The 60948-nt window shown below is 42.3% G+C and overlaps 4 protein-coding genes across 8 annotated transcripts; all 4 read left to right on the top strand.

Moving 5' to 3' along the window:
• The first annotated feature begins 301 nt into the window (after positions 1–301).
• LOC310893596 (carboxymethylenebutenolidase homolog) lies at positions 302–9462 on the top strand. The gene is made up of 6 exons (XM_083822796.1): positions 302–529; positions 4045–4258; positions 4898–5005; positions 6880–7022; positions 7435–7526; positions 9004–9462. The coding sequence occupies exons 2-6, from the start codon at positions 4053–4055 to the stop codon at positions 9181–9183; spliced, it is 729 nt and encodes a 242-aa protein (XP_083678922.1). The 5' UTR covers positions 302–529; positions 4045–4052; the 3' UTR covers positions 9184–9462.
• A 6540-nt stretch (positions 9463–16002) lies between these two features.
• Positions 16003–22497, top strand: LOC310893597 (carboxymethylenebutenolidase homolog). Its single transcript, XM_083822797.1, is given in 6 exon segments — positions 16003–16306; positions 17094–17201; positions 18677–18819; positions 19613–19669; positions 19672–19700; positions 21872–22497. Coding segments are annotated over 6 exon segments (786 nt in total). The 5' UTR covers positions 16003–16037; the 3' UTR covers positions 22052–22497.
• A 622-nt stretch (positions 22498–23119) lies between these two features.
• Positions 23120–31225, top strand: LOC310895814 (carboxymethylenebutenolidase homolog). Of its 4 annotated transcripts, none has more exons than XM_083827486.1 (7): positions 23120–23200; positions 24933–24998; positions 27530–27757; positions 28525–28632; positions 29758–29900; positions 30585–30676; positions 30971–31225. In XM_083827486.1, exons 3-7 carry the CDS (start codon positions 27543–27545, stop codon positions 31148–31150), a joined length of 738 nt encoding a protein of 245 aa, XP_083683612.1. In that variant the 5' UTR covers positions 23120–23200; positions 24933–24998; positions 27530–27542; the 3' UTR covers positions 31151–31225. The 4 variants fall into 4 exon arrangements, with proteins under 4 accessions (XP_083683612.1, XP_083683611.1, XP_083683610.1 ...); XM_083827485.1 differs by lacking the exon at positions 23120–23200 and adding an exon at positions 23332–23432; XM_083827484.1 differs by lacking the exon at positions 23120–23200 and adding an exon at positions 23332–23432 and having other exon boundaries at positions 24909–24998.
• Positions 31226–46383: 15158 nt separating this feature from the next.
• LOC310895026 (serine/threonine-protein kinase SBK2-like) lies at positions 46384–57572 on the top strand. Of its 2 annotated transcripts, XM_083825782.1 has the most exons (4): positions 46384–47681; positions 55149–55338; positions 56105–56307; positions 56570–57572. In XM_083825782.1, exons 2-4 carry the CDS (start codon positions 55158–55160, stop codon positions 57137–57139), a joined length of 954 nt encoding a protein of 317 aa, XP_083681908.1. In that variant the 5' UTR covers positions 46384–47681; positions 55149–55157; the 3' UTR covers positions 57140–57572. The 2 variants fall into 2 exon arrangements, with proteins under 2 accessions (XP_083681908.1, XP_083681909.1); XM_083825783.1 differs by lacking the exon at positions 55149–55338.
• The last annotated feature ends 3376 nt before the right edge of the window (positions 57573–60948 follow it).

Below are 60948 nucleotides of genomic sequence, written 5' to 3'. Positions count from 1 at the left end.
TGCACCACACATACCAGTTGCTTTGTAGTGTACAGGTCTGGAAGGGAAATCTTACTAGAAAACGGAAGTTTGTTAGTAAGAAGACTCCGTAGTCCTTCTTTCAACCTCTCCATGCTATTCTGTTAGGAATTACACATTTTTAGAAATGGAAAAATAAGTGCAGTTTAGCATCGGTGTGCACCTTGCTTTCTAAACTCCTTAAATAATAATAATAAAAAAAAAAAGGTGGAGTAAAAGGCAATTGATTTGGAGCCTACTGAATCCACCAAACCCTGCCTCTCTGCATGATCTGTCTCCACCCCTTCCGGTCAGGATGATTTGTGTGCTGAGCGTCTCCTCCTCATCTCCCAATCCCCAGGGCTGCAGAAGAGTTGAAAAGCACCTGGAAACTGGATGGGCAGCAGAAGCAGCAGCCGGAGCAAAACTGCCAGCAGAACTGGTTTTCTTCTTTTTGTGTTTAGAGAAGTCTAGCTGGTATCTCACTGAACAGAGGACCCGAGCTGGGATAACGCAGGATCCTGTACTCCAGGTATGTCATGGCAAACTGGTCCACAAAGACTGAGCTGGCAGCAGAGGGAGGCTAACTGCTTTTAACTGAGTTGAGTGGGAGAAATCTGAAATTGCTAAGCAGCCAGAAACAGCTCTTTGAAAATGCACAAAACATTCAGCACAAACCACTCCTTTAAAGAAAGACTTTTATTTTGTCTTCATTAAAAAAAAAAAAAAAAGGTTGAAAGAAAGAAAAAACCTGCATGAAGACAAGTATTAAGGAGAAGGTAAGGTAAAGATAGAGGATATCAACTTTGGGAAAAACTGGATTTTGAGTGTCTGCAGCTGCGGTGTAGCAGTAGTTCTGAGGACAACCCAAACGCTTTTCCCTCTAAATGTCATCATACATTGGCACAAATAGGTAAGGGAGGCAGTACGTTCACTTGAAGCTTTTAACTCTAGACTGCCTGACTTTGTGGGAGGCATCCTACTTCAGCCACAGTCTGGGGGCTTTCTTTAGGAATTACCAGTCACTATTTTGCATCCAGCGGTAGCAAGATCATGCTAGAGGACCATAATTTCTTTCGCCCTTATGATAATGAATTCCTATTCCTTCCCTTGTTTGGTCCACTGGAGCATTTAGCATTGAAATAAATTACCGCTGGAGTTTAAAATGTTATCCCTGGACCCAGGAAAAAGGCAGACATGTCACATCTTGGCATCATTAGTGCAAGGTCCTGGGAAAAAGCAAAGCACTTTGAGATCACGTGCTCCTAACCACTTTACGAGAAGTGGGGATTATCCTTAGGACTATCTTTTCCTCAGTTTTACCTGATTGTTTTTGAAAGAATATTAGCCTCCCCTATCAAGTATATATATATATATTTATTTAATGAAAATTAGGACTTGATAGGTTATAATCATGTTATTTGCTGCACCCTACAAATGAATTAGTTTGGGTCTGTCCTGCCATCCAAGGGAGCCTACCTTTGCCTTGTGATAACACTAAATGATTCTCCTCAGTGTTTTTGTTACTTGCACAAAAGCTGGGTGGCACTGAGGAACTCAGGGAACCAAGGAAGCGTAGACCCACTTGTGAGACGAAGAAGCTATAAAAAGGCTTTCTCTAAACCAGCAAAAGGATGCCCTGAAACTCATGGATGTCTCTGCTTGTTCCCTGTTAGCAGTAGTTTCCCCTGCTCCTTGCTTTGTGCTAGTCCCTGTGTCTTATCTGTGTCAGAGCTCAGTGATAAGAAGCGGGCTGTAGAGGTGAGGTTCTGCCTGCCTGGAACTGGGCCGTGGGGAAAGCAGGAAGAGGAAAAGTGTAATGGATGAAATCGGTGGCAAGAGGGAATGAGGTGAGACAGGACAGGTAGGAAATATCCTGGGTCGTTGCTTCACCACACCGTGTTGCATGGATCAAAGTGGGAGGGAACAAATAAAGCTTCTGACTAAACAGGATCCCATCAAAGACTTCTAAGCAGTTCAGGCGTGGCTGGCTATTTACTAAGGTCTTCGCAGCCGGGTGCCTGGAGAAGAGCCAGCTGGCTGGGAATCAATCAAGATAGGCCAAAGAAATGATTTCTGGGAAGCTACCAGAAGATAGACAGGAGGCTCTTTCACAACTATTGCAAAGCTTAATGCCTCCTAAACACTATTTCCTTGAAGGGGACACCACAGGTTGTGCCCTTCTGAACGAAAGGTGCTAATGGGCTAAGGCTGTGGCTGCCATCTCAGAAGCCAGTGCTGTTAGCTGACTTTGAGAATGCCTGTCAGTTCTTCAAGCAGTCTCTTGCACTTCAACAACCTCATTCATCTTAGGTTAAAAAAAAAGGAAAAAAAAAAGAAAAAAAAGATAGAAGTACTTCTGCAAAAACAGACATCATTCAAGCATTTTCAAGCCTGTTATGGGGGACATGAGCTAGGAGACACTCTCCCACATGTTACAACTTCTACTTGCATGTAATGCCAAAGCAATGGAGGTTTTGGTCCTGAAGATCAGGATAATTCATGCTTCCTAATACCAACCCAGACATTCAGACGTTGAAAAAGGTGGGAGAACAATTAACAAGTGTAATCAGCTCTCAGTTATCAGCAGAGGGAATTACTCACCGTGTAAGATCACCCATCCCATAGCTATCTGTAAAGCAGCTCGATTCTAGCAGTAGTGTCACATCCGCCCAGTTCCTGTACCTCTGCAGCAAACTCTAACAGCCGGAGCTGCTGTTGTGATAAAGTATATTTAGTCAAAGTCAATGCTCTACCCGCCAGACCTGATGACACCATCCCCAAGGCTGGGAGAGGATTACTGGTGGAAGAATGGTGTCCCTAGATGATACTTTGGGAAGACCGATTATCTTGGGTATAAAGCAGCCTAAATGCATCCAAAAAAAGTGATGCTGTTATTGAGCCTGTTTTAATTGTGCAAACTGGGAAGTGCTGTGTAGGTGCAAGAAACCGCTGAGTCTCTGCAGCTCAACTCTGCCCTTCAGTCCACCATAGCTCCAAATGTGTCTATATTATCTAGGCAAAATTTCCTGTTAGTTCATGAAACCTAGTTCTCTGCTGCTGTGGTTAATGGAGAGCTGAGGAAGGCTAACATTTTTAACAGAATTTGGTCTCTTATATGATATCTGGACAGTTTTTTGAAGTACATGTTACAATCCAAGTGGAGGTACTAGGCTGATTCTGCAATGATGCTGCTGAGATGTATATGCAGGTGTGTGTACAAATCCCCAAGGACAGTTGGAAAAACGGTACGTGGTTAGGAAATGCTACTATTCATGCTGCTCCTGAAGACCTAATAGGGTTCCTTGTAGAGATGGATTATAATACTGCTTTTAATTCCAAGATAATATTCTACTTTTTTGCACAGAGTCCATTCCATGCTCCAGACACAAAGTCAGAACAACTTCTGACTCTAACTTCTCTGGCATTTGCTTGCTTTCTTGCAATCCCTTTCAAAGGCGTATGGGCCCAAGGCCTTGCAACCTAGTTTAGAAATCAGTACTGCAGCCAGTTGCCAGCTGTGCCCAATACACTGGGTGCCATGCGCTGCAAGAAGCGCTGAATGCTATCCTTTTCTGTAGCAGCTGAGTGCTGTGCTTACCCCTCACATAATTCAGAGAAACCAGGTTGTGATTCCAGCTGAAGACACACGTGTCTGCTGCAACTGGTCACTTTCTCCCACGTATGGGGAGAGCATGACATCTGAAGCTGTACCGCTTCACACCAGTGCTGACGGAGTTGCATGGGAGCAAAACGAAAGTGACATGAGACTCAGGACATCCATGAACCTATTGTTTGCCATTTTGTAGCTTTTTGTCTCTTTTTCTTCTCAGCTTAATAACTTAAAGACTAAGAACCATTCTGCACTGGATCATTGCTTTTGCATTTTTCTACTTTCTCCTTTCAGACAAGGAGAAAGGTGTCAATATTATTTACAGAAATTATTGAACTACTTTCTGCAGATTGTATTTGCCCTTATTTGTCTTAATCTTCTATTAGTAAATTAGACTTTCTCACTCTTATTTTTTCTTTCATTTCCCCCTCCAGGTTTCCAAATGGCGGATCCTTTCCTATATAACACTGGAGAAAGATCTGGATATGGGTGCCTTGGACATGAAGTACAAGTTGAGCACATCAAGGCATATGTCTGTAGACCATCTTTTTTCACAGACAAAGCTGTGATTGTGATTCATGACATATTTGGATGGCAGTTCCCAGACATTAGATATATAGTTGATTTGATTGCAGGTCATGGATACATGTAAGCACACATCTTTATTATTTTTCTCTTAAGGAATACACTGATAGATCACCAGGCCCAAAGCTAAGCATGGTATACGTTTTCCACACACATAGGGCAGCCATACCACGTTACTCTGTGTGAACAGAAATGTTCCCCTGTGGCCACCAAAGCTACTGAAATTGACCAAACAGAAATGTCTACCAGAGCAAAAAGCTAGAAGGAGGGTTGTGAATTGCCAGTGTTTGTGCTTATGTGGCAGTGTAGGTGATTAAAAGATAAGCAATAACAATGTTGGTGTGCACTTTTTAAGTTGTGTAAGTTTTTCATACCAAGCCTTTTGGAGTCCAAACAACAGTAAGGGTTGCTTTAGCTTTTAGTAGCAAAGAGATAAATATTTGTTTATATATAATCAGGAGGGTTGCTCGATCCCTTTACTTTTGCATTGTGTCTTTTTTTTTTTTTTTTTTTCTAATTTCCATTGCAAGACATATACTTTTAGCTCTGCTGATTGCCAGAACAGGATGAGTAGAATATGATTCAGATGATAACCATGTAGGTGTGTACTCTGGAGTAGAAAAGACGTTAGAAAACATTTAGACATCCACAGATTCTCCCCACCTGGATGTGAAAGTTGACTTGTTTCCATGTCTCACACAGAACCATCTGCCCAGACTTTTTCAAGGGGAAAGACCCCTGGAAAACTACTGATCACTGGCATGACTTTGCTGACTGGATGAAAGAACATGATCCTGTGAAAGTAGACAGGTAAGATGCATAACTGTGCTTGAATTTTAAAAAGCATTCAGCAAACAAGGGGAATTTATATGTATCTGAAATGTTTAACGTGGCACCACACAGTGGGGCAAGATGACTGCATGCACACAGTCATTTATTCTGGATGGTTCTTCTGTGGTCCTAAGCACTGCCTTGAGATTTGGAACAGATCATCTGCTCCATCCGTCACTCTACTTACTGTCCCCATCTTGTTTCCATGGGCCCTTTTCTAACTATGTCACGCTGCCTGCACAGGCCCATAACTGGTGTTACACAGCCCTCCCGCTCACCAGTGCAGAGACTGCCTCCAGTTCCCCAGGATAAGGAGGAAAACTCTTCCACAAGTGCTCAAGCTATCTGCTACTTGTCACTTGCTCACCTTGCTTTCTCCCTTGTGAATGATAGTAGGTGAGATAATTTCCCGAGCAGCACTAGACCAAAATTTGCAAGACTGACCCAAAACTATGAGACATCTGATCAGCTGCACTGGTTTTCTCAATATGTGAAGTAAAGGGACCACTTTCTGTAGATCCAAGAAGTGCCTGTAACAAAGCTTCCCTGTTTCTTCAGCATCTATTACCACAGCCTAAAACTTGAGATAATGATAGCGAGACAGTGACACCCTATTACACAGCTATCATCTCGTACAGCACAAAGTGTTTTTCTGGCCCCTTCAAGAGGTTCCAGTGCTCGCAGCCTAATTTCAACGTCCCTCAGCAAAGCTTTTGACAGTAGAGTCGCAGAAGCTGAGACTGAATTTTTGGAAAAAACAAACGACTAATACCTATAAAAATTCCTGTTCTGAAGATTCACTGTGGATAGGTAGGCACTATCTTAACCAGTTAAGACCTCAAGGACATGCCAATGCTATCTGCTGAGGGTTGACTTGTAGCTGCCCTCAAGTTCCAATCTGCTGCTCTGAGAGCACCAGGAATCCTACGTACCCGTAACTTACCTTGTACCATTTCAAATAAACTAGCTCTGAAAGAGCCCATCCATTCACAATGTGCTCCTCATGCAGGCCTAGAACATGATCTTCTGATCATATCACTCTCATACTGCTTTTTTGTCAGCCTAAGCAAACCTGTGATGACCATACTAATATGCCTAAAGCTTGAAAATATAGTTATTAGTATATGTGGTCTGCATTTAAAATTAATGTAAAATTCTTTAGATAATCAGAAATAAAAACTATTGACACTTATGAAGTTAGTAATAAAAAATTAATTAAAAATGTGACCTGCTCTGGTCTACACTAAAAACAATTTTTATACTTTATGCATTGTATACAATACCTCACACGTTTTTTAAACATTATAGCTGCTGACAGTTTAATTTGGAATAGTTGTGAATTTGATATAGTATTTTTGCATGTGAGCTTGTTAGGATATTATTAATATTAAATCATGCAACAGGAATGACACGCTTAAGATAAAACTTTATCTAAATAGGTGAACCCTGTAGAGATAGCACAGTGAAGCTTATCTATTCCCACATTCCATAAAGTAAGGTGTTGTTCTTCTTGCAGTTATGTCTTGGTTTTTGTTCTGTACTAAACAAAGTGATTCAATTAAAAAAAAATGCTTCTTTTGAAAACAAAGGAGCAGGTCACAATTCAGGTAAGTATTTAAGTACCTACAACTGTTTATGGCTACTAAACGAGGACCACAGATGTTAATTCTCATTCAAGAGTAGAAGCCACTGCTTTAGTTTGCAATTTGCCTTTTTTTTAATGTATTCTCTGTTTTAAATAATTGGGGGTGCAGATGGAAAAAAAAAAAGTATCTCTTTTAATTTACTTCTTAAATTGTCAAATATTGATTCTGCTATAGATTCCTTAGTTCCCTTTTGTTTATATGTCTTAGGGAAGCTGATGTTGTCTTGAAGTATCTAAAGGAACAATGCGGTGCAAAGAAGATTGGTATCGTTGGGTTTTCCTGGGGTGGAATGGCAGTACATCACTTGATGCTGAAAAATCCTCAATTAGACGCTGGGGTGTCCCTCTATGGTAGTGTAGAATACATGAAAACTTACTTGGGCTGACATCACTATATGTAGTTTCTAAGTATAGTTATTGTTTTGTAATGATTTCTGTAAATACTAAACTCAAAGGTGAGTTGCAGATTTTAATTATGGTTATTTCAGCAATATGCTATATTGATATCAATATTTAAGAATGGTGTAAAGTTAAAAAAAAATGTTTCCTTTGGCACATAAATTTTCTAATTTTTTTTTAGTGTGTAGAGAGTGGGAACAATATTTTCCAAATTTTTGTTTTTCATCCATCAGAATAGAAGCTGTCCTGAAGTAAAAAACATATTTAACAAATAAACCTAAATAGAAATTTTGTCTTTGAATTTTTCATTAATCTTGCAAGAATGTTAACCTCACTAACAGACTGTTTCTCAAATACATTATAGGAATAATTAGGGACTCTGAAGAAAGATACAACTTACTAAATCCCACATTTTTCATTTTTGGTGAGAAAGACCACACTATTTCTCATGACCAGGTAAGTTGTACTGGAAATGATTTTTATTTTCCCTTTGTTTTTCTATCCTACACAGAAACCATAGCTTGTTAGAAACTATTTTCAGATACAAAAAACCAGACAGGCTAGATCGTTTTGTTTCTATTTCAACTTCCCCCAAATCTTGCTTAGGTTTTTCAAAGCTTCCTTTTGGGGCTGAAAAATGCAGTAAAGACCAGTGATTGGTCTCTCAGTGGCTAGACAAACAGAGTGTGAAATTGAGCAGAAAGATCCAACTGGTATGAATCAAACACCTTAAAAACGTGGATATTACTGCCATGGATGAGAGAACGGGTAGTAAACCTAATGAACTTGGACCCAGAATGGAAAAAAAAAATAATTCAGCTCAGTAACAGAACTTTCAGATGATGAAGATCAATGATTAATTGCTTTTGGTACAACAAGGCAAAATGAACTCTGTCAAAAGAGTGGTTGTGAATTTTTAAAAGGAAGATCAGAACTTATGGACCCTGTTTTGAATCCTGGATGCCAACTATATTCCTAAATAACCCCTATCATAAGCTCATCTGAAAGGTTGGATAAATACACAGATAGAAACTGGAGCACTCTTCTGTGCATACATTTTTTCTCTTTAGTGACAATGATAACATACTACCTCTAGTGTAGTTACAAATTCTTCATTCACCATCCGTTTTTCTGGTTAAAGTTTCCCCCCTCCCCCCCCAGCGAACACAGTTTTCATGAATACACGCATTACACCTTGAAACCATACCTTTTCCTCCTGAGATTTTCTCTCTCAGAGTTACCTGTGCAGTTTTGTATGAAAAAATCCTGAGTTTAATAAAAAACATCCTCAAATGGATTGTTTTCTGCACTAAGTAATAAAGGGTTGTGTGAAAAAAAGAAACAACATAAACAAGAAATAAATTACTTCAGATGAAATGCACAATGGGTAGAATTAAGCTTGCAGGGGTGATCATTCTTTTTATTTTCTGAGTTTCTCATGGAAATAAGCACAAAAATATGTATATATATGTGTGCTGGAAAATAATCATTAATACTGTATGTATACTTAACATCAGCAGATTGTACAAGAGCTTTTTGTTGTAAAGTAAAAATAAGAAGCAGTGTTTTCTTAACTATCAAAATATTTCGGACTGAGAATCACTGGGATTTAGAGAATATGTTTTCTCAAGATCAGAGTTTAAAATCAGGTTACAAGCCATATTAATATATGAATATAATTGCACCTGTTCATTTACAGCAACAAGATTTACCAAACTCTTTGCAGTAACTGTTGAGGGTTCTTAGATGTACCCATACTTTTGGAAACCATTTCAGTCTTACATTCCAAAGATGGGTTTTCTCATCTATTGATCAACAAAACCTGCTTCAAACATAACAGTGGAGAAAAGTCAAAGATGTAGGAATATGAGCAATGGCAAGTTTGGCAAACTTGCAAAACCATAACCTAACAGAAAAATGTTTTCTTTTACAGATTACCTTACTGGAAGAGAAGTTGAAACAGTACTGTAAAGTTGCATATAAAATTAAAGTTTATCCTGGGCAGGTTCATGGGTTTGCACAACTGAAGCCAGAAGATATGAAACCTGATGATAAACCTTATATTGAAGAAGCTAGAAAGGATATGATTGACTGGATCAAAATGTTTATTTGACAAAAAACATGAAGTAACACTAGGCTTCAAGATTAGAGTTCAATTTAATTAATTTATAGAGAAGAAAACAGTCAAAGGGAAGATATCTTATTTTGAAAACTAGGAACATTTTAACTTATAGTTCTTTATTTTTTACAAGTTTTACAGAAGATTGTGACTCAAAGTTGGACTAAAGGACTATTAGGCATAAAAAAGTTGTTTGAATTTATCTTGCTTTGTATTTGCTTCATTATTCTGCATCATGACATCAATAGTAATGAAATTGCTTATCCATTCTTCTGTCCTTGTGGGTATGACTTTTCATTTTGGCACTACTTGAGTTACAGTTTTTATTTTGGTATGAGAAGTCACAGGTGTTGGCATGAAGACACCCTGTTTTTGTGTGAAGACAATGCTTTTATTATCTGAGACATATTTGTTTCAGATATACTGCTGTACTGAACAGAATTTCCCATGCATGAAACGAACATTTGGCTGTGTTAAGGAGTTAAGAAGGAGTGATGTTGTTAGGTGACACCCTTCAGGTATGCTGTTTGTAATGTTAAGAGGACTTCCAGTATTCCTTCATCACCATCAAGGAAAAATATAACCAGTCCCTCCTGACTGTGGAAGTAACTCAGGCATTGTGCTAACAGTGGATTTATTGTCCTGCTCTGAACTGTGGTGATCAGGTACAGGGCTGACCAACAGGTATCCGCAATCAGTCCTCATTATATCATTTGCTTTCCCTTATATTCCTTTCTCCCTTCTCAAGATCCTAATCTTAAGAAAAGGATGGGAAGGGAAGGGAAGGGAAAGGAAGGGAAGGGAAGGGAAGGGGAAGGGAAGGGAAGGGAAGGGAAGGGAAGGGAAGGGAAGGGAAGGGAAGGGAAGGGAAGGGAAGGGAAGGGAAGGGAAGGGAAGGGAAGGGAAGGGAAGGGAAGGGAAGGGAAGGGAAGGGAAGGGAAGGGAAGGGAAGGGAAGGGAAGGGAAGGGAAGGGAAGGGAAGGGAAGGGAAGGGAAGGGAAGGGAAGGGAAGGGAAGGGAAGGGAAGGGAGGGGAGGGGAGGGGAGGGGAGGGGAGGGGAGGGGAGGGGAGGGGAGGGGAGGGGAAGGAGGGGAGGGGAAGGGAGGGGAGGGGAGAGGAGGAGAGGAGAGGAGAGGAGAGGAGAGGAGAGGAGAGGAGAGGAGAGGAGAGGAGAGGAGAGGAGAGGAGAGGAGAGGAGAGGAGAGGAGAGGAGAGGAGAGGAGAGGAGAGGAGAGGAAAGGAGAGGAAAGGAAAGGAAAGGAAAGGAAAGGAAAGGAAAGGAAAGGAAAGGAAAGGAAAGGAAAGGAAAGGAAAGGAAAGGAAAGGAAAGGAAAGGAAAGGAAAGGAAAGGAAAGGAAAGGAAGGAAAGGAAAGGAAAGGAAAGGAAAGGAAAGGAAAGGAAAGGAAAGGAAAGGAAAGGAAAGGAAAGGAAAGGAAAGGAAAGGAAAGGAAAGGAAAGGAAAGGAAAGGAAAGGAAAGAAGGAAAGGAAAGGAGAGGAAAGGAGAGGAGAGGAGAGGAGAGAGAGGAGAGGAAAGGAGAGGAAAGAGAGGAAAGGAGAGGAAAGGAGAGGAAAGAGAGAAAGGAGAGGAAAGGAAAAAGGAGAGGAAAGGAGAGAGAGAGGAAAGGAGAGGAAAGGAGAGGAAAAGGAGAGGGAAAGGAGAGGAAAGGAGAGAAAGGAGAGGAAAGGAGAGGAAAGGAGAGGAAAGGAGAGGAAAGGAGAGGAAAGGAAGGAAGAGAAAGGAAAGGAGAGGAAAGGAAAGGAAGAGGAAAGGAGAAGAGGAAAGGAAAGGAAGAAAGGAAAGGAAAGGAAGAGGAAAGAAGGAAAGGAGAGGAAAGGATAACAATAGTAAACATCCCTGTTATGTTAAACATTCCTGTTTTACCCCACTGGCTCCAGTTTTGCTGAGTGGATGACTTTTTTTTTTTTTTTTGATATTTTTTAATTTTGTTGCCTTGTAATGACTACGAAATTTGTTCTTACTTAGAGATCCTCTGAACCTTTACTCATGTCTCTTTTTATTTTCTACAACATCTGCTGGTTTCTCACATGGCCACCCCATCAATGTAGCCAGACATCAAGGCTAGCCATACCCATGGATACTGCTTTCCCTTTGACAGCAGCTCACGCATCACCATGCTGTCCGTCTGTAGGGCATGGCGCACCCTTTCTCTGCAAACCTCAGCGGGCTGAGTGTGTTCAACAACACTGCTGCAAGGCAAACGTCGTGCTCGGCCCCAAACCAGAGCAGCTCTGGGGCCCTTCCTGTTCTCCCCACCCCGAATACCTGCAGCCGTACCAAGTCACCAGCTTTGTCTTGCTCAGCTGAAAGTCTTGGTCCTGGTCCTGCAGCATTCACACTTCCCAGGGGAGAGCTCTGGGCTTTGGTGCTGCTGTCACCATGTTCTTTGGTAGCCTCAGAAAAATCCTCCAAATATTGCGGGCTGGTGAAGACAGTGCCACACGTAACATGCTTTTCGTAAGAAATGCGTGTGTGTGGGAGCATGATAAGACTTTTTGCTTATCAGGAAAACAAAAAAACTGAGGGAGCTGGGAAAGCAAAATACACATTCTCCAGGGGGCCCCCTCAGCTGGAGCTGATGAGATGGGTTTTGTAGCGGTAGATTAGCATGTGTGAGACAGAGCTGCAGGTTGTGCAAGCAGCTTTTACAGAAGAGACGTGGAAACCTCCCAGTACTTTTCCCCAAACGTGCTCAGCCTGAGAAGTTGGGGCCAGCCCAGGGTGTCTCCAGCCCTGCTGAGGAGCCGGGCTCTCCTGCCGTTCACATGGCCATGGGTGCCGTGGCTTCTGGCACCTGGGGTAAATTGTTGCCAGGCTTGGTTGGTCCACCTTGGTGGTGATGGGTGCCCTGATCTTATCCCCATTCGTTCCCATTTGCCCTCATCCATCTTTCCCCAGTGCATGAGTACGGAGCTTGCAGGCAGTGTGTAAACTCCTCCAGGTCTTCAAAACCCTTAATTTAGGCAGGGTTCCCCACACCTGCAGAAAAGGGAGGACGGTTTGCCTCGAGAGAAAGAAGGAGCTTTCTGCATGTAAATCCTAGCTGCCCAGCCCAGACATAAATCTCTATTTTAGGCAAGATCTGATGCTGATCCTTATCAGAGCTAGCTTTTCAGCACTGCATTAAAAGTGCTGTGGTTAGCAGCTGTCACAGCCCTACTCACTCCAGGAAATGTCCACAAGATGGGGCCCTGCTCCGTGACTGTCATCGAGAAAACTTGGTGGAGGTTCGGCTCCAACTACAATAATCAAGGCTCTGAATGGTCCCTGCCAAACTCTGCAGTAATGGTGTACTACTCCCAGAGGAAACCTGGATTACTAGTCAGCAGAAAGCTGCTAAATATTGTCTCTGTATGCAGCAAGGCAATGTAGCCTGATGGATTTTGATAAAATGTGGAATTTCACCTCCTTAGGACTCTCTAGTTTATGAGAGGGAGCTCTGGTTGTGATACACTATCTTTACACCTTGTATTTTATTTTGCATGACTGAATATTTATTATTTGAAAGGTCATTTGAAAGATCAGTTTGTCTTCATTACACAGCAAAATCAGGTTGTCTTTGGGTATCATAAAAGCCTGATAAGCCGATGAGCTGTAAGAAGCGTGATATAAGTTGTACCCAGAGTGTGCTCTGTTTATGCTTGCTCATCGTGAGTACGATCTTTCTTCTTGTACAAACAAATGTAAATAAGAGATATACTGAGCTTCTTAGGGAGATTTTAATCATGACAAACCGCACTAGTTCCCACTGATAGGTTAATCTTGTAATTCTCTGTTATTTAAACTTGCTTGGCCAAATAGCTCAGTCACGTTAAGATGACTCAGCAAACTGAAACACAACTGAAGGAGGACAAACCTTAGGCAACCTACATAAATATTTGATGAAATAGCATCCAAAGAACAGCAGCTAGTAGGTCTGAACCTCTGCCATACAAGCACCACCAGTGCTCTGAAAGGCAGGAGGAACCTCTGCTATAGCAGACTCCTATGGAGACCACTTTTTTTCCATCTTTTTCTCTGGCACTCTTAGCACTAGAGGGTCAGGGCTTGCTGGATGAGAAGATGGGGAGTTGCCACCTTGGTGGAGTGCCAAAGAGGAAGCAGGAAAAGGGCTGATGAGGTGCTTTTGAGCAGTGGCAAAAACAAAGCAAGCGATGAGGGAGAAGGCACGGAGGTGTTTAAAACTAGAGCTGTTTTCAGTTTATTTCTGTATTGATACTGGAGCCCCAGGCTCACCTCTGTGGGTGGGATAACAGCATAGATGCTGTTGTGCCATGACCTCAAAATTCACAGATCAGACTGACTGCCTAAACTGGGTCTTACAAAAATTGTTTTACTGTTCGGTTTTATTTTTATAGGAGGCCTAAATGCATCTGATTTCTTAGGTGGAGATCAAGTCTGAGTACTTCATATGTAAAGAAGTGTACATATGTCTGAGGCTTTAGACACATTTATTCCGTGTTTCATGTGCAGTTTCACGAAGAACTGATCTCAACTACAAGTACAAAGAGCTGATCTGAACTGCAAATGCAGTCAGATCCCTAAACCAACAAACTCCTTCTCATTAGCTTTGTGGTGGTTGAATTGCACATGGGTGAAAATTATAATTCAATTAATAAATAACTTCAATAATCCTGGTTTTCTCCAATTTTTTTTTTAATATGTTTTTCTTAACAGTACCAGATAAATTCTACATCGAGAGTGGGTTGAGGAAACTTTTTTTTTTTAATGGTCTAATCAGCATCTCTATTAATCCCTTTTGTGAACTATTTTATGTAGCTTTTATAATCTACGTCAGCTTAATTAACATTTTATAGCAGGCATTCACTGCTGTTCAAAGGTTATGCAGTGAACACTGGCATGTTTCTAGCTGTAACCTCAGTAGTACAAGATGATTTTCTCCTTTCTATACATAATTCATCAACATTCTTCAAGTCATTACATGACAAAAATCATACCTGTCAATACAGCATTTTTGCTTACTAAACTTCTGTTTACTAAGCCTTGGAAATGCCACTGTATTTGTTTAAACACAACTTGTATTTTGACATGTAATATTAGGCTACTTTTAAAAGAAACGGGACTTCTACTTAAATATAAATGGATTTTTGCCAGCTTACTGCTCACATGAACTGTGCAAAGTGAGGGAAAACATCAAGCACAGTGGTAGGGGAGTTGTTCTAGGTCCGATCAGTTTTACAGCGTGCATTTGAAATCTCTACTCATTGCTTTGCCTGAGGTTTGAGAAAGGTGCTAGAAAAGCTGCAGTTAGTCTAGTTAAACTGCACTGCATCTTCTGGAGGGTTTTTGCTGATTGGTTTGGAAGGTCAGGAGAGTAGCTCTGTTCAGAAACAGCGCTGTGGAGGGCCTACCCTAAGAGGGCCAATTCTCGGTGCTGGGAACCTCTGCATGTGTCACCCCAAAGCATGTTGCCCTGTGAAGACAGCACAACTGATGTAAAGGGGCAGGATTTGGGGTAATTTGTGGTGCTGTTCACTGTGTTTTCCTGTTTTGGTTTTAACACCATTTACCATGTTATGTGCATTTGTAGTAGAGGAATTGAAGAGGGGAGAGAGTACTGGAGATATATTGAAGGTCTTAGCTGACATCTGCTAGAATTAATTAGAAAATCCAGAAGGGGATAAATGATTAAGATACATTCCTAGCAAACATAGTTAATGTTGAAGAGCACATTTGATTTTTATTGCCAGCACACTGGATTTCACTTTAGCAATGAGACCAGCCAGACCAAGGAATATTATTCCAGTAGATTCATTTACATGGGAAGAGAGACTATCCCTTGTTAATAAGCAACCATTGCCATTTTGATTTGTTAAGAGTGGCAACAGTATCAGGTTAAACAGCTTCTCAATATGGGCTAAAAAAAAGGCTGTGTATAACCACCTACTGCGTGGTGGAAGGAGGAGAGTAGAGAGCACCAGAAGTTAGCTGGGTTTTTTAAACACAAGATCCTACAGTGGTCTATCTCCTGTTGAAAGGAATAAGACATTAAAATGAGCTTGAGGGATTCTTCTGAGAAAACCTCTGAGGCTATAAACTGTTTGGAAACCTCTCTTCACTTGAGGAGAAATAAAGTAGCTTCCATTTTGTCCTTTAAAATGTACACCTCTAGAAAAGTTAGGTATCTATGATGTACTCATAAACAACCCTGGTGTACATCCCTATATTCCTCTTACCATTCTAGTTCAGATTACAGAGTGTGCAGAGAAACCCCTGCTGACTTACCTTCTCTGAGCTGGATTTTGGGAGCTTGTAGAGACGCCATTTAATGATGAGTTCTCTGGGAAAGGGCTGTGCTCAACAGGTGATACTAAGGGACCAGCAAAGTGCATGTAAGCAGCTGCAGTCTTGGATTCCCCATAAAGGAAGAGAAAGGGGACGCACAATGAAAACTGCAAGGGAGAAGTAGTCAGAAGAGCGGCTTGCTGACAGTGGAGTTTCACAGGAGTAACAGCAAAAGATGACCAGGTGCCAGACTGTCAGGAGGAGGTGGGAGACCACAAGAGCGGGATGGTTTGTTGGGAGCTCACATGGAAATGTAGCTAGCACAAATTGGATTGCTCCAAGCAGAAAGCTAGGAATGATGGATTGACATGGATTGACATGAGCCCTTCTTCTGAGCTTATTGCACACCACGGTTACGCTGACTGACTGGGATTCATGAATGGCAACCAAAGAGGGCCGATGCCAGGAGCTGCTTTACAAGCTGCCTCGAGCTTTCACTTCTAACCTTGTGGTACAAAGTGCTTTTTACTAGGGGTATGTGGGGACTGCATGAAGATTATGACCTATAATCATAGTTACTGATGCAAATAAATGACATTACTGTTTGTCCTGCTTGCTTTCCTGCAGATTTCCAGATGGCTAATGAATTGAGGCCCTTCCCATGTGATACTGGAGACAGATTTGACTATGAGTGTTGTGGGCAAGAAGTACAAGTTGAGCACATCAAGGCATATGTTTGCAAACCCCTTGCCAGCATGGACAATGCTGTGACTGTGATTCAAGACATATTTGGATGGCAACTCCCAAACATGAGACACATGGCTGATATAGTTGCAGCTAATGGATACATGTAAGAAACGTTTTCTGCAAGAAATCCCACTCTTTATTTTCTACCATTAGAAGACAAAGGAGACAAAGGCATTTAATAAGTGAAAGATAACTGGTTTCCCAGGAATCCCATTGCTGCCCTGTGGGCTGGGCTGGGGAGAGCACACAGCAGTATCTAAGGGTGACCCAATGATGGCAGCCAGAGGAGTCCCTGTTTGTTTCCTTCTAGTGAATGCATGGCCCTGACTCTTCTGCTGGTCATGCGGCACATCTCAGGCCATCGTGAGCCAGGGTTTAGCTACTCTTGTGATGCAGGAGCTCTTCAGTACTGAGTGGGATCTTACTCTATGTCTCTTTTTCCAGTCACTAAATGATGTCTGCAGTAAAGCACTCAGTCCATCATTTTTTTCTAGCTCATAAGCAAGCCTCATGATGTGCTCTGTAGTAAATAACTATTTTCTCTAGCTGCCTTTGTTTAATTTGAATGCATTAATGATGGATTTATGTTAAATGGTATAAATGAACGCTGTATGCAAAATCAAAAATTGTAATCAGGACCCTGTTTGATCATTTCACAATGAAACATTGAAAAAATCTTATATATATACTTAGAAATGTTTTGTAAAGCATATAGGCATTTTTGTAGAGCAGTTAACAATGGTATTTAAAAACATGACTTTCTTGGGGAAAAGAAATAAAAACTATATTTTGCTTGGGTAGAAGCTTTTTGTTGTATAAAGGGCCAGAAAGTCTCAGGGTTGATGAATTTATTTAATTTTGATTTTGTTTATGTGTGTCTGCATATGCAGAGCCATCTGCCCAGACATTTTTGCAGGAAAAGAAGCTTGGAAGCCTTCCGATGACTGGTCCAACCTTAATGATTGTCTGAAAGCTCAAGATCCCAGAAAAATAAACAAGTAAGGTGTCAGGGAACTGCATATCACATTGGCTAGAATCTTTAAACCTTTAAACACAGGGAGGGATAGTAGGGATAGTACCCCACAGCCATTTAACTGTTCTTATGACAGACAACTCTCATGTCACCTCAGTGAAGAAATTCACAGTGGGACCACTGTGAAACAGAAGCTAGTGCTTAACACCTGTAGCAGTCCTCGAGGAACGCTGCTTAAACAGCGATCTGTGACCTGCCCTGGCTTCCAGTTAGCCTGGAATTAACCTGGTGTTTGATTTCAATTTGTTAATATTAGGGTGTAAAGTGTGTGCCCCTGAAGAGATCATGTCCATTCCTTGCACATGTGCAACGCTGCTCAAGCATTTATCATCAAAGACCTTCTGTCTCTATCAGAGGTGCCGTACTGCCTTAGTAACACAGAAGGCAGCTGTTGGCAAGACAATACTGTGAAGGGGCCAGATTAATTAGAAATCAAACTAATTAACTTACTTGGAGAGCAAATCTCTTTCTTGGTCTGTGGGGAGTAGCTATATTGAAGGTTGCTGGGCTTAGGTATTTGGTGAGAAGGTTATGGGAGACATAATTGAATCACATCCAGAGAGCTCCTGTCTCAGTTGTTGTGGAAACTTCTTAGTTTGGAATCTGTCCCCTCTCTGCTGGAACGGGAAGGAAGGGTTGGGCTCTGCCTGGCATTTCTTACAGGCAATTCACATGTTTTAAATGTCAGCTACAGTGAAGAAAAATTTTTGGCACTTAATTTGCGTATGTGTATGTGGTGATAGTGGAACGACAGATAAGGTAGTATATGTGGGGCTGAAAATATAGTTCTTGAGGTGATATAAAACACTTAACTGTTACCTCTCTCCCACCGATACTTTCTCTTTAGTGCCTCTGCATGGTGACAGGGGTCTTTGGGGTTCTTCAGGGGTAAATGGATGCTTCCAGAATACAGCATCTGGGCCAGGTGAATTTCAACTGACGCTATAAATCCTTGAAACATCTTCCATGTTTGTTATGTTGACTTTCCTGCAGCAAGTGTCTCAGAGGCTAAATTACAGTTATTGTCAACATATTGACTGTCTAATGAATAGTGTTCTCTGGAGAGGTTGTTATTACTTCTTTGTGTCTACATTTACAAAACAAAAAATCATCCAACTTTTCAGAGAGCTTTAAGCATTTTTACCTCTTAGGTAGGTGTTTAAACAATCATCTGCTTTCCATCCCTTTAGCTTTCCTTTGATGTATGTTATCCATGTTGTGGTTTTATTTGATTCCATTTGTTTTTCCTATCTTTGATGATTTCAGATTAGCAAGCCATAATACTTGCCTGAAATAATGGTTTATTTAAAGTTTATGAAAAAAATAAATATAGTAGCAACACAGTAGAGGGACACATATGCATACTTATATTTTCTTTTCATATTTTCCAATATTGATTTTACTATGTGTGCTTAATTTGCATTTGTTTATATGTTCCAGAGAAGCTGATGCTATTCTGAAATATCTAAAGGAACAGTGTGGTGCTAAGAGATTAGGGGTCATCGGTTTTTGCTGGGGTGGTGTTGCTGTACATCACATGATGCTGACATACCCCAAATTAAGGGCTGGTGTATCTCTCTATGGTAGGTAAATTCAAGGATGTAATACAAGCAGGTACACATGCGTATGTGTATTGTATAGCTTAGGTACTTGATCTAGCATTATTTCTTCAAATTAGGTTTTCAGTTGATGATGACAGATATTTTGAGCAAAGTAGGAAGGATATTATGCAAGGAAGATGGTAGTGAGGAAATTTGTTCCTAGTTTCATAATGAATCGTAGGAGCTGCATCTTTACTTCAGGTTTAGACAGACATACATGTCCTTGGGTCCCCTTCCCAATTCAGTTCCCTTTTCCTGTTTACTACTGCTTTGCAACTGCATGCTGCAGAGCTAGGACTTCACCCACATACAGAAAGTGTTGTTTTTGATTTAGCTACTCTGTGTAGTTAGATTGTGGTTATTTTAGCATCAGTTGTCCTTTTATGCTCCGCTCAAGAAGCTGGGTTATCTAAACTGCTCTTTGCTAGTGTTCCTAGAATGTAAATTTTGGACTACTTATTAAAGCATTGACTTTCCCCGTCAGTTCAGAGTAACTCTGCGTTGTATGCACAGAAAACATCTTTCAAGTCATATGAATTCAGATATTCAATCTGTAGCTCAAGAAACTAAAATAAAGCTTTAATCTAGAAGGGTGTTCTTCTAGAAGCCATGTTTACAGTAGCTTGTTAAAAAGCTCCTGACATAATGACATTTACGGGTACACGTTGCATAAGACAGGAGAACTTTTCACTGCATAAACAGAGTGCTGAATCTGAATTTCAACTTAAAAATCAATTGAAGGTTTGTTTGTTTGTTTATTTTTAATGTTTTCTAGGTCTAATCAAGGATTCTGATGTGTCCAATCTGCTGAACCCTACATTTTTCATTTTTGCTGAAAAGATGACTTCATTCCCCTTCATCAAGTACGCTAATAACCTCTGTCTTCTTTCATTTCTGCGTTTAATTTTTCCTCCTGAATTATAAGCCAAAACTCAGCCTTATTAAAAAAAAATCAACAAATAAGCAGAAGAATGGAGGCAGACATAGAAAGAATTACATAACTTAGAAAAAAGAATTAGAACTATATATATATATATATTTTTTTTTTTCCTGAAGTCTCTTTCTTTTGTGAAGGTATTTCCAATAACCCAGGTAAAAAAGTTTTATAAAAATCCTCTTGCAGTTTTGGAGTATTCAGGGAGCAATCCTTTGCTGGATGTCTTTTTTTTTTTTCCTTTTTTTTTTTTTCTATTGGTTCTGGGTAATTTAGACATGATAATTTTATCAGACTTCACAGTGAAGAAAATACATAAAAGTGTAAAGTTAGTGGAATAAATAAAGTCGAGGATATGATGAGGAACAGTAATTTAGAAGACCGTTTTTTCTTTTCAGCTGCATTTGATAATTTATTTTTAAGTTAGTATAAAGCAAATGGAACAAGGTAAGCCCATGAGCAATTACTTTCTGTATAAAAGGTGCACTTAAACTGCACAGAAAAACACCTGTACTGAGAATTATTAATTTTTTGTTGCACTTGCAACATAAGCTCTTCTCCCTTGTGTGCAAATATATGTGCCTAAATGCAATTTTTGATAAAAGGATCAATTTTTCTTGCTGCACACTCTACTCTAGCCAGTATGCTAGGGAGATCATACTTATGAAATTAAATAAATGTTTAATATTAATCAATTTTCTAGTACTGTAATGAAGGAGATTTTTTTCTGTGATTCTTTGTCTCATCCAGCGTTCACAAATTCTGTTCACTTTACAAATTTTCTTAGTCAAATTTGTGTGCTAAACAGAATGATGGACTTTAAAATGAAAACATACCCACACCCTAGAAGTAACATTATGAAATATAACACAAAGGATAGAATTAGGGCAGCTGAGGAAACATTCAGTCTGGGATTTACGAGCACTTGGTCATTCCACTTCCCAGCATTACTGGCAACTATTTTCTGTGAAACCTTAATGAGTGTCTGCACTGTGATAGTTAATAAGCCTTACGTGTAGATATCCCCACATATCCTGTGAAGTGAGGCCATCATGCAGGATGATGTGCTTGTTCCCATGCATACGTGTCCATAAAAGGATATCTTATATCAGCTGCACAAGTCCAGGTTTATAACTGGAGAACTGGTCTGCAGGAATTTCCACTTGGATTTTTCACATTTGCACGCGTAGTCTGAAGTATAGAAAGAAAGATTTGTTAGGTAAACTGTCATGCTCATGACTGATTAGCCATAAAACAAAACACATTTTAAAAGTCTTAGTGAGGTAAAAGAGCACATGGTTTTCAAAGCGCTACTTGAAGTCGTCAGTGACAGAGAAATAGGTGGGAATAAAGAAGATGGAGGCAGACTTTTTTCATTGGTATTCAGTGAAAGGAGTAGAGGCAACAGGGACAAAGTGCAAAACAGGAAATTCCACTTAAACATAAGAAAAAAAGAATTCCTCTGAAGGTGCTTTAATATTTGAATCCGAGAGAGGTTGTGAAGTTTTCGTTCTTGGAAGTATTAAAAGCCTAGCTGGACAAGGCCCCGAGCTGTAGTTGACAGTAAGGGTTGGACTACGTATTCCCTAGAGGTCCCTCAAAAATTTGGTGTTTATATAACATTTGGAAGTGACATTGAAGTGACACAAGTTCCTAAAACTTGAAAAAAGGGATATCTTGCCCTCATTTATGTCATTCTAAACAATACATACAAATGTTTTTCAAGCTTTCCAGACACATACACTAATAAACCATGTATGATAAGCCAAATTGCATCCATTGGTGTCTGATTGAGGCTTGTGACTCAGTTTTAGTTTATTTAGTATTTTCATATGTTGTGTATGTAGGAAGTACTTTTATTGTATCTATATCTTTGCAGGTTGTTGTACCTATCTTTATATTCTAACAGGTTTTCTAGACCCTTATTGCAACTGTATTTTTTCTTTATATAATTTTACTTTTTGTTTTGCCCATAGGGAGCTTGGTTATTAGTGTCTAGCCTGCGTGATAAATCAGGGCATTGAATGATGAATAAACTAAGGACTGGCAGCATGGAATATATCTATATTAATGTAACTGTGACTATGCTCTATATTACAGGTCACCCTACTGGAGCAGAAGCTAAAGAAAAATTGTCAAGCTGATTATCAGGTTAAAATTTGTCCCGGACAAACTCATGGTTTTGTACATCACAGAAGAGAAGATATCAATCCTAAGGATAAGCCTTATATTGAGGAAGAAAGAAAGGATATGATCAACTGGCTGAATAAATATATTTAATAGAAAAGCAAACAATTAATTTATAACATAATCATGTAACATATTGTGGAGATTTTTGGTAGCACATTTTAGAAAATTAGGAGGGAGAGCTTGTTGAAATTTAAAAAAAAGCAAACAATATTTATATATATATATTTTTTTGTCAGTAGATTCTAACTCATAAGTTCATGCTGTATTCTTTTGAGGCGGTTTCAGATGTCACTTAGCAGTGTCATGTCTTAATATGCCGTGAAATGGTTTACAATTCCTTGGGTTTTAGCTTAATACTTGAAATAATTTATACTAATGGTAGAATAATGTTTGTATATTATGGCCACTGTTCATCTAAATACCATATAAATCACAGGCCCAAAATTTAGGGACACAAATGGATTGTCTGATGGAACTACTTCTGAGACACTAGGCTTCTTTGACTGGTACCCTGGTGGCAGGTATTTATTTAACAAGTGACTTTATTGTGCATGTCTTTTTTCAAAATTTGGAGTCTGAGGTTATTCAGATGGAGTACTCCTTTCTCACATTACCTTTGGTCCTGTGATACTCTATAGATAATTTCCTAATCAGCTTCAGAAATCAAAAGTGTAATACAAATGGCAAACAGGGCATTATTGTGTGGTTTAGAAACCATGGTTACGGCTTGAAGAAATATTAAATGTTTTTGCGCAATGTATCTTGTTACGTAATTTTTCCATTGATGATACAGCAAAAATCTCTGTGTTGCATCAGCTCAAGATTGCATCTACCTCGGCACCCAGCCTTCACTGGTGGCCAGCAGTGGCTGCTTAGGGAATTCTCCTCTCATTCCACATCCTGGCAGGCAGCAGTTTAGGGTCTTATGTGCTGGATGTTCCTGATGGGGCATTGTGTTGAACAGCCACTGATGGACCTACCTTCTGTGAATTTGCCAGGAGAACTCTAATTCTGGCCTGTGACTGCTGCTGAAGTGTTGCTTTTGATAAGATACCATCTGTACCTAATGTATTAATCTACCTGTTGCCTGGGTGATACAGCTCTTATAACACATACTTCTTTTTTTTTTTTTTTTTCCAGGAGAAAGATGTAGAGATCTGGAAGTCTAGTGTGTCTTAATTACCTCAGTGTAAAACCTAGGCAACCCTAAATTCAGTGGAGTTCCCTTAGCATTAGAAAGTAAGCTGTTGTGTAAGAGGATGATCAGGTCATATATTTAGAGAATGGCTGTCATTCATAAATATTTAAATGGCATGCGTACTCTAAAACTAATAATCACTAGTCACTAATTGTGACTAAGCAAAAGGAAATAAAAAACAACTGAGATGCTGCATTTGTTAGAAGTTGAAAGGATAGATGCAAGTTACTACAAGTGCAGTCAAGTCTTCACAATAAAACTGCAACTCACCGTGTAAGATCTGGCATTTGGAGTTTATAGTACAAAGTGCAAGCAATTGCACATACGGAGATTGTGAATGTTTTGAATTAAATTTTGACTTCTAATTAAAAGTTATAAGGGGAAAATCTGAATGGATTATCAAGGAACACAGAACCAACAAGAAATCAAAATAAAACCCGTTTAATTTATAAAGTTTAATGTTAATATTAAGGTCATGGAAAATAGTCTTACGTATAAAGGAAAGTTTCCACAGGCACAGTACAGTCACTCAAGGAAGTGAGCGTGGGGCGAAGCAATCCTGGTGAAGAGAAGTTTCTGGAAGAATTGCTGTAGTCTCTCTTTTCTGTGAATGATTTCAACTGCCGGTTTTCGTCATTTATTTTACTACTGATCTTTGAAGTTGTGGAGAATCTAACCCTATGTGCTATAATTTTTGTAATTTGTAATTTATGTAGTTTGTAATATACAAAAAAAAAAAGCCCCCCCTCTAATAAAAAAAAGACTACCAAAAGAATTGGGTTTTGAACCTTATGACTTCACTCTGGGATTCTTTGGTAGGCTTTTTTAATTCATTTGACTTCAATTTAGGAATTGTAAACAAATCATAGTGATAAAATTATTTAGAATATGGACAAACAGCTTATACGTGAGGACTAAATTGCAAAACGGGTCACTTTGTCAACACGGGACAAAAGTGCATTTAGTGCTATTTTTCAGATGTGCCTCTGAAGAAACAGTGAACTTTCACTGCTATTTTTACATAAAGCTCTCTGAAGAATAAACCCGATTATGCAACAAAAAGAAGATCAGAAAGCCAAATGGGAGGGATACAAGGATCAGGCAGTCACTTTAATTCAAAAGGGAAAAAATATATAACATGTCCTGATAGGATAAAAATGTATCAGCATTTAAAACATTTATTATAATTATATGTAGAGCAACCTACACAACTGTTACTTTTTCAGATTTTATTTGTTCTCATGCTGAAAGAGAAAATATTTTTCCTATGCTATGCTCTGTCTTGTATAGGGCTTTGAAACGATGTCTCTGTGTCACTACCTCACCCTGCTGATGACTTCAGATTTCTCTATTACCAATGTATAGGTAGTCTAAGGAAATAAAAATGCCAGCATAATGTTTGAAAGTGATACTACCCCAACCTTTGAAAACAAAGGAACACCCTTAAAAAAAAAAAAAAAAGATTAAATGAATTGCTCAGCTAAGTAAACATGTTTCGTAGGTTACGAAGAACTCCCAATATTAATACCATTTTGTATAAGCTACAGGGAACATTTTGTATTCAGATACAGCATGACTTGTCACAGTAGCACACCCTGCTTATACTTACAAGAAAATTAAAGGCTTAAAAAAAAAGTGAAATTCTAGCTTTGTGACTCTGTGATATGTACAGATAAAGGCAGTAAATTACGCAACTCTTATTTGAAGAAACTTGATCCTTGCACTCACCCCTTCCATTTTATGAGTTAGCACTTTCTTCGTGATCCCATTCAGTGCTCGCTGTCCTCGCTGCACACTTGTGGCTTGGCTCTGCTGTCTCACACATTGGCTGTGCTACAGGTATGTGTGGTTTTTTGTTCGTTTGTTTTTGGTTTTGGTTTTAACTTTCACAGCTTTTCCTCACAAGAAACATACAGCAAGTGCCTGCTGAGGCTGAACTCGGTGTTGCACATTATCTGTGTGCCTTTCTGAAGAGTTCATGTTCATTTAAATGGTACCAGAGTGCTACTTTCTTCCCAAATTATTCCAGGTGGCAGTTCGGAAATCTGTTGGTTTCCTTCTCAAGATGGGGAAGACATCTCAAGAGGAGACTCAGGAGAACCTCTTGAAAGTGAAAGAGCCACAGAGCACATCTTCATATTCTTCTAGTTGTAGGTTCAGGTTGCTGAAAGCTAAAGTTATTGTTTGGCCTTCAAATACGCAAGTGCTTGCGGGTGGAGATGGTAGAGCAGAAAGAGTGCAGTGATGGATGTGGGCTTACAGCTCCTCCTAGAACAATATCTATTCTATATAAGGGAGGGGGAGATAAAGCTTTAAGAAATAGTTCAGTAGAATTTCAGAAATTGGAAATATAACTTGCATATAGTGCATACTACAGCAAATGTAGAAACAGTGGTACACTTTGATTACATTACAAAGCCTGTAAGTCTATATGGCTGATACACCATATGAGCCTCCACATTGCCTCATAGGCTTGAGTTTGGTGCTTGCTTCCTGAGCTGCTATATCCGTGTCTCTAAATATTCAATATTTTAGATTTTACTTTAAATTTTACCAGACAGCTTAATACAAAATATTTGCAATTAAATCCTTTAAGCATATGCTGACCTGTGGGGCATAGCATTTGTGCTTCTGGGGTCTTAAAACATGTTTCTTTAATATTCAATTGATCTACTTGTTATATATTCTGATTTTAGTCTAATAAAAAAAAAATTTTGAAGGAAAAGCAGTTATCAACTCTTTTTGACTATACATTTAAACTGCATTTTGGCTTAAATTCCGTCTATTAATTCATTTTTCCCTGTAGACTTATTTTAAATTAGGAGTCCTTTATATGAGACTACAGCATATGAAAAAAACATAGGTGGGTGTGGCTTATTAAAAAAAAAGAAAAAAGTTGAGGATTTGTATATATGTGTGCCTAAAGTTAATACAGCTTTCAAATAAGATACAGCTTGTTTTGAAATTTTCATCTGTGAAAACCTAACCTTGTAAATCTGGAACATCTTGGTCCCTGGAAATCTGTGCAAATCTCCTGGCTGTAAGGTTGTTTGTTGGTTGGTTCTCCTGCAGCTGTCCCTTTAGTGCTGCAACTATTGAAGTCATGCCAGTTCAGGGACCGTTTAGTACCTGTTTTTCCCGTTTCTCTCTGTGAGCACAATTGGTGCAGTCAATATTGAACATCCCTGCTTCTGTACTAGGCAGAGTTTTCTTAGACAGTGCTCACAGGCCTTTGCAGTTTGTCTGGAGAAAGTTTAGGCGAAGCTTTACCTAAATTCTCCCCACATTCTTGAATAACTTGGAGATGCCCTGTGCATATTCAGGTAAGTTATTTGAGTCTTTTTGCAGTAATATGAAGTCAGTCCACCCAGTTGGTTAATCTAAGGTCAGTGGCATAAAATCATTAACTTGAGAGTGTAAGGATCTACACCAACCTGTATTAGTCTCTGTTGGTGGTTTTTGACCTTTGTGAATAACTTATTTTCACCTAAGCAATCGTTTGTAATAATTTAACCATACCCTACTGTTACCTTGTTCATAAAACGTTTGGCTTAACTCATGGATTTTTCCTTGCATTCATTTTTCTTGTTTTTCTATCTTTGAGTTTGAATGTTTTTTTTTTTTTTTTTTTTTTTTTTTTTAATATTAAGAATTTTATACTCTGGCTTCCACTGATCAGTACATTTTTCTGACAACTTCTTTAAGCATCCTCCTTCAAAATCTGCCATATCTGAGGCTAATGCTGGTTTAGAAAAAGGATTTCTTGACACTGAAAATGTCTGCTATAGGAAATTTAATCCTCAGGGAAAATGCCACAATTAATCAAGGTGTAATTATGTCTTTCTACACAAGTGTGGTTTTTTTTGCTTGTTTATTATTATTATTATTATTATTATTATTATTATTATTATTATTATTATTATTATTATTATTTCCAAAATGCAAAGTCCTGTATTAAGCCTTTACAGTCTATAACAAAGAATGCATTCCTGGCAGGGACATATACATGATGAAAAGAGCTGGCTTCATCACTATTTAATTAATTTATGATGGTTGCATGGCTGGTTGTTCTTTACTTTTCCTGTATTATTGTAGGGCACACAAGCCCTAGTTATGTGCCAGGTCCCCGCAGAAGAGTTTATAAGATAAGCAACTTTATAAGATAAGATAAGAGTTTATAAGACAACCAACAACGTTGTTATAAAAAATGTCCCAATGTGCTGATTGACTGATGTTGCATTTTTGATCTATCAATGATCGGTAAGTGTACTGATTCAAAAATTCAACAGTCTATGATACCTCTGTGTTTCGATCTTTTCCAGTGTGGTGTGCTGTGATATTCACACCTGAATGTTTTCTGTTCTTCCCAGGGCGATATCACACATGGCTAACGAATTGAGGCCCTGCCCGTGTGACATTGGAGACAGGTTTGACTACGGCGGCCGTGGGCAGGAAGTACAAATTGAGCACATCAGGGCTTATGTTTCCAAACCCTCTGCCAGCACAGACAAAGCTGTGATCGTGATTCATGATATATTTGGATGGCAACTCCCAAACACGAGATACATGGCTGATATGCTAACAGCCAATGGATACATGTAAGAAATCCTATTCTTTTGCAAATGTCTTCCGTTTCCTTTTTTTTTTTTTTTGTAAACCATACAAACATGAACAATTTCATAGGCTTCATTTACAGGCTTCTATAAAGAGTTTCCTGTTGTTAAAGCATCATTGTCGAGCAGTCCCACCATAACGAGGTAGTAGACAAGTAAAGAAGGCAAGGGGGAAATGGAGAAAGTCTTATTCTGCATCTTTAGTTGGGTTTCTGTAATGGCTCTGTGAGCATGAAACAGCTGCATCCTCCTCCCTTACATAGCACGTTCGCAAGTTCACTGCTATGGCAAAAATTCCAGGCAAGCTGAAAGTAATTCTGTGGAAGTGAACCGTACCAGCTTGTGCCAGAGAAAGAAATAAGGTCTCAGATATGTGAAAGGAGTATTGTATATCCACTTCCCTGTATTACTGGGCTAGCATTCCTTCTTGCCCAAATGTATGGACTGTGTAAATTGTAGGTTTTCTTTTATTTCTAATTTGGTAGGAAACCACTAAGGTTTTTCAATTGCAATTAAAAAAAAAAAAAGACAGATTAATTAATGAATTTTAAAAAGGAAAAAATATCTGGAAATTAGCTAACTGTATTTATCAGACATGGAAAAATAATGAGGGTTGCATGTAAAATGCTTTGATGGAGATTAAATTCTATGTGTACTCAACAAAATGAATTTTTTGTAATACACACAGACTTCCCTTCAATCCTCTCTCACTGTTATTTCTTGGGCATAAAATGTTTTTATTTTTCTTACAGAGCCATCTGCCCGGATTTTTTTGTGGGACAAGAAGGGTGGAAACCTTCAAATGACTGGGCTTCTTTCGATGATTGGCTGAAAACTCGACAGGCCAGCAAAATAGACAAGTACAACTGTTGTTCATGGTCCAGCTTGTGGATGTGCTTCTTTAGTAGGAATTTTTGCGTCAGTAAAGATGCAGGATTAGGTCCTAAATTATTAATGGATCAAATACAGATGGATGTCCAGAAACAAAAAATTTGTGCAGTTCAAGTGTTAAGCTTGAAGGTTATGTGAGGAATGATTTTTGGAGAAGATTTTGAACAAGAGTAAAAGTGACCACTATTTTCCTGTGCAGAGAGTAAAAGGGGGATCAATGACTCAAAAGAAAAGAACCAACAAAGGCTAGGGGATACAGCAGGCTTATTCCATTTTGGTTTGATTCAGTTCCTGTGGGCAGGCACATCTTCTATGAGTTTCTGTTAAGGTGCAAACACAGTCACCAAATGTGATTTAACTGGGGAACATTTGTTCTGCTCCCCATCAGATCCCAGCAACTTTAAACAATACTACTTTGCCATTTTTCTAGCTATATTTTTAACCATTTTTATCTGACCTGGCTTAATTATGTAATACTGCTGTTGATTTTGAATCAACAGTTTTAAACTTGCTGCCACAATTCCATGAAGTATTTCTGTCCCCTGGGAACACTTTACCTCTAGTCACATTTGTGATAACGGGATGTTGTGATTATGGGATGTTCTCGACTGGATGTGTCTCTTTTAAACTTTTTTTTTTTTTTTGTTAGCCTATAGGACAAATATTGCCACTTGTGACATTAATTTTGTTGCTGTTTAAAAAATCACTTAAGGTTCTAACTACGGTAATGTGGGAAGAGTGACTTTACATGTTTTTTCCTGTCTTCTCACCTGCAGTTTGCCCTATAATTTAGAAATGAATAATTGTAAGCGAGTGTTGTGGGTTGTGGGTTGACCCCAGCCAGCAGCCAAGCACACACACTGCCACTCTCTCACTCCCTGCAAGCAGGACAGGCGGAGAATATGAGCAACAAAAGGGAGAAAACTTGTGGGTTGAGATAGAGACAGTTTAATAAGTGAAGGAAAGAGAAAAAACACAAATGATACAAAAGCTCACTACCTTCCACAAGCAGACCGATGCCCAGTCAGCCTCTGAGCCACAGCCACTGTAGAATCAGGCTCCAGCTTTAATTCACTTTTATTTACCTTTTTTAGAGAAGTTGATGTTGTCCTGAAGTATCTAAAGGAGCAATGTGGCGCGAAGGAGATTGGTGCCATTGGGTTCTGCTGGGGTGGAGCAGCAGTACAACATCTGATGCTGAAAAATCCTCATTTAAAGACGGGGGTGTCCCTCTATGGTAAGTGTCAAAGGTCTGTTATGTTGTGAGAGAACATGATCAGAGCAGGAGCTATCCTGGAGGAGCATTACTGTAACGAATCTTAACGTGACATCTTATGGGAGAAGGTGATATGATTTCAAAAAATCTTTGCACAATTTTTCTTTATGCACCCACATTCTTGCACAGAAACAATCCTGAACAGCAGGATTCGAGTGGCACGGCCAGGATTGCTTCTGTGCACCACAGAGTACAAGGAACACTAAGGGCCTCACCATGTCTCAGATTCCTCTTGGCTGGTGACAACAAAATAGTTTCTGTACATATCTTTCATACCTGTTAGGATCCAGCAGCTACTGTGAGGTGGGTCTTTGCCTCAGGATCTTGCCTACCTCCGTTGCCATAAGTCTTCAGGCAGGATGCTGCCCACTGTCTGCTTTTCAATATTTGGAAAATCTGTTTGAAATACGTGTCTGTACTCTATTCTGCTGTTGGGCTCGCAGGAAAAGAATAGTGATATTCCGCAATGTTTTGCTATCCTTCTGCCAGAGTACAGGGACCTTCACTGATGAGTCAGCTGTGCTGGGGTCTACACGGGCAGCAGGCCACCAGGTCATGGCATTCACTGTGATTGTATGTCTTTAATAGTGGTTTAACCACTTTAACTAACATGAATCATTTCATATGCCTCTGCTTTTTCCATAGGAGTGATCAGGTTCTTTGACAACGGATCCAATTTGCTCCACCCCACCTTCTTCATTTTTGCTGAAAATGATGATTTCATCCCACTAGAGCAAGTGAGTTTCCCATCAGAGATATTTATCTTTGTATGCTTTCCATCCTTGTTTTGTAATCTGGTATTTACTTAGGAGAAACTAGAAAATGAATTTCACTTTTCTTCCTCTTTACTGTAGTTCTATGTAAATTTGTGTTGTTTATCCCCAAAGTTTTACAGTGACACTAAAAAATGTTTTCTGTTTCTGTTGCAAAATACAGTTGTTCTATATGTGGGAGTTGCTAGGAGGAGAGAGGCAAGAGGGAAAAAAAACGTTAATTTGAGATCTGTAAAGATGATATGTTCTGTGTTACAGGTCACCGATCTGGAGCAGAAGCTTAAACAAAACTGTAAAGTTGATTATGAAGTTAAAATTTACCCTGGACAGACTCATGGTTTTGTACACCGTAAAAAAGAAAATATCAATCCTCAGGATAAACCTTATATTGAGGAAGGAAGAAAGGATATGATCAACTGGCTGAATAAATACATGTAGAAGACATAAAATGTCCATAAAGTAAATGAATTTTTTTAGGAAATCAGAAAATAATAAAGATTATATTGATTAAAATGTTCTTAAAACCAAAATATTTTGTAAAACCCTTTTGCAATAACACTACTTACATACACTTGTTTTCTAAGGAGATACATAAACCTTTTCAATCACTGAAAGCCTTAACTGTAAAAAAGATTTTTAAATTTGCACTCCCAGGCCCTGCAACTGGGCTGGGTTCATGTCGTTCCCCTGTGATGGACGGGCAGAGGGAAGGGCTGGACAGGCATTTCTGTGCTTTCTGACAGTCCTGACATGGTCCTGGACTCAGCACATATAGAACCACTGAATTATTTGGGTTGGAAGGGGCCTTAAAGATCACCCAGTTCCAACCCCCTGCCATGGGCAGGGACACCTCCCACCAGACCAGGCTGCCCAAGGCCCATCCAGCCTGGCCTTTAACATCCACAGGGATGGGGCATCCACAGCTTCTCTGGGCAGCCTGTGCCAGTGCCTCACCACCCTCTGAGTGAAGAATTTCTTCCTTATATCTAATCTAAACCTACTCTCTTTTAGTTTAAAGCCATTCCTCCTTGTCCTGTCACTACACTCCCTGACACAGAGTCCCTCCCCAGCTTTCCTGCAGGCCCCCTTTAGGCACTGGCAGGCCGCTGTAAGATCTCCCCGAAGCCTTCCCTTCTTCAGGCCGAACAACCCCAACTCCCTCAGCCTGTCTTCAAAAGAGAGGTGCTCCAGCCCTTTGATCATCTTTGTGGCCCTCCTCTGGACTTGCCCTAATATATCCATGTCCTTTCTCCTGCCCACGTACAGGAGAAACTGGTGCATGGGAGAGACTTGCAGACACCTTTGCACACTGGCACAGCCACATGCCATGCACGTGCCTATGTAGCTCTGCTGCGATGCGAGGGTAGCAATGTGTAAACCTTCCCAGAAGGCGGCAACTTGGGTATGTGGTTCAGAAAGCCTGTGAAGTGTGAATTTAGTTCCCAGATACGGATTCCTGCCCAATTTGCTGGGGTTACTATGAGAACAGACAGGGATGATGAAATCAAACACCCTACAACTATTGCCTCACATGGATTTTATATAAAAGGATCTTGATGTCTGTCCTTAATGCTCACCACTTCGCTTCATGGGAGACAATCAGTAATATCTTGGCTGGCAAACCATTCCAGATTGGACAGATTGGAGTTATGTTTCTTTTTATTTATTTATTTTTTAAACGTGAACAGACAGATGTCTCCGGGAACTGAGCTAAGCTTTTCTAAATTTCTTCTGAGACAAGGGAATAGCGAAGCAGTGAATAGTATTGTGAGTAGTATTTTGTCAAAATTAATCATCCTTGGAGAATTCAGAGTGGCTTGCTATAGGGCAGGTGTTGCATTTCATCATTTATTCATATTTGCCATCACTGGGACCGTAGAAATATGGGACCTGACGTAGAAAATTCAGAATTTTGCCAGTGTTAACATTTTCTTTACTAAAAATCACACACACGCTAACAAAACTGGCACCTGAGAATGTTATTTGTGTCTAGAAAGCACTGACATATAAGTTACAGAAATCCTTCTGCCAGCAAGGTATTGTTACAGGCCTATCCAATTCAAACAGTCTGTGCCTTTCCAATTGAATCATTTTCAGGAGGGATTCCCTGTTGACACTGTGTATTATGTGGAAGAAGAAATGTTAATCTGCTGTAATTTTTTTTTCAGCAAAACACCTCATATGCATTTCTACCTTCTGAGACTGCAGCATGTGATGAGAAATTTGAATAACAATGCTGCCAGCTCCTGCTTCCCTTGGGAGAGGGCAACGCAGGAACCTCAGAAGCTTTTTGCTTTCTGTAAATAATATGGTAGGCAAAGTTGCTTGTTAACAGCCTTGAATAAACAATATTACAGGAAAACTTGCCAAACCCTTCCTTGTGGGGAACCTGCAGTTGCTGTTTTTCAACTTTGCGTTACAAGAAGAGAGAACCTAGAAGAATCCTACTCCCACCTTTTCTAGACTGAGAGGGATTTTGGACACTGAGAAAGTGTTAAACTAAGGAAGGAAACTCTATGGACTAAAGTGAAAGAGATCTTCTGGTGGAAAACCACGGGGATTGGGAAAAGATAGGAAAACAGAGCAAGGTGGATGGAGATCAGCATCCTGAAGAACAAGAGCACTTATCCTGTACACTGCTGATCATCTCCTGTTCTCCAGAAGGCTGAGGTCCTTTATGTTAAAGAAAATATTAAAACACAACTTGAATCTGATTCACTGGATCTTTTGCCTTCTTGGAAGTTGAATTTGTTCTCTGACACAAATATTTTGATAGCATCCGATATTTTTAATTAATTTCATGTTACCCAGACTTCTAGTTCTTCATTTGCTTCTGCTTCTACATACTGAGTGGTAAGTCTTGTATGGGTTTTCAGTATAATCTTTATGGCAACAATTTTTAATCAGCTTGATGACTCTTCAACCCTACTATATTTTCTGCATTCCTCTCTATTAAGCTAGCCATTACTGTTTCTTTTTGCTCTAGTGCCTAAAATGGATAGTCAGTATTTTATCTTAACCACTATTCTCAGCTTTTTTGGCTTCCAGGTTCTAAACAGCTGTGGGCTTTCAGTGTGCAGGTTGAACTCAGATAGGACAAAGAAATGCACTCCCCCAACACATGCACACACACAGCAGTGCCAAAATTCCCATAAAATAATGTGCACTTACTTAGTATAAAAAATACATCTTCTGGCCTTCTGGCTCTCCTTCCCCAGGCTGTATTTGCATTACTCAGCAGCAACATCTGGCTCTAGGGAACTCTGCTGCTGGGTCTCTGAGGGTTTTTTTGGCTTTGCTTTCTTCAGAGTAGGCCCTAGGGAAGAAGCTAAGTGATTGCTGTGCTGGATTAGAGATGTTTCAGGGCTAAGAGGAGCGGCCAGAAGTTGAACGTGATGGAACATGGGGAATTGATGGAAGAAGTGGCAGAGGTGACCACACCAGTAGACTTAGCTCCAGCCCACCTGAGGACCTCATTGTAATTCATTTTGGCCGCATCCACAGGCATACTAAACTTCTTATTTAGGACCGTAGTTGCCTATCTAGCATAGCTCTTAATCAAACCGTACTTTGCTCCTTTAACTATTGACTTTTCAGTGTGTGTCACTGCAGGCAGTGAGTAGTAGCTTAGCCTCTAGAAATCTGTAGCGAGGAGACCATTTTTCAGGGAAGTATGCTTGTCACAGAGACACAAAACAATCTGGCTTAATTTCATTTAAGGTAAGAAAAAATAAAGGTAGAGTACTTTGTTGAAGAGCTACCTGAGAAGAGTGATGGGAGTCTGGTGCCTGTCTCCTCTTTATGCCCCTAGAAATCTCCCTCGGCACGCTTTGCTTATTTGCCTGTTTCTGGTCTTTGGCACTGAAGTATATCAAAGCCCAGCAAATACTAGAGCACGTAACTTCAGAAAGCAGGGAGTGGAATGGGCTAATAAAGCTCCAAAACAAAGTTCTCCTTTCAGACCACAGAGCAGATGGTGACACCTGTGGCAATACGTTTCCTTTCCTTCCTGCCACAGCTAGATTGAGAGCTGATGAGGAAATTTTGCATCTGGGCTGGTAGTTTGCCATGAACTTCAGCAAAGCTATGATAATGTTATTTGTTAAGGGGATTGGAAATTATCCCAGCTGCACTATTAACCTTTCTTCTTTCTTTCTTTCTTTTTCCTTCTTTCTTTCTTTCTTTCTTTCTTTCTTTCTTTCTTTCTTTCTTTCTTTCTTTCTTTCTTTCTTTCTTTCTTTCTTTCTTTCTTTCTTTCTTTCTTTCTTTCTTTCTTTCTTCTTTCTTTCTTTCTTTCTTTCTTTCTTTTTCCTTCTTTCTTTCTTTCTTTCTTTTTCCTTCTTTCTTTCTTTCTTTCTTTCTTTCTTTCTTTCTTTCTTTCTTTCTTTCTTTCTTTCTTTCTTTCTTTCTTTCTTTCTTTCTTTCTCTTTCTTCCTTTCTTTCTTCCTTCCTTCCTTCCTTCCTTCCTTCCTTCCTTCCTTCCTTCCTTCCTTCCTTCCTTCCTTCCTTCCTTCCTTCCTTCCTTCCTTCCTTCCTTCCTTCCTTCCTTCCTTCCTTCCTTCCTTCCTTCCTTCCCTCCTTCCTTCCTTCCTTCCTTCCTTCCTTCCCTCCTTCCTTCCTTCCTTCCTTCCTTCCTTCCTTCCTTCCTTCCTTCCTTCCTTCCTTCCTTCCTTCCTTCCTTCCTTCCTTCCTTCCTTCCTTCCTTCCTTCCTTCCCCAGGCGTTGAGCTTGCAAACTGTTGAAGATTTCTTTAAGGTTCATTCTTTTTTTCCAGAATCTTTTGAAAAATTAGAAAATTGCCAAAATACCTCAGCTGGGTGACTGCTTACCACAAGTAAGAAAACAATTGCTTTCACTAAAATAAAATAAAATAAAATAAAATAAAATAAAATAAAATATAATAAAATAAAATAAAATAAAATAAAAGAGGTGGGACTAAACATTATAGCTTCTTCTGACTTTTGAGGAGGGAAATGGGAAAGAGATGCAAGGGGAAAGAGATGCAGGGGGAATGGGAATGGGTAGTTCATATGTTGTTTATATTTGCAAACACTGTACTTTGCAGTGCTCAATGATGCTGCTTTAGAGAGTAGTGAGTGGTTACAGATCAGTCACTGTCGCTGTCTGTGATGGTAGCTGTGTGCAGCACCCAGAAGCCCAGGGTGGGTTAGCAGTTCCTGCTGGGTTCAGCAGAACGAGTGCTTGCTGTTGCCCTAGGTTGTTTCTGTTTTGCTCACCCAGCGGGCTCAGCTCTGCCTTCACTCAGATTTTTTCTTCCTGAGAGACACAGATAACCTGGGTTGAAATTAAAGGAATGGACTCACACTCACTCATTTCTGTTACACACTACAGGTGAAATCCCCACAGAGGAGGGTTAGGCAGAGCTCACTTCTTATCCAGCTGTATTCCTGTACAAAGATCTTCTCTGTAAGTCAGGATACTTTAAGAGCCCGAGTCTGGTTTTGCACCCTTGTGGCGAGCAAATGCAGAAATCACTGCCAAGAGGACACAGGGGCTTCATGAGGCTTGAGACGGACATGCTGTGGGCTCAGCAGCTCTACCTGGCTCCGGGCATCTTCAGCTACCGACAGGGGCAGGCCGTGGAGAAAAAAAGCTGAGGGGCAGCAAAAAAGAGCTGCAGCATGGGAAACCGAGTGGTTATAAGGGAATTGATTTTCACTTTGAGAGCAGCCAGCACTGGAACAGGTGCCCATGGAGGTGGTGGGGATGTCCAAAGCTCACCCAAATGAGGCCCTGAGGAAGTAGTAACTTTAGTGGTGCTCTGAGTGAGGGCTTGGGTCCAGCTTTTTATTCTGTGATTCTACAAATTGTAGGGAGAATTCAGCATCTAGGAGGTGAGATGAAAGCTTTTCTATGGTGGTTTCTGTACTTTATAGGTTCTGTATCTGCTTGTGTCTGTGGCACAAAAATCTAGGATGTTAAAATTAAAGGGGTCAAGGTCATCTGAGGGTACTTAAAAGGACTCAATAAATATTTCTCCGCAATAATTGAAAAGCTATCAAGGAGAAAATAACTGTTACTGGGGTTCCTAGCATGGTGTAAGGTGTAAGGTGTAAGGTGCAGAGCACTGGTGTAAGGACCAGTGCAAGGTGGACCTTCTGGTCCCATTTTTGGCTGTGCCACTGCTCTGCTGTGTGACTCAGGAAAAGGTCTGTTCTCTTTATCTGTTACTGGCTTTTCTCGCCATCACAAAATACTTGGAGGTCTCATCAGGACCTGCTAAAGAACTAAAGATTATACTGAACTTAACTATGGGAAAATGGGACGATTTCATTGCTACCCTGTATATTTTCAGATATGATAAATAGATTTATAGAGGAATATAGTAAATGGTAGAATAAACATAAAACATGATAGGGGCACCCTCTGAGCTAATGCAGCTATAAATTCACATTATTAAAATCAATTGAAGCCAGAAGATTGAAAGTAATGATGCCCTGCAGCAATGTTATTTCTTGCTCCTCGTTCCAGCCCACGCGCGCTGGTGTTGCTTTGCTACGTAACATTGAGGCAGAGAGCAACATGTTGTGTTTGGCTTTGTCGAGGCTGTTGCAAGCAGCCACGAACTTGTTCCCTTTGTAGCCTGAGCCAGGCTAAAGCTGTGCAGCCTTGTTAGCAGGGAGCTTTGCTTAGAAGGTTATGTCAGCTCAAAACCATTATTTGTAGCCAAAGAGCTTCCAGGTAGGACTGGGCTTGTACTACTGGGGCTGGCAAAGTGGCTAGAGCTGACTTAATCCTGTTTCTTGCCTCTACAAAATACTGCTGAGGCCCATCCCTAGTTATCTGTCTGTATAATATCTCACTCTCTCATTTTTCTACTTTTGCAGACTAAATATCTGCAAGCAGCTACCTGTGGCAGGTGGCTACAGGTGGAGCAGCAGAGGCCAGAGCATAAGCAGAGATGGCACAGCTTCAGGCTCTTTCTGGTAGGACAGGGAAGAAGAAGGCATGAGGACTCTGATGAATCTGGAACAGGCTATGAGAGAGGAACTGCCAGGTGGGACAAAGGGAGTACATGGCTGCCCAGGAAGGGATTCAGGCACTGAAGAGAGCAGAGTGGTGTTGGCTGCTGAAAATCAGGGTTATGCAAAAATGAGAGGGTTCATGCCTCTCAGATAGAAAGAAGGAGAAAGATAGGAGCACAGGAGGTAGAAGAGGAACATGTTATGATGTTTTGAAAAAAAAGACAAGGAGCTGGAAAATAATTCAAAGGAGAAGGAAATAAAACATGAAAGAATAAAGTGGAACACGTTTTAAATGTTAATTTCTCTCTCCCAAGCAAGATGAGTAATGGTAGATTTGAAGGAAGGAACAGACATGGGAGAGAAAGGAGAAGAAAGATCTACTGTATCATGTTATACTGCTAGGAGGAAGGCAGGGAGAGTCCGGCAGAGACCCCTGCAGGCTGGTGGGGTGGGGACGAGACCTTCCCATATCTTGTTTTCCAGCTGGCTCACTGTAAACTGGTGACTGCTATTCCCATGATATCTTTGATATAATGCCTGAAGTACTGACGATGAGAAGCTCAATTCACCACTCGAAAGAGGGATTAGGACTTGCATCACCATTCCAGCTTGTCACTCACCAAGTAATTAAAATCTTCTTTGAATGTAGAATTTACTGACCCCACGGGAGAGCCTCAGGCTAAGGAAATGGTGCTTTGAACATGAGATCACTGAAAGAAAATAATGCATTAGCTAGAGAGCTTTCAGCTTTCCAAGCTGTGGCAGAAAGCCACTAGGCAACGTTGCACAGAGGCACCTAATTAGTGCTCCAGCCAGATCATCACAAATACCCTAGCTGTTTCTTCTTCTGAAGAAATAGTGAAGTATAGTGCAGAGGCTCCAAGAAATTAACAGTTTTTAAAGAGGTTGTATGTCCAGTATGGAGGAGGTTTTGCCGTACATCTTTCCTAATGGAGGAAAATATCTACTTAATGTCCTGGTTTTATCATTGACAGCTGGCCATGCTGACCAGTCTGAAACAGTGGCTGTGGGGAAAAACACCTGGAGCCTCATCTGAGCAAAAGGCTAATGCTGCTAGCAATGACATAAATGAACTTCCAGAAATAAGTGAAGACTTGTTTGGAAATGGCCACGTGCCCACATGGGAAGACCAGCGTTCTGCAGCGCTAGCCCATGATCTCTGCTAGCTCAGCCATACTGCAAGGTTTTTCAGCAGAAGTTGGCTGGTGCTGGACTAAACATGCACTACGGTAAGAAGCAGCAATGTCACTTATCCCAGGAAACCAGATGCTTGGGCAATAATACACAGTCACTTTGGGTACTCTGTTTTCCTCCAGTAATTTGGACATTTTTGTTTTTAGAATGACTGGAAAATAAATAAATAAATGTCTCTAGAAGATTCCAGGAAATAAAATACTTTTTAAAATGCACCATGAATTCCAGTTTTTACTACATTTTTTAAAAATTGTAATTTTATTTCAAAGCTTGTCTTCTTTGGAATATTAGAGTAATTTGAGCCAAAATGTTCAGCAGAATGAAGAGAGTCTATTGTAGCTGGTGAAGCTACACTGGATCTATGGAGGTGCAAAAGAATAAGATGTGAAACAAGGCCAAAAAGTCTTTTTATCTTCCCTTTTTTTATATGGTTTGGGTAATACATTTTGGTTTAGCATCTTAGTATGTCCGCTCCTACTAGCCAAGCCTACTCAGGAGTTTTCCAAACCTGTTAAGTACATCCAATCACTGCTGTGTGTTTGCATTGCCATATGTCAGAAATAATAATATGTTACATGTATTTGTTTCACATGACAGCTTTGGTGTTCAGACCTGTACACACAAAACCAGTTTGGGGGTCCAACTAGAAACAACCAGAGCCTGAATCTCTGGGAAGTTTTGAGCACTGTTTGCTGTCTTCACTTCTAGTGGGCACACTGCATTGCTAGCAGCTTTGATAATTAGGTCTGGGTTGTCCAACTCAAGGAGACAAAACTACAAATTTCTTTGAAAAAATAATTTTAATATCTGAATTTCCTCATAAGTAAGGGAAAAACCTTGCAGAAGAACCTTCCATTGCATGGTAACACCAACAAGATGATGACCTGCACATTTCAGGCTGCAATAGGACAGATATGTTTGTCCTGGACATGTCCTTTCTGCCTGCTTTTGTGATTAGAAACTGAGGCTTAGAAGAGAAAAGCTTCTCTACAAAGTGTGGGAATGTTTTACCAGGTGTGTGAAGTTGCTGAGAGCCGGTTGTGACAGGGTATAAACAGGAGGTAAATCAGGGTTATCCTGGAGGACTGGTTCCTTTCACCTCTGTAACAATCCCTGCTGACATCGCAGCAGCAGCAGTTTTCTCCAGCTCGCCCAAGAGGGAGGACTCTGAGCCTCCCAGGAGTGAAGCATCTATTTTCACATGGCCACAGAGGCTGATGAAATCTCCTCCCTGGAAGGCTCAAATTGCATCTGAGCTTCCCTAAGGATGGAGTACCACTAGGCATCCTATAGCTTGTGTCATGCCTTCAGATTGTCCCTCAGAAGGCAGTTCTCTGGAGGCACCATGCATCACCAGGCACCACAGTAGTAGAGAGCACCTACATGAAGGCAAACCCGAGCTAGCAGGGATGAGGTGCTGATGAAAATGGCCAAGGCTGTTTTGCCTCATTTTTCTGTGGAGACAGACGAACTGTGGTAGCAAGGTTGCTGAAGCTGAGTTCCTTACCCTTGCATGCTATCCATGCAATAACATCTCAACAGGACAAGTAATTTTTTCTGCCTGTTTTGATTCTGCTTGGATGGATATTTGCATGTCTTTCCCCTATTCACTTTTGTTGCAGGTCTTCAGCCGTCTGTGTATCTAGGTATTTGTGTCATCTCATACCAGAGATGGATCACTGGACCACAGTGACAAGAAAAGCTGAGATTTGGGCCCTGGGAGGTCACCAGTTCAGAAATATGAATGCTTGAAGGGTTTAGATGTAACATATCACATTTGTGGCACTGAATGTCAAAGCAGCTAAGTGAATCTATACAGCTAATGAACTTTTCCATAGTTTAATATCACCCTCTAGTGTCACATGGGTCCAGTTTCCACATATATTTTTCCATACTAATCCTGGTTTCTTGCCTCTACCCCTTAATAGTATGACCTTGCAGGTGCAGCAGCAGCCACACTAGTGGTCGTGCTTCTGGGAAGGAGACAAGAGAAGCCAGCTTTTTAGACATCAAACTTTGAATGTTTCTCCCAGGGAGTTTAGGCAACTTTCACCCTCTTTCCTTTTATGCATGTCTGGGTGAGAAGTCTTGGAATACAGTTGCTGCTTTCACCCAAGAGCAGGAAGTGCCATGTTTGTCAGGGAGATTTCCACTGCTGTTGCCATATTTGCAGTAAATTGATCAGAAGAGACGGCTTATTTTGAAGTAAGACCAGATAGATACTTTGAATGTTAATAAGTCACCACGACTGGATGACATTCACTTGAAAGTCCTGAAGGAATTCAAATGTGAAATTGTGGACTGCTGGCCAAGCTGTATAAACTGTCTTTAATGTCTCTGTGCCAGAGCCCTGATGGATTGCCAGTGTAACCCCCATGATAAAATATGACCAGTGAGTCTGACGTCCATCTGTGACAAGACAGTGGTGTCTATAATAAAGAGTAAGTTTGATGAGTATGTGAAAAACAGTCTGTTGAGAAAGAGTCAGTATGACTCCTGTAAAGGAAAATTCTGCATTACTGTCATGCTGGGTTCTGGAAGGGTGTTGATAAGCATGTGGATAGAGGGGATCCAGGATAAATAATACACTTGGACTTCCAGAATGTCCTTGACAAGTTTCCTCATCAAAAGTTATTAATGGAACTAAGTTGCTACAGGGTTGGAGAAAAGGTGTTTTTATGGAATGAAAGATGAGCAAAGGACAAGAAGCAAAGAGTAGGGCTCATTGGGCACTTTTCTGGATGGAGAAGAATGAGCAGAGAGGATAGCCCAAGGGTTGCTACCAGGACTAGTTTTATTCAGCGTCTTCAAGGATGATTTAGACAAGGAACTAAACAGTGAAATCAAGTCTGAGGATGATACTAACTTCTTTTGGGTGGTGAAATACTGTTCTAACGGCAAGGAACTTTAGAAGAAGCCCACAAAACAGAGTGGTTCGGCAGTAAACCCTTAGATGACCTTCATTATAGATAGATGTAAGGTAGTACATTTAGAGAAAATAATCTAACCCATGCCTACATGATGCTGATACTCAGAACTCAAATCTACAGTTGCAAATCATGAAGAAGATCTCAGACCTGTCATTTATTACCCTCTAAAATTGGCTTATGCAGCAGCAGCCAAAAGAAATGTTGGGAAACTTTGGGTAATTAGAATTAGACAGAGGGTGCCGTTTTAGTCCTGGATAAAACCTCCATGCATCCCAATCTTGAGCAGTGTGGGCTGTTCTGGTCTCTTCCAAGAAAGATGACAGAGTTAGAAAAGATAAAGAGAAGGGCAACTACAGAGATCACGGGGATGGAATAGTTGTCTGGCAAGGAATCACTGGAGAGTCTGCAGCTCTTCAGTTTGGAGTTGGTGAGGCTGAGAGAAGATATGACTGAGGTTTATAAAATCATGAAGATGGTGGATAAAGTGAATGCAGATCTGTCCTTCGTGAAATTTTGCAACATGATAACTAGATGTTACACAGGGAAGTTAGTAAAAAAGGAATTAAAACAAACAAGAAAAATAATTTCTTTACACGGCACTGAGTAAACTTGTGGAACTTGATGTCACAGAAGGTTGTAGAGGCCAAAGAGATCAGTGGATTCAAAAAGGGATGAAACACATTTATGATACTACAAGAATTGGGCAGGGTTGCACCCTCTAGCTTCCATAACACAAGACTTCTAGATGGTGGATCAGGGAAATAGACTGCAAAAAGTGGCTAGGCCTGTGCTCTTAAGCATCATCTCTTACTCCTGCTGTTGGAGGTAAAACACTGGGTTAGGTGGACCATTGGTCTAATAAGGCATTTCTTACATTCTTAATTACTTTCAATCCTGAGATATCCAAGGTCGATTCACTGTGGCTACAGTTCTTGGGAGATAATTTTTTCCTAAGACAGCAAGGTGGACCAGACTGCCTTTGTCAGAGAAGTAATCACTTTCCCTCAACAGGTCAAGAAAAGTTGGAGAAATTCCTTAGTTTCCCTCAGTTACTGAAGAATTGTTTTCTGAAAGATTGGCTTGCTGCCCACTGCTCTGACACCATCCTGCAGACAAAGCATTCCCAGGTGTCCCTTTCAGAGAAACGACAAACAAACCAGGATGTTACAGTTTAGGGCTGGTCTCCTTTCCATCTCTGGAAATGTGTCCCGTAAAATCTCTTATCCACCTAGCAGACAAGCCCCCTCCTATCTCACTTCCTTGACCCTTCTGAAAGCTGTCACCCCAGCAGTGATAGATTGCAAAGGTGACAGCCTAGCCCAGGATAAAGAGTCACTCACCAGCTATTTGAATAGGAGTTACGGGAATTTTGGGGGAGAAATGGTTGCAGATCGGGGCCACAGAACTTACTGCCTTGCTAGCTTTGCCCAAGGGGTGCTGCAACATATTAATGTCACCAAAGCATTTCATTAGTGGAATGAATGAGAACAGCTGAGACAGATCAGAATAAAAGACCATTTAATTCTATAGCCTGGCTGTGAGACTATCCAGTGGCAAATTCCTTGTGGGAGATATAAGCATGGAAGTATGTAGTAAATCCCTCAAATATTCTCCTAGCCTCCAGCAGTCTGAGACAGATGTTGAATCTCTGTTTTTAATTCTGCTTTTCCTCTGCAGTGTCTCTGTCCAGTTATTTTATGAAACCACATAAACGTTTATTACCCACCCTCTCCTGAGGCAAGGTGTCCACAGCTGAAGGCATGCTGCCTGAGGAAGCCTTGTGCTTGTTTTTGTCCTGCCTCTAGTGCTTGTGTCTTGTCCTTTGAAGAGACAGTAAGCGGTATTATCCTTTCATCTTATTTATTCCTCAAGGAATAACCTCAAAGTTTTATTATACCTATTTATTATGTCTATTACAGCTTCTCTCCCCTGTCATCTTTTCTCCAGAGAAGAAGGCGCTGTTACAGGCAATCAGGAGCCTGTGTCACTTGATGTCTTTCAGAGCAAATTGAACGAAAATGAAGGAGGCCTGGTGTGGGCACTGGTAAGCATCAACTAGCCTCGAGAGGGACCTCCCCACACTACGATGCTGTGTTGCTTCAGCCAGCACCAGAGCCTAGGTGACATGTGTGTCCCAAATGTGCAGCTGTGAGTGCTCCCCATGCCCCTGCCACCCAAATAGAAAGCAAGTGCTCGCTGCTGACACCCCACAGGGGCCATCTCTCTCCCTCCCTCCTGATTTTGAGGACAGCCTCAGGAGAAGCCCAGGCAGTTGCTTGGCATTAGATGAGACACTGACACCATGGATGGTGTCCCATCAGCAGAGGTCTCCAAGGGGTGGCAGATGGTTTGCTGCTCCATGCAAACAAAGGTGTAGAAGTGGGGTGACGTAGCACAGCAGGGATGAGCCTTTCTCAGGGAGATACAGCATCTGTTGGTTGGCAGTCATGGCTAAAGGCAGACATGAGGGCATCGAAAATTTGAAAGGCAGGCAGGAACCATCATTTTCCCTTTCTTCAAAAATGTCATCACCCTGAGGGTGCTAATTGGCATTGGTGGCCCTGCCCTGCCTCACCTGGGGCTCAGCTCACACCCTCACCCTGTGGGCCGAGGTGCTCCAGGAGAGCTCGGTCCTGGGCTTTTAGTCCCTGCCTGATCTCAGACCTGCCTGGCAGTCACCAGATTGTGTCTGACATGGGTTACCAGCACTGGGACTGTCCCTAGCTTGTAGATAAGATTCTCAGCTGGACCTTGGACCTGCTTGTCACCACAAACTTGCCTGAGTTCTTGCCTCAGCAGAACTTGGCTTCCATCTCTGGGCCTGTCCCACTTGCCTTGCAGGGACACTGTGGTGGGACAGGCCCTGGTTGGTGAGCCCCTGTCCTGCCAGCTTTGTTATCTCACTCGTCTCCTGGCTCCATGATGTTTAGGGACCATCTGCCCCTCCCTGTGCCCTGACAGATGGAAGCTTTCCCAGCAAAGCATTGTGTCTCTGCACCACCATCCAAGTCCCACTCTTCTCCTGCAAGCCCTTTCTCCTGTGAAGCCCCACCATAACCTTTCCTTTCCAAGGATATCTCTAAACTGTCCAGACCCAGCCAACTCATCCTGCTGCGATGGCACTGTCTCACCAGGTAGGGAAGGGTGCTGCAAACTGAGCTGCCACCTGGGCAGTCCCTAGGCTTGTACCTATGGTGACAGATAAGTCACTGAGCCTCAGGGAGAATGTTGATATGCACCCTGGTTGCTGGATATTGTATATTATTTTAAGCCCTGGAGGAGTGGCTGGGAGACATCCCAATGAAAAAAGTTAAAAATACACCTTTTGTGTGTCCTCGTCCCTGTGGTGAGGTTGAACAGCACCGTCTGAGCATTGCCCTACCCCAACACTGCACTGAGGCCTTGGGGTCAGCGATCACCGAAGGGAGCAGCACCACCTCTTACAACCACCCTGCACCCAATGCACCCAACAGTGCAGTCCCCTGCTTTACAGCACTGAGCATAGTGCTGTCTCTGAGGGGAGTGTGTCTGCTGGTGGACTATCTTTCTTCCCTCCTCTGTGTGTGCACGCAGGCGAGGTGGGACATTGCACCGCGCTGCCAGGAAGGCGGCCAGCAGATTCCTCAGCGATGGGGTAGCACTGAATGACCTCAGAGCACAAATGGTCTGTGCAGCTGGTGGACTCCTCCGAGCACCCTGCCTGTGCCGAGGAGAGCTCAGGGCCCCAGCTCCCTGTCCAGGAGGCAGTCCCCACCTTGTAGCACCCTGCAGATTGGTTTGTCTGCCTGCCTGCTGGGGCTGGAGGGCAGTGAAGTGTCTGTAGCTCAGAAATTTATTAATAGAAGAAGATGTGGGAGGGCAATGGGGAAAATCAAAGAGCTATTCCCACTCCAACATCAGGCACTAAGCTGGTTCTGAAAAGGTCTGAACAAAACTCAAGTACTGGTATTCTAAAGTCCATAGCAGGGACAAACTTTTGAAAAGACGAAGGCATTCTTGGTTACATTATATTTACAGCTCTGTCTCTGTTGACTTTGTCCTATATCTTGGTGGCCAGTGGGACAAAATGTGTGCAGCATAGGTGAGATAGGTGTAGGAGTAAAATTAACAGAGATCCTGAAATGCCCAAGTACTGACTTCATTAGTAAGACAGCAGGCCCTAGGACCTCCAACAGCTGCTCTGTGCCCAGTCCTCAGGAACAGAGAGCCGGGAGTGTCACACAGGTTGTACACCGTATGTGATATTTTCCATGTTGTGGGAATGCATGACAAGTCCTGCAGATGTACAAATGTCAGAGGAACTGCAGGTAAGGGCCAAGCCCTCAAACAAATTGCTGCACAGCGAGTGAGCTCCAGGTAAGTCTGTGAAAGAGGTCTCTTCTACGAGCCAAACCACTCAGCAGCTCCTAATCTCAGTAGGAATGAAATAAAAATGGAAACCTGGAAATAAAGGAAAAAAAAAGCTGGAAAATGACGAAGACTGGAAAACTGCTGTATTCAGATCCTAGATTTGGAAGCAGGTTCAAATTAGTGACTGGAGTGGAGGAGAGAGGAACTGTGGAGTCAGGGCACCTGGGTTCCTTTCCCAGAGTTGCCTTGTAACTGTGACTTCACGCAAGTCCCCAGGGACACTTCTCAATTCAACTGCTGAGTTGTGTCTCAAGTACAGGCAATAGTCTCACCCTTTCTGACCCCCACACGGCCAGAAGCCATGTTCCTGGGGAGCTATGGTTACACCAGACCATTTATCCCAGAGCTGAATCCTTGGATATTGGATAGGCTTCTCCTATACACTCTCACCAGCCCAACTGTAATGTTCTGCAAGTAGGAACTTTGCACATCGAAGGCCTTTCCTAATCACTGGGGCATCCTTCAAGCACAAGTGTGAAGGAGCAGCCTTGAATGGCACAAGACCTTTAGGTCATCAGCACCACAACCTCACTCCCCACCTTCTTGTCCAGAAGCACAGGGACAGCTGGAAGCCTGACTATGCTACTGCTCTTACCTCTAATTTCTTGCACCATTTCTGGGTGGCAGCAGACTTGCTGTTTGCAGGTCTGTGATGGCAGCCCAGTGTATCTCTCCTTGCTGCTGCTGTGCTGGCCAGAGCCCTGAGTGACAAGCCGTTGGTGAAACCCCTCCACCTTCAGAGAGCAGGCAGTAAGGTTCAGTCCTGTGCTGGTGACCCAGAGTACCTATGCATTAGTACCTCCTGCATTAGACTTTGTCTTTCACCTCTGCCCCCGTGACATGACCTTGAGCCAGTTTCAGTTTGCACCTAGTCTCCGATGCTCACTGGCAGAAGCAATTGAAACCAAAATGTCTCTGTCCCTTTGGTGGCCAAGAGAAATTGCTGGCAGCCCACAGCGGCCCTCAGCCCTGCCATCACGGCCGTACTGTGACGTGGCACACGGCTCCAGACCAAGGACCGTGCACCAAACGGAGGAACAGCTTTTCTCCCACATCTGCAGGGTCAGCCCAAGCTGTAGGGATGGTCTGGAAAGGGTGGATCTGCTGAAGGATCCCTGGGGCTCGTGATGGCCCGGCTAGAGCAGAAACAACAACTCCACCCCGATCCCTGCGACACTTCCCCCTCCACGAAGGCGGCTGATGGGTGACCCCCTTCTTCCCCCCGGACCCCTTTTTTCCTCCCCCCCGCGGTCACCTTCAGCCCCGGGGCGGTGTGCCCCCTGGACCAGAGGCTGGGGAAGGGGCGGAGCGTCACGCTCAGCCCTGTAATGCCTGGCAGCCCCTCCGGCTGCTCGGCACAGCCCAGAGGCAGCGGAGGCGGCTGAGGCGAGGCTGTCCACGGCTGTCTGTCCTGCGCTGCTGGAGAAGGTGAGAGGCTTGGGACGGACGGAGAGGGTGTGTGGGAAGAGAGGGTGCAGTCGTGGCAGGATGACACCGACTGGGTGGGCAGGTGAAGGGGCGCAGCCAGGCACCCCTCACCAGCCAGCCTCCGGCTTCGCGTGCCGGCACAAGGTGGAGTGCCCCAATTCCCCATCTTTGGAGCCCAGCATGGTCTTGGTGGTGGTGAGCTCCTTGGGTGTCTCTGCCCCAGAACGCTGCTCTACATACGGGGGATCGCTCAGCGGTTGTGCCTGGTGGGACGGTGCGGCGGTACCGGCGCGTTGGTTGGGAGGAGAGCACGATGTGGCTTGGTCCCAGCGAGATGGCTGTCGATTTCTGACCGTGGCTGTGGTTTACTGCTTCCTGGTAGAGTCTCACAGGGCTGCCCGTGGGGAGCCTAGCGGGTGTTCCTGCCTGAGGAGAGCACTGCGCAGTGCTGAGGAGGAGATAGCCAGGCTGTTCTCCTCGGTGAGATTACATACTAACTTGAGGACCTGTTATAGAAAGCAGCTCATAAATCTATCAGTAAAAAGGCCAGAAACAGCCACTGTGCTAATATGCTCTGGTCTCTTGCCTGTGCTAAACATGGTCTGTGCTAGAGTGTACCTTATAGGGAAAAAAAATCCACATTCTTGGGTTAAAAGTCCCAAAGATGGAGGAATATTCTTCCATATTGTTTGATGAGGTTTTTAGGGGTAAATATCCTTCTTTATAAAATCTGCATCACATCTGAGGTCTGAAATTGACTCATTTCAGCTTTCAGGTTTTGTTATAATGCTTTGACTTAGTGGGAGAGCCTCTTCAGTGAATTTCTAGTACCTATGAAGGTATGCACAGATCATAAAATCAGATAGAGTCACTTTCTCACTATCTATTTAATAAGTGAAAAAAAAAAAAGAGTGCTGCCCTGGAAATTTCCCTTCAGCCGTTTTAGCGTTTTCATGGTTCTTTTCATGGCTTTTCTCTGGTCTTTTTTTCAGTCAAACTGTGGACACCAGTGCTAGTCTGCTGAACTGTGGTCTCACCAGTGCCATTAAAAAGATAGCAAGCATCCGATAGCTAAGTCTGTTGATCCTCAGACATCAGCTTGCCTCCAAAATGGTTCAGGAAATTTACCCTAGAGAAACCAGGCTTTCACATCAGTAGGTTTTAGACATTCCAAAAATATATATAAAAAAAAAGAAAGGAATAAGAAAAAGAAAAAGCACCATAAAAAAGTAGATAAAGAATAATGCAAAGCAGAGCAAACCAAAGGAATGCGTTTCTAATGAAAACACAAAGGCCTTTGGTGCACAATATTCCCAGTTCCAGTGCAGAAGTCATTAGCAGGTGGCCAGCACTTTAGAAATACAGCTTTCCTAACTCAGCTGATTTTCAGAGATTAAGTTTCAGGCTGTCTCGAGGCATCTGTGTGTAGAAACCTCTCCAGAAACTAAAGTTCAGTGCAAGAGGCATATTGTCTCACAACAGGTATCTTCTTTTATTGTAACTAATACAAATCTAGCTACCTTCTGTTGTAACTAATACGAGTAAGGCTGAATGGCTATATCCGTTTTGTTGTTGGTGGTGGTTTTGTTTGTTTGTTTTGTTCTTTTTTTGGTTTAGAGTGAAGATTATTTTTCAATTTAACATCTGTAAAATTCTAGTTTGTCTCTTGTGGCTAATGTTTTGTGCATCTGATCATTTGTGGATGTTCTCTTTATCAGAGTGAATGGAAAGGTTGAATCTTCAGCATTAGTAACTCTCATGCGTTATTCTCTTGGACTTGTGTCTGTACCATTGATATGTATATCTGTATCACTGCCGTCTATTTCTAATGCAATTCTACATCTTCCAACACATTAAGGCCTACCAAGGAAGTGAGGGTATACCAGATCTACATTTCTGGGTTTTCACAGCACCCATTCTATTTACAAAGCTGCAGAAAGAACTTAGAACAATCTGACTACCGTGACACTTAACTTTTTTCTTTCCTCAATGCCGGTCAAAACTTCTGTCTTCTTTGGTCATTTATAACCTTTTTTATATGTGTGTTTGCATGTACTATTTTTGTCAAGCAATGTATTGATTACCTGGTCCCATTTTTGTGTCACTTGCAAACATTTTCTCATGATTTCAGTGCTTTCTTCTAGATCATTGATAAAGGTAAATGTCCTAGAAATGAGTCAAGATTTAATGAAATTAATTGTGCAGCATGAGGGCACCACTAAAACATGATGATTTCCACTATACTGAGTCTTTCAACTTTGCTTGTTCTTAAATCCATTACAAACAGTGTGACTTACTGATTTTGATTAATGCCAGAATGAATTTGTACAGATGTTTTTTAGAGAATATTCACTGGATAGGATGTTTCCAGCAGGTGCTGTATAAACAAATATGAGGCTGAGAATGGTTCAGAACCTCCACCAAAGATTTAGTTGTTAATGGAAAAATCCCTGCAGGTCAGGTCCTTACACAACCCTGAAACGGAAACGTGGTGGTTTGATAACAACAGAGGGCCTGAGTGATCTGAATTACTTGATATGCTAAGTCCATTCAAGCAAAATGTGCTGCATTAAGGGCAGTGGAAAAGTATTCAGGTAGAAACAAGGCAGGCAACACCCTGAAAGAGATGTGTTGGAAAAAAGGTCTTTGTTTGAGAATTCGACAGAAGGTTATTGCAAGATGTTTAACCAGTAAGAAGACTTAGAGGTATCTTGATCTGACAGCATGATGATATTTATTAAAAATTCAAAATGTGATTACAATCTCTGGAAACATCCTGCCTGCTTTTAAACTAGCTAATGTGGACATTACAGAAGCGCAGTGTGCCAGATGGTTGGGAAAGCCCAAGTAAGGTGTTGGTTAAATACAGAGGCTGAGTATCAGGCTGCACCCTGCTAATTTTACTCAATCTAAGTAGATTAAATATGTCTTTGTATTCTGTAGTCATACCTCTGACCATGATGCCTATAAACCCTGCAACAGTCAGAAGAAACTTAGAGCACTAGAAAAGTCTTTTCTCTAGATGAACAGCAGCAGGGAGGTAAATTCATATTAGGATATCACATAAATACATAAAACTAACACTGGCTTTTATAGTCGACCACAGTTTGCCTTTGTACCAAGCCTGTATGATTTTTGGTAAGAGGTGCCCCAAATGCCGTTGTTGGTTATTTGGTTTGGGTTAATACTCTGTAGAAGGTCAGACTAGAAAAAGGTCCCTTCATGCTGTATGCTCAGAGATGCTTTTAATGGAGCATCTTTGCTATGAGGAGAGGCTGAGAAAGCTGAGGCTCTCCAGTGTGGAAGAGAGAAGTCTCAGAGGGGATCTTATTAATGTGCATAAATACCTGATGGGAGGCAGTGATGATGGATCCAGACTCTTCTCATTAGAGCCCATTTACAGGACAAGAGACAGTGTGCACAAATTAAAACATGAGGAATTCCACCTGAACACAGTAAAACAGTTGTGGTGTTGGAGGTTTTTGTTTCGTTTTGTTTTGTTTTGCTGTGAGGGTGATCAAACAGTGTGACAGGTTGCCCAGAGAGTTTCTGGAGTTTCCATCTTTGGAGATACTCAAAACCTGACTGGACACCTTCATAGAAAACTTGCCCCAGCTGCCCCTGCTTGAGAAGGGGAATTGGACTAGATGATCTCAAGAGGTCCTTTCCAGCCTAAACAATTCTGTGATTCTGTGATCACAGCGCTTGTTCTGTTACAGTGAGATTACACGGTCTTTGGCTCTTGACATGTATGAAGTGCTTTTCCTGACAAAATATAGTAATCATTTTGGCTGAAGAAGCAAAATAACATTATCTAGACGTAGACACTTTATCGCCATCAGCTAACTCCTCCTCAGCTCCTCAGGAGTTTGGGGAGCATCTCCTCATGGTGGACAGTGTGTGTATTTCTTGCTGCGGGAATTGCAGACTCTTTGGGGAGCTAGGATTTCTCACACGCTGACAGCCTGGAATCAGGATCTCAAGCAGGGAAGGACAGTGGAGGAAAGAACAGTTTTGAAAAGGACCCTGCCTACTGCCTTCAATACAGCACAGCCAAATGGTGAGTGCATCTTGGCCAGGGCTCTGAAGGCATCCTTCCCAATGCTGGTCACTCTGCAAAGGGCAAATGGCACTCCAAAAGGTAACAAAAGTAGGTGCAGAGCACTCAGGCACACTCCACTCAGTGGTGGCCCAAATGTAGCCCTCACATAACTTCCTAGCTAAATGTTTTACTTCATGTTGGTGTTCAGGGGAAGAAAGGGCCAAAACCTGCAAACTGTTCTGGAGTGACTGCAGCTTAGGCTTCCTTTGTATGGAGCCCTGGTCAGACAGACAGGATTGTCATTGTCCCTCAAGACATGCTACCCATATTCGCTGGCTGATCTATTTTTCTAAGGTGTCTATTTCACTTTGATTCTCTTCTCTGTACCTGGACAATCTTCATTTCCATGCCAGTGGACCATGCAAGGTAAGGATGCTTGCCATCTATATTGCAGTTCACCTGAAAAGTGAGATGGAAAGACACAAGAGTTTTTTTGGTTATTTTTCTTGCAAAAGTTAATGGACTGAAATGAGTTGACTCCAGTTGAGCTGGAGTGAGAACCAAGAATATACAGAGAAGCATATCTTCCCACTCACAAAAGCAAGTTTTCGCACAGTAAATAGGAGACAATTAATGAATCATGTAATATATAGAATAGATTAATCATATATTAAGTAATTCAATACTAATAAAAGCAGATTAATGAATATATAGGTGCTTGAAAATTATATCACCATTGAATGATTCATTAGGTGGATGCAATGATAAGATTCCAGCCTTTGGGTTAGGTGGCACCAACAGGTGGCCAGCCTACAAGGAAAGAAATTTTATCTAAGTCAAGTTGGAGAAATTAAGTTATCTGAGAATATCGTGAACCATTTGCTGACAAGAAGTTGTATAAGACCATGAATTTGATATAGGAGAATTACTGTCTTACAGATCTTCTTTTTATATTTTATCACAAATACAAATCTAACATATTCAGCACAAGGCAAGCTGACATCTTTCCTTTTGTTCCGTAGATAGTGTGACTTTAGCCTATCTAATATCATGGGGAGGTCTGTTTTTCAAAGGTCTATTACACTTCAAGTTGTTCTCTATATTCCTAGATAGGACTCTTTAAAAGGCTTTTTCAGCTATTCTGTTTAATGCCTAAATATGACAACAGCAGTTTGCAAATGTCAGTGTCAAAGTGGATCCATACGCAGGTTCTGCAGTGCCCTTGCTGTGTGCGGTTTTGCAGGCTGTTGTGTTTGAACAGCAAACAGGAGGACATCAAAGCAAAATCTCTAAAATACTTTCCAGACTGACTTTCACTGTGAGTGTCTCCCCACCCTTCATTTGTCCGCTCCCAGGCACACATTTGTTCAGTGCTGAATTCCCTATGGACTGTGCTAACTTTGGCTGCTGTTGGCTCTCACACCAAGCTAACGCCTTTTCAGAAAACCAGGGCCAGTTATTCGGTGCTTTGGAATTGGATAAGTTTAGCAATACAATCTAGGCAAGAAGAGAATAGAAAAGAAGGGGAACTCTCCCACAAGCAGCCCTACGCTCCTGTAAAAATGCAGAATTTTTGCAGTTTTCCTAGATTTAAATAATTCTGTTGCTACATTACTGGATTGTACAGACTGACCAGCTTTAGCAGCAGTGGGGGCTGTAAGGTGAAGGAACTGCAATAGTCTCAGGTAGAGCAATGTGAAACCTAAGGGAAATGACTTCATTTTTCTGCTCCCACTCATATTCCTGGGATGCTATCTGCCTTTATAGCCACTTGAGGTCCTATTCCCTCCCCTAAAAGTGTCATGTCAGTCAAAATGTTACATGGGAAGAGATTTTGAATTTGTAGTTGCAGAAGTGAGCACTGATTTTACACCACAGCTCTGTCTTACGGCACACTGAGAGGCCCAAGAATGCTACAACCCTCAGGCTCTTGAGTTGCACCCTGGGCTGCATTAGGCAAAGTATTGCCAACAACTCAGGAGGGGTGATCCTTTCCCTCTGCACAGCACTGGTGAGGACACATCAGCAGTGCTATGTCCAGTTTTGGGCTCCACAGCAAATGAGTGACATGGACATACTGGAGAGAGTCTGTCAAAGGGCCACAAAGGTGATTAAGGAACAGGACCATCTCTCGGATGGAGAGACTCACAGAGAGCTGGGACTATTTAGCCTCAAAGGGATTACCATATAAATGTATATAAATACCTGGTGGTATTTATATATATGAGAGGGTATAAAAAAGATGCAGCCAGAGTCTTCTCAGTGGTATTGAGTGACAGGACAAGTGGCAGTGGGCACAAACAGAATTTTTATTTTGCCTCAGGGAAATCTTTTTAGCCATAAAGGTGATTGAACACTGGAACAAGTTGCCCAGAGCAGCTGTGGTGTCTCCATCCTTGGAGATATTCAAAACCCACCTGGACTCAGTCCTGATCAACCGGCTCTTGCTGACAGGAGGTTGCACTCGGTGATCTCCAGAGATCCCTTCTGACCTCAGCCATCCTGTGTTTCTGTGGTTCTGTGACCTTGCCCTGAAGCCAGGAGTGTTTCCCAGGCCCAGGTTGACTGAGCACCTGTGTTCAGCGCACAGGGGAGTAGCAGAGGATGCACAGGGGAAGAGTCCTGCCACAGATGCTTTAAAATGCTTCCTTGCACCATGCTAGGGGGACTGAGAAAAGCATTTCTCTGAAATGGGTCTGAAGCAGCTGGGTCTAGCACAAAATGCCACTGACGTCCAAGCTTCCTTCCTGCCTGTTTCTTGGCCACACAGATGAGTGACTTTGGGTCAGAAAGGTCAGCATGGGAGGTACTGAGCTTCCTTTGGCCTGCTCAGTGCATAACATACTGACTGGCAATCCCCTTTTTGTCATGCACTAGTTGTGCCTCTGCCTAAGGGTGAGTCTGTCCATGCTGCTACCTTAAAGACTTTCTTCAGTAAGTGCTAGGGACAGGTTTCTCTGTTGGGAGGCATGGCCTCTCTGCAGTAGGCTAAGAAAGGCAAGAGAGCTGGGCCACGCTTCACAGTCTGGGGCGCTGTTCATGTTTTGCTTGTTGCTGAACACTGTTGACTGTAGATTAAGAAGAGGCCTGGAAGGACAAGCTTTAATACAGACACAGACACATCTGGGTCTTTGAAAGGAGAGGTTCCAAGGCCTACAATTAGAGAGAGATGAACACCTAGCCAGAGGCCAGAAAGGATTAGGGAGCTGAGCAAGGGGAGCTTCCCTTCAGTACAAGGACCTTGTGTATAATGAGGGGCTTTGCCCAGAAGTGCACTGTATAAAAGCACAGACTCAACCCCAGCACAGATGGTGCTCCATGTGGCAGAAATATCCCTGGCCATGGCATGGTTTGTGGCATGTCTGATCTGTTTTTGCTCTGTGCATGGTGTGCTGTTCCTGACCTAGGCTGTGGTGTTTCTGCAGTGTTCAGCAATGGCTGAGAGCTCAGATGCAACAGCGGCAGTGACGGCAGCACCAACCGTGCTAGATGAGCTCCTGGAGATCACAGCTCAGAGCCTGGTGCGCACCGAGGTGGCTGAGCACTATGAGGTTATTCGGGAGCTGGGCAGGGGCAAGTATGGCCACGTGGTGCTAGTGACCCACAGGCAGAGAGGTAAGGAACTGACTGCACCCTATGAGCTGTTGTGCCTCATCTCCTTTCCACTTGCTAGAACACCGTGTGGGCTAGTGGTTCCCTGGGGCTGGGTGCCAGGAGTGGCAGGGGGTGCCCAGAGGAACCAGCAGGGCAGGGGCCTTCGAGCCAGGGACAATCCCATTGACCCCAACCAGGGAGTAGGTCAGGACAGGGGGACAGGCCAGAGCAACAAGCAAAATTGAGGTGATGAGGTAGGTCCAAAGTCAAGCTGGGAAGTCAATCCACCAGTCAAGATCAACAGCGTTCACGGCCATGCACGGGCATGGATGTCGTATAGCTGGAAACCAGCATTCCTACAACACAGTGTAGACAAGGAATGAAGCCTCGGGCTTGAGCTTAAATGGGGCCTCTGGGCCCATGGACAGGGGTGGGGATGGATGTCCAAGGTAGAGCTGGTCAAGGTCATTAAGGCCTATATGTGCCCTCAGGGCACTGATGGTGCCTCCTCCAGCAGTCTCAGGTCGGACTGATGAGCCTGTGTAGCTTGAATTTCCCCTCCTCTACTCAGTGTTCCCATGGCACGCACTGACTAGCTCAAAACTCACACAAGTAGCAGTGTCTGTTTTCATATCTGGTATCAGTATGACATACCTCCATACAACTTTCGGCCAGAGACCTCCCTGTGGCTGTGAATTTCAACAGCCATGGCTGCCCTGTGCTCTGTCTGTCTGGTCTTGGTGTGAGTGACTTTCAGCAGGGTCTAACCCATTCTTCCAATTCCCAGGGACACCAATGGCTCTCAAATTGCTGCCCAAAGCTAGTACCAAGCTGCACACCTTCCTCTATGAGTACTGCGTGGCACTCTCCCTTGCCACCCACCCTGCTATAATTAGCATGTTTGGAATTGCAATTGAATCCAGCCAGTACTATGGTTTCCTCTATGAACCAGCGCTGCACAAAGACCTCATCTCTATCATCAAACCCCGGGTGAGTGCTGCTACAAAGGCGTGGGGATTGGGACTGCAGTGTTTGGCCTCTGTGCAGACTGGCTGGGTCAGAGGGAGAGAGGAGTCAATGGCATATGGGTCTCCCACCTCTGGGGTCTACAGATTTGAACAAGATTTGAGCTTACAAGACCAGAAACTCAAAGACTTTCCCTAATGCAGAGTAAAGATGGGAGCCCACCACCTTGGTAGGGCTGCCAAGATGCCATGAGGGTGCAGCATTGCTTGTCTCTCTCCCCATGCAGGATGGGATCCCTGAACCGGCTGCCAAGCAGTGTGCCAAGCAGCTTGTGAGTGCGCTGGAGTTCATCCACAGCCGGGGGCTCGTGTACCGTGACGTCAAGCCTGAGAACGTGCTGCTCTTTGATCCTGAGTGCCGGCGCATCAAACTGACTGACTTCGGGCTTACACGGCCCAAGGGTACCAAGCTCAAGCTGGTGGCTGGGGTAATCCCCTACACCGCCCCTGAGCTGAGCAACACCACTGATGCCCAGGGGGTGCCCATCGACACCAGCTTGGATGCCTGGGCCTTTGGCGTGCTGCTGTTCTGCCTGCTGACTGGCTACTTCCCCTGGGAGCAAAGCCTGCCCGACGACCCTTTCTTTGAGGACTTCATGCTCTGGCAGGAGACGGGCCTGGAGGAGAACCTGCCTCGCCACTGGAAACGCCTGACAGCGGAGGCTGCCCTCATGTTGCGGAGCCTGCTGGCCCTAGATCCTGCCAAGCGTGGCCCTGTTGGCGGGGCTCTGCGCTACGTTGATTGCCCCTGGCGGCTGGAGGACGGGTGCAGTGAGGGGGCTGCTGTGAAGCCCTAAAGCCTGCTCTCCATGGGGGAGGGAAGGCAAGTCTCACTCTGCAAGGAGCTTCAGGGTTGGAGGCATCAAGGTGGGCCTCCAGCAGAGCAGCTGTGAGAGACCATGTTAACCCCGAGAGCAACTTCTCCACAGCACCGTCCATGCCACCATGGAGCTGAGCTCCTTCGCCATATGATGGTCCTCACCAGCACTGCTCAGCACTGCCCAGTGCCACCTCCTTGTACTTCCCTGGGACTTGAAAATATCTCCTTTCTCTTGCAAGTGGTGGTCCTTGAGTGAAGCATACACTTTCTTCCTGGTCTCTCAGGGGTGGTGTCTAGGGGCCGCAGCACCTGTCTTGTCCTTGAAATAGAGCAAGATATTTATCTATCTTTGTGTTTCTGTATGTGGCTCTTTTTCTGTCATAATAAAATGGGGGCTGTTTGCTGTGGAAGAGCATGGGCATGACAAAGCCTTTGGCCATCTCAAAGCAGGGGCCTCTCCATGCTGCCTGGGCCTGCACCAGGTCCTTTAAAGGTTGGCTTCAGACAGGTGGGGTTGAGGTGCTGGGATCCCCCAGCATGTCACTGGGGACAGTATCTGGGGACTCATAATGGTGCTGTGAAGGTGGTGGAAGTCACTGAGGTGGGGTGTTGGAGGACCAGCTGAGGGACCTCAGCCTCAACTTGGAAGAAGCAAGTGGATACGGCAGGATGTTCATGGGGTGCTGTGAGGAAAAAAGCACAGGAAAAGGGTGGAGGGGAGCCAGGTGTGTGTGAGGACTGTGGCAATGTTGATCTGTGCCTTGCCTCTGGAGCTCTAAAACATAGCTAGCTCTGGTTTGGCCTCATCTTTGCCGCTCAAATTCCCTCTGCACATCTGTCAGCATACAGATAACTATCATGGGTTCCTGCACAAACCATTTGAGGATTTTCCTGTCAGCAGAGTTAGACATAAGGCTTCTCTCTAACATAAGGATGTCTTTGCTGCCTGCTCCCCTTACTGTCTCTGAAGTTTGTCCTGTTTAGTCTACAGTAACCGCAACTTCTTGGGCTTCTCTTCATCTACTTTCTTTTCTTCCTGAAATGATAGCTAATGCCAACCACGTAGATTGCTCAGTAGGAGTTTCCCTCTGAATAGCCTCCCTCATCAAAGGGACAGAGCCACAGGAAACCACAGGTCTTGCATTTCTTTGCATTTGCTTGTGTTGTGGACCAGGTGACAGGTGGGCTTTTCTGGACGGTGGGCTGTTAACAGCAGGAGTCCCAATGTCAGTTCAGTTTCTCTCTAGCTCCTTTCCCTCAGGAAAACGGCCTTTTGCAAACACTGTCATCCTTGATAAAGCACAATTCACCTCTCTCTCTCGAGTTGCCTAAGTGCAATTAGAAAGGTGACTTCACTGCCATGAACATCTACATATATGATTCAGCTGAGAATACAGCAGTGCTGTGAGGCCTGGGCATCACTGGGAAAGGCTAACAGAGGAGCTGTAACCACAGGCCACTTTAATTTATTCATAAGAATAACCCTAGCTATATTCCCCTGGTGATACCTCTTAGCAGTCCTACACTGTTGCCTTGCTCTCACTCCTAATCCTCCTTCAGACTGACCACTCCCTCCTCACAGAGCCAGCCCCTCTCTGTACCAGCCTCCACTACCACTTCTTCCCTCTTCCTATCCTGAATCTTTCAGTCCCAAGGAACCATTTCCAAAACTATCCAGTTCCAACCAAGCACATTTCCCTTGTACTGCCTTCGGGACCTAAGGCAATGTCCTCTATGTGCTTTTAGATGCCTGCATAACACTGTAGACCTTCCTTCTCCCATTTCTCATCACCACTTTAATCCCTCCCCTCCCTCCGGCAACACTCCTTGCCTAATCTCCAAATGTCCTTCTAGGCATACATTTTAATCCTGGAAAAGGGTAGCAACGGGAGAATTAGGGATTAGAAGCTCTTCTTACATTCCTACACCTTTCCAGTCCTCAGGCAATTACTGTTGGTAGTCCCTTCCAGCTCTCAGCACAGTGCCATTGCTAGAAATATCCCCAGCTCAGTTTCCATTCTCAGTGACTATGTAAATTTCAAAAAATGCATTGTTCCAGCACCACACTTTCTACCATCTCATTTTGTCTTTTGCCTCATGTCCCTTTCTCCACACGCTCTTCTGTAATTCTCAACCTCCAGCTTTTTTTTTTCCAGCTTCTTCTCACTCACTGGAATTTTACTCCTACTTAGCTTCCACGCTAACATTCCTTTTCTACCACTCATCACCTGATAAACCCATTTCTCTTGTTCTTCTCTCAGCAACATTGCCACCATACTATTTTGTCCTTTTTCTGCTCCCAACATTACACATTCCTTGCGTCTTCCTTCCAACTCCCAGTTCTACATTATCAATCACCACAGTGCTCACCTTCAAGATACAGTTTTCTGCTGTCTTCAAGATACAGTTTTCTGCTGTGTTTCTGCTGTCTGCTTCCATTTCTGAGTCCTTCATTATCCCAGAACATAATGAATAATACTCAACTGTGGCCCACAGAGATTTGTCTCTAATTACTCTTTGATTTTGTAGGAATAGCATAAAAGGGTAGAAGTACCAGTGGATTTCCTGTATTTAAAAAGGAGATGCACTGAGACCAAGGGATCTATAGGCCAAGTATAGGTTAATGTATTTGCAGTGAAAAACAACAGAAAATCCAGTACAGGTGCTTATTAATAGAGAATTAATGAACAAGAATATGGCTTTGTGGAATGTGACCCTTGGTGTTCTATTTGATAATTGGGTTTGATAAAGTCATGATTGATCAAGTAAATTCATAGTCTTCTGGTATAATTCTTTTTGTGAGGCATGACCTATTGATATAAATAAAATTATAGCACATTGTATTGAGTAAGAAGGTGCACTATGCAAAGTCAATAAAGCATATATTAAGTGAATTGAGAGCTTGCAATGGACAGAAGAAATGATTGTCAGTTGGGAATGCTGTTTGATTATTTCGGTTGGTTTCTGCAGGGATCAATAGCAGAATAAAAACTGATCAGTATTTCCATCAATGATTTGAAGGTATATACAAAACCACTGGAGATAAAAACTTTCAGATGGCAGAAACATGAATAGGCTGATAAACAACAACAGGAACAGGCGATTCAAAGAGGTCTGGATAAATTAATAGGATGGGTGTATTCAAACAAAATACATTATCTTAGAGGTAGAAGAAATGTGTTCCAGCAGGAGCACATAGGAATAAAAAACATACTTATAGAAGGACACCTTTGTGTTTATGAACTTTTATTGATGCTTATAAATATCCAATGGGAAGGTGCAAAAAAATCATCATCAGAATCTTATTGGGTACTGGGACAAGAGGCAATGAACACAAATTGAAAAACGGGAAAATTTGTTTAAACATGAGAAAAAAATGGATTTACAGTGAGGGTGGTTAAGCACTGGGACAGAGAGATTGTGATGTCTCCATCTCTGGAGACATTCAAAACCTGATTGGACAAGGTCCTGGTCAACCTGCTGTAGCTGACCCTATTTTGAGCAGGAAGATGGACTAGGCAATCTCCAGAGGCCCTGTCCAGCATCAGTTGTTCTGTGATTCTGCAACATTTTTCATTTCAAAGACATTCAGTGTTGCACTTGGAGATGTGTAGGACTTCCAGTATCTTTGCTTTGGACCTGCTCAGTATTGCAGGCAGTGGTCTCTGCAGAGCTGGGCACAAAGTGCAAAATTGGCTTGATGAAAAAGGATGAGCAAGGTTTTAGATTTGATTGCATATAAAAGCAAACCTAAGCTGGTGAAACACTGACATCTTTGGGCAACAA

This window comes from Anser anser, assembly GCF_964211835.1.
Source record: "Anser anser genome assembly, chromosome: 2".
NCBI lineage: Eukaryota > Metazoa > Chordata > Aves > Anseriformes > Anatidae > Anser > Anser anser.
The sequence above is the reverse complement of the archived record's forward strand: the minus strand, read 5'-3'. Positions and strand labels throughout refer to the sequence as shown.

Coding starts and splice junctions, on each gene's coding strand:
- LOC310893596 (XM_083822796.1), top strand. CDS start 4,053: ATGGCGGATCCTTTCCTATATAACACTGGAGAAAGATCTGGATATGGG. Junction 4,259..4,897: donor ATTGCAGGTCATGGATACAT/GTAAGCACACAT, acceptor TGTCTCACACAG/AACCATCTGCCCAGACTTTT. Junction 5,006..6,879: donor GATCCTGTGAAAGTAGACAG/GTAAGATGCATA, acceptor TATATGTCTTAG/GGAAGCTGATGTTGTCTTGA.
- LOC310895814 (XM_083827484.1), top strand. CDS start 23,347: ATGCTGCATTTGTTAGAAGTTGAAAGGATAGATGCAAGTTACTACAAG. Junction 24,999..27,529: donor ACACATTGGCTGTGCTACAG/GTATGTGTGGTT, acceptor TGTTCTTCCCAG/GGCGATATCACACATGGCTA. Junction 29,901..30,584: donor GACGGGGGTGTCCCTCTATG/GTAAGTGTCAAA, acceptor CTTTTTCCATAG/GAGTGATCAGGTTCTTTGAC.
- LOC310895026 (XM_083825782.1), top strand. CDS start 55,158: ATGGCTGAGAGCTCAGATGCAACAGCGGCAGTGACGGCAGCACCAACC. Junction 55,339..56,104: donor AGTGACCCACAGGCAGAGAG/GTAAGGAACTGA, acceptor TCCAATTCCCAG/GGACACCAATGGCTCTCAAA. Junction 56,308..56,569: donor TCTCTATCATCAAACCCCGG/GTGAGTGCTGCT, acceptor CTCCCCATGCAG/GATGGGATCCCTGAACCGGC.